The sequence below is a fragment of the Mercurialis annua genome, linkage group LG5, assembly GCF_937616625.2.
Source record: "Mercurialis annua linkage group LG5, ddMerAnnu1.2, whole genome shotgun sequence".
Lineage (NCBI taxonomy): Eukaryota > Viridiplantae > Streptophyta > Magnoliopsida > Malpighiales > Euphorbiaceae > Mercurialis > Mercurialis annua.
The window spans coordinates 8,827,506-8,898,194 of NC_065574.1; the positions used below are offsets into that span (position 1 = coordinate 8,827,506).

The 70,689-nt window shown below is 33.0% G+C and overlaps 9 protein-coding genes across 11 annotated transcripts; 7 read left to right on the forward strand and 2 right to left on the reverse strand.

Annotated features, from left to right (window-relative positions):
• The first annotated feature begins 8,311 nt into the window (after positions 1 to 8,311).
• On the forward strand, positions 8,312 to 12,241 carry LOC130015522 (uncharacterized). The gene is made up of 3 exons (XM_056105845.1): positions 8,312 to 8,833; positions 8,911 to 9,202; positions 12,180 to 12,241. Exons 1-3 carry the CDS (start codon positions 8,312 to 8,314, stop codon positions 12,239 to 12,241), a joined length of 876 nt encoding a protein of 291 aa, XP_055961820.1.
• Positions 12,242 to 17,215: 4,974 nt separating this feature from the next.
• Positions 17,216 to 21,499, reverse strand: LOC126682457 (cytochrome c oxidase subunit 5b-1, mitochondrial). Of its 2 annotated transcripts, none has more exons than XM_050378159.1 (6): positions 21,167 to 21,499; positions 20,590 to 20,684; positions 20,340 to 20,390; positions 19,032 to 19,098; positions 18,841 to 18,920; positions 17,216 to 17,624 (listed from the first exon to the last, which is right to left on the reverse strand). In XM_050378159.1, the coding sequence occupies exons 1-6, from the start codon at positions 21,327 to 21,329 to the stop codon at positions 17,562 to 17,564; spliced, it is 519 nt and encodes a 172-aa protein (XP_050234116.1). In that variant the 5' UTR covers positions 21,330 to 21,499; the 3' UTR covers positions 17,216 to 17,561. The 2 variants fall into 2 exon arrangements, with proteins under 2 accessions (XP_050234116.1, XP_050234118.1); XM_050378161.2 differs by having other exon boundaries at positions 20,590 to 20,675; positions 21,167 to 21,494.
• A 468-nt stretch (positions 21,500 to 21,967) lies between these two features.
• Positions 21,968 to 26,777, reverse strand: LOC126683347 ((6-4)DNA photolyase). Its single transcript, XM_050379208.2, has 14 exons — positions 26,379 to 26,777; positions 26,224 to 26,295; positions 25,626 to 25,706; positions 25,290 to 25,469; positions 25,137 to 25,208; positions 24,382 to 24,468; positions 24,154 to 24,252; positions 23,993 to 24,076; positions 23,313 to 23,399; positions 23,038 to 23,109; positions 22,832 to 22,945; positions 22,567 to 22,654; positions 22,388 to 22,483; positions 21,968 to 22,313 (listed from the first exon to the last, which is right to left on the reverse strand). Exons 1-14 carry the CDS (start codon positions 26,682 to 26,684, stop codon positions 22,168 to 22,170), a joined length of 1,584 nt encoding a protein of 527 aa, XP_050235165.1. The 5' UTR covers positions 26,685 to 26,777; the 3' UTR covers positions 21,968 to 22,167.
• Positions 26,778 to 27,443: 666 nt separating this feature from the next.
• LOC126681404 (F-box protein CPR1-like) lies at positions 27,444 to 28,721 on the forward strand. Its single transcript, XM_050376943.1, has one exon. The coding sequence runs from the start codon at positions 27,444 to 27,446 to the stop codon at positions 28,719 to 28,721; it is 1,278 nt and encodes a 425-aa protein (XP_050232900.1).
• A 3,362-nt stretch (positions 28,722 to 32,083) lies between these two features.
• Positions 32,084 to 33,508, forward strand: LOC126679759 (F-box protein CPR1-like). The gene has a single exon (XM_050374735.2). The coding sequence runs from the start codon at positions 32,199 to 32,201 to the stop codon at positions 33,339 to 33,341; it is 1,143 nt and encodes a 380-aa protein (XP_050230692.1). The 5' UTR covers positions 32,084 to 32,198; the 3' UTR covers positions 33,342 to 33,508.
• Positions 33,509 to 41,692: 8,184 nt separating this feature from the next.
• Positions 41,693 to 49,197, forward strand: LOC126679758 (F-box protein CPR1-like). The gene is made up of 2 exons (XM_050374733.1): positions 41,693 to 42,344; positions 48,517 to 49,197. The coding sequence occupies exons 1-2, from the start codon at positions 41,746 to 41,748 to the stop codon at positions 49,145 to 49,147; spliced, it is 1,230 nt and encodes a 409-aa protein (XP_050230690.1). The 5' UTR covers positions 41,693 to 41,745; the 3' UTR covers positions 49,148 to 49,197.
• A 2,753-nt stretch (positions 49,198 to 51,950) lies between these two features.
• Positions 51,951 to 55,077, forward strand: LOC126681405 (F-box protein CPR1-like). The gene is made up of 3 exons (XM_050376944.1): positions 51,951 to 52,434; positions 53,406 to 53,437; positions 54,094 to 55,077. Exons 1-3 carry the CDS (start codon positions 51,987 to 51,989, stop codon positions 54,970 to 54,972), a joined length of 1,359 nt encoding a protein of 452 aa, XP_050232901.1. The 5' UTR covers positions 51,951 to 51,986; the 3' UTR covers positions 54,973 to 55,077.
• Positions 55,078 to 60,159: 5,082 nt separating this feature from the next.
• LOC126682935 (F-box protein CPR1-like) lies at positions 60,160 to 61,742 on the forward strand. Its single transcript, XM_050378713.2, has one exon. It carries the CDS (start codon positions 60,441 to 60,443, stop codon positions 61,635 to 61,637), a length of 1,197 nt encoding a protein of 398 aa, XP_050234670.1. The 5' UTR covers positions 60,160 to 60,440; the 3' UTR covers positions 61,638 to 61,742.
• A 4,118-nt stretch (positions 61,743 to 65,860) lies between these two features.
• Positions 65,861 to 70,080, forward strand: LOC126680843 (uncharacterized). Of its 2 annotated transcripts, XR_007641292.2 has the most exons (6): positions 65,861 to 66,048; positions 66,467 to 66,906; positions 66,999 to 67,733; positions 68,384 to 68,584; positions 68,672 to 69,727; positions 69,796 to 70,080. XR_007641292.2 is itself a non-coding variant. In XM_050376080.2 (5 exons), the coding sequence occupies exons 2-5, from the start codon at positions 66,505 to 66,507 to the stop codon at positions 68,855 to 68,857; spliced, it is 1,524 nt and encodes a 507-aa protein (XP_050232037.1). In that variant the 5' UTR covers positions 65,861 to 66,048; positions 66,467 to 66,504; the 3' UTR covers positions 68,858 to 70,080. The 2 variants fall into 2 exon arrangements, 1 of the variants encoding a protein (XP_050232037.1); XM_050376080.2 differs by having other exon boundaries at positions 68,672 to 70,080.
• Positions 70,081 to 70,689: the final 609 nt, after the last annotated feature.

Here is a 70,689-nt window from a genome sequence, read left to right on the forward strand (position 1 = left end):
TAAACTAAATTTAAAATTAAATAAAATTCATTGATTGGATGTAAAAAATACTTCAGTCTCTAACTTCTATTAACTTAAAATTATTTGATTTTATTACTACTAACAAAATATTATAATATTATAAAATTTTAAATTTAATAATTAAATATAACAAAACATATATATCCAATAACTTATAAACATTACCGATACACTAAAACTCTTTATATTATATAACTATGAATATTTTAAAATTTTATCACCTTAGAACATTTCAAATGATTTAAAGAGTATTTTTCATAAAATAAATTTTTTTTTTAAAATAAAGATTAATATTTTGAATTTTAGTCCGATGAAACCTTAATATTAACTCTTTATTTAATTTTATTTTTATAAATAACAATAAAAAATAAAAATATTAATAATATTTATTTATTATGATTTTAATTGTAGATTTACATATTTATTCAGTTATAATGAGCAGAAAAAAATATTACAATTTAAAAATAAAATAACCAATTTATTTTGAAATTTAATCTTTTTAAAAATGAAATAAAACGTAAAATGGCTTTCCACGTGTAGAGTTATTTTCACTTTTTACTCAAAATTCAAATAATAGAGAGTTCATTGAACTTTTAATTTATTGTTAAACTCTTTAAATTAAAAAATTTAATAATTTTAAAGAGTTTATTGGAGATGCTTTTACACTTTTCTTTGACATAAAAATAATTTTTCATTAACATCAAACAGTTACAAGTGTAAGAATTTAAAAAGAGTATAATATTTTTTAATTTTTTGATATAGAACAAGATGTAGAGTCTTGTTTATAAAACGACTTATAAATAAAAATCAAAATTATATAATTACCCTAACAATATAACGATCAAATTCTCAACTTTCTAATAGAAGAGATACTAACCCTTCATATAAAAGGGTCAAACAAACTTTCTATAGGAAAACGACCGATAAATTATTTTATAAAGGAAGACAATAATTTAGAATAAAATTAATATAACATATATACGATTTCATCTTTAGTTTTAAAAGGTTTTGATCGATCTCTAATTTTTAATTCACATATAAATTAAAATTGATGTGCGTCGTTGAAAATTTTTGACAACCAAGAACAAATTAGATGAAAAAAATTGGCTATTTATTTTATTTTACGTAAATAAAGCGATATAAAAAAATTGGCTACCATCAACAGAAAGAACAAACCGTCGAGGGCACCCGAAGAAAAAACTTTTAAAAAAAAATTATAGACGGTTAGAATTTTTTATTTGTGAGAAAAAGATAAAAGATAATAGCATCAATAAAAAATATTCAATAATAACCATGAAATTTTTGCCCCAAATAACAACATGGTTGAACCTTCACACTTATAAATTCATTTATATTTGCATTCTTTAATAATGTGGGATTATCTTTAACACTCCTCCTCAAATGCAAACGGAAATGGACATCCGGTTGTTACTTGAAATTGACTTCCCTTAAAACTGAAACTTTTGATTTAGTTAATAGGTGGTTGAACCTCACATTTCATATGCATATGGATTGTCACATTTCCACCTATATAAAATTAATTACTCCCACCAATATTTCTAATAATCATCTTACGATAGATCCCATCAAGTATATAAGTGTTTTGCATTAACATTGATGAATTTATTATCAAAGAGAATAGATATAATATAGGAACGGTATAGTTATAGGCTGAAATGATAAAGATAGAGTTGTTGCTTCAAACATTATTTTGTTTTATAATAAATATTAGTTTGATAACATATGACTGTTTTAAATTAATGAAGAATAAATACGTATATAAAATATGGTTAATTTCATAAAAAATCACGACCTTTATACGAATTTTCATTTTAATTACGACTTTTAAAAGTTGTCATATAAAACCACGATCTTTTAATTTTTTTCAAATCTATCACCAAATCAATTTTTGGTGTATTTTTTATGACGTGGCCACAATAATCTGGCAGATTTGAAAAAAAAATGAAAGGTAAAATTCACTGGAAAAATAGTCGGTGATAGATTTGAAAAAATAATAAAAGGTCATGGTTTTATATGGCGATTTTTAAAATTCGTGATTAAAATGAAAATTCGTGTAAAGTTTATGATTTTTTATGGAATTAATCCTATAAAATATTATTATCTTAATAGAAAACTTAATTATATGGTAACTCATATTTTACTACAAGATATACGTTTATGCAGTTTTGTAGTTTATTTAGACAAATTAGGTATGTTTTTCTAAATATCAAAATCTATGGATTAGTAAACCCCAAGGTATAAATGAGTGGGTAAGGCGATCTTCTAGTTTAAGTGAGGTCGCGGGTTCGAACCGTACTTATGTATGCAGCCGTTTAAAATTTGAGGCCAGAGATTTGCTTCCCGCAAGGGACCTACCCGGCTCGAGTGGGGATTAGTCTGAATGTGGAAGGTTTAAAGGTGCCGCTTCATAGTTGGAATCCGTTCAGGACATCTCATGATTAGATAAAAAAAAATTATGAATTAGTCGATTAATCGGCTTTCGATTAATAATTTTTTTTATTTTTCAAAGGAAAATTGCTTTCACATTTCACGTGTTTTGATTTCCAATTTTCTGATAAAAGGAGCTTTTTTAAAAAACAATGTGAACTTCTTTTTATTGCTAAACCTTTTAATTAGTCATTAGTACATTGTTGTCAAACAAAAAATGTTACTTTTGCAAAATCTGCATAATGTTCTGGATTTTTAATTAAACTTTTACTTAAATTGCTAAAGCTTTTGGAACCCAATTTCTTCGGTTCATATACCATCTTACAATATATATTTCTTAAACACAATGCTAGAAAGGAAGAACATCTTTAATTATGGGTGTCATTTCAATCAATATCACTTATATGCAATAGAATTTTGAATTATTTAACTAGACTAATTAATTATGTCTTAAAAAACAAACTAATTACATAGAATTATCTTTGTACCTACCACATTTTGCAATCCAAAGTAATTCAGCATTCAAACTTGCCTAATTATGTCATATTCTTTATAAAAATTTCTATAAATTTTTTAACAGAAACATACAGTTTTTCTTAAACAATATAAAAAAAACTTACTTATTTATGCTCTAGAAAATCCCATTCACCAACAATTTACTTTTTGCTACCAGAAACTGTAAATAAATTGATTTTCTGTTACTATATATTCCCAGCATTTTTATTTATTTAAGAACAACCTAAAACTTTTCCACCTCGCATTCCAAACTTTTAAAAAAATTTATCTTATAGCTCAATTTGTGTTTTATGCGTTATTTTCTATAAAATAATATTATTTTGGCCGTTTGAATAACCAAAACGATGTCGTATAAGACACTTAGGCTATTACACAAAATGAAAGGTTGGAAGGTATGATGCCACATTTACATTGTGGTTAAATCGAAAAAAATGCGAAAGATGATGATATTTTATGAAAATAACACTTTTTTATTGACTCAATCATAATTTTATAATCTATTTTTTGTTTAGTATTTCTTTATTGTTTATCTTTATTTAATTATAATAATAAAAAAAATTATCTCAATCTTTTGAGTATGAATGTCAATGTTTAAGACTAGATAGAAACATTTCAACCATAAAAATAGACATTTTTAAAACGATAATGAAGGTTTTTGGTTAAAAGTGTATATAATTTTTTTGTAATTTTTATATTTTTTTTAATACTTTGATCAAATTAATATGAAAAATTTATTTTATATTTCTTTATGGAATTGCTTTGTCTTTTTCATAGGAGTGTAGAAGAAATTTATTTTGCAATTTGTTTTTCAAAATTTGTTAAATGATTTACAAATAATACTGTGCATGTTCTTGCTCAAGCCTTCCGTTCTTCATTAGGTTAACAAAAACAATTTGTAACCTCTATAACTATTTATGATATGGCTTATTGAAAGTTCTTATATTAACAAAAAATAGATGTTTTTTATTTTGTATTTTTTTATAGTTGATGACTAATTTATTATTTAAATTACTTAAAGGACAAAAATATATTTTATTTTAATTAATTTTGTTTATTATTTTTACTTCTTGTTTGAATATGATTGATAAAATTTATAAAATTGTTGAACTAATCTATGAAATCTTTCAATCATAGTATATTTGATAAAACCACGATAATTTGGAATAATGATAGAGCCAATAATTTAATTTAGAGGGTGAAATCTTAGTTCAATATTTTGAATTTTTTAGATCAAACTTTACGGGGTTTGACTTGTTTTTTAAAACCAAGTGATATTTCATTTTATCCATTTTTTTAAAATCCTTCACCTTTTTTAAAATAAAAAAATAATTGTATCAAAGTTTTCTACATTGTAGAAGTCCCTTACGACATAGGTTGTACGAAAAAATTCTTTTATTTATATTTACGGATTTGTCTTTTTTGAGAAAATTATTTTTTCTAAGTAAGGCCACAATTGAAGTAGGGTGAACGTTTATCTTTCTGATCGTCAGTCATCAATTCATCGTTGATTCTTTTTTTTTTTGATAATTTTCATCGTCGATTCTTTGTCTATCATTTGTAATTGTATCTTTTTATTTATTTTATTTTTCAGCCACCGATTATTGTTCTTTTCTATATAGCTTTTTCTACTATTTAAAATGGTAAATGTAAAAAAATGATTAAGCATGCCAGAATCTCTCATATATAAAAAAAACAATATTAGAGCAATAGAGCCTAAGCTTCCTATAAGTTTAACTTAATTATTTTAATTCATTTGGAAGCCAGCTTATGATCAACAAAATTCTTTAAATTAATAAACTAATTCAAATGCTTACAAGGTTCCAACTCTTATTTTAGGGTATAATGTTGAAGTAGTGAACTTGTTGCATCAAGTGAACTTTTTCCCTTTAAGAAATTTTGTCAACTTTAGTACCAAAAGAATCCCTTTTTTTCCCTTATAAAAAATGGCTAGGTATAATAAATAATAAAAATAAATATAAATATGCAAACCCTAATCACTAAAAAATATCTATTCTTTTTTCCTTTTGTATTATAGTCCATTCTAATAAAACATAAATTATAGTATGATTTTGACAAGAATATTTCAATTATAATCAATTGCTTAATTTTTTCTAAAAAATGTTAAATTTTTTGATTAATTTTTATTTGTGATCAAACTTTTTAATTTCGCCAACTGTAATATAATTTCAAAAAGTATTTTTGATTGAAAAAAAAAATAGATTTGGTCATGAATACAATTTTTTTTTAGATATAAAAGTTTGCTATAATTGAAATGTAATTATCAAAATTTTGTCAAAATTAATATTTTAAAAACATTTTCATAAATATAAAGAATTGAAAAGGACGAATACTTTTAACTGATTAAGCCTATCCACAAATGAATCACATGGTACTTAGTTTAATCCTCAACTAATGTACACTAAGTGCCAAGAGCATCTATTAATTAATTGTCTAAATATATAAAATTCCATTAAGTTAAGTATAATTTTCTTTTTGTAGTTGAGATTTATTATTCTGCTAGCTTCTTCCCACATTAAGTGGGTTGACAAACACAAAAGTTGCACAATTTAAAACTTTTCTCCATAAAGGAGGAAAATTTTATCTTTTCTGTAAGATTATAATTGACCTAGAAAAGAAATCTGATGCCACCATTACTCTGTTAGCCAATGGGGATTTGCCATGTCAGCTGTAGTATTCTAAGTGTTTAGTCAACCAGCTAGGAGCGGAGAAAAACTCTCTCTAATATTTTTGTGCTCTCACTTCTCTCTAGAAAAAACTTCCATTTTCTCCATCTTTTTGAGGGTGGAAAGATCATCTTCTCTCCGCCCATATTACCAAATAGTATAGATTTACTCTTTATTTTAATAAATCTTTGTTAAAAATTTTAATTTTGAGTGGGGTTTTTTTGATTTTATCATGTTATAATAAATTTTAAGGTCTTTACCACCTCTTTTACTTTGATTTTTTAGATCTACAAAGAATTTTTAGTGTTTGATCGTTCTTCAAAGTCAAGTTTTTGTAGATCTAAAAGTTGGGAGGTTTGTGACTTTTAACTTTATAGATCTAGATGATGAAGATAGTTGGTTGGCAAAAATACTACGCTTCAACGGTTCAAGCGGATTTTCCGTTTCATCGAAAGAAGAAGGTCGAACTCCCCGTCCGATGGTTTATCGTTGTGTTAAGTTTGCGGGATCCATGATTAGACTTCTTTTTAATTTTGCTTGTATCACGTTTGTTGTCTTTTATTGGTTGCTTAATCTTGAAAGATCATATAAAAAATTATTGTCATATGACTTTCACTCTTGTATTGTTATATTCAAATAGATCTATCTTTGAAAAAAAACCAGCTAGGAGCTAACACCAAGCAATAGTACATGATGGAGTCTGCCTTCTGAACCGGTGAGTGAACCTGCAAAACAGGGTAGAAGCTAACCGGACGGTGGTTGTCCGATTAACTCTCCGATGCTAAAGTCAGTCTAGAGCTTTGAGCAACGTTTTTAGTATATGAATGTCATTGTGATTCTAGGCATACCTCGTGCTCCTTTTATAGTAGTCGAATATACCTAGTAGAGTTGTATTAGGCAAGTGAATCCTACTTTATAGGGATTCGGCAATATCGTAGAGATTCTCCTGATTTGTCGAGATCTACCTTAATCTGATAAGAATCCTATTTAGGAACGTCTTCCTAAATAGTCTTATCTTCCTAAAGTAGAGCTTATCTTTCCATATGTAGTGTTTGTGTCCGAATAGGACAATATTTCCATACTTAGTCGTTTACCCGAATCCCGGACCTGACGCGCTCTCGGCGGATCATGTGGGATTCGGTCTTTATTAGCGTGTTACCGAATCTTAGAGATTCGGCATCTCCTTCATACCTTTTCGGTCTTCAGGGGGAGTCCGGTGTCGCCTGAGAGTGGATCTCCTGCAACTCGGCTCCATTATACTTACAGTAGGATTCGGTATCCATCATTAGCCCCCCCGCAAGTGAGCAGAAGTAGTTTGGCATTTATGCCTTAGTGAATTTTAGCTCTTTTGGAGCTGAGTTCTTTTATACGGGCGAGTCGTTTTGTATTCCGGGCGAGTCGTTTCATATGTTTGTGGGTGACGTTTCTTCTTTAGTAAGATTCTGTGTTGCCACGTGTCGGCATTTAATGATTTCAACGGTTAATGATTCAAAAGCGTTTTGTATTTAATCTCTTTGCATTTCTTCTTTTCCCTCTTACTTACTTTTCGAATTTACTCTCATTTCTTGTAGCTTTTCCCTTTTCGTTCTTCGTTTGATCATTTGATTCTTCGTGACTTGTTTTCTCCAGATTTTTCAGGTATGTTTTCTTTCGTCGTTTGGATGTTAATATGGCTTTCTTCTTTGTGTATATTCTCCATGGTTTATATTCTGGAAATTCCTTTTCTGTACTTGGTGTTCTTCGATGTGTTCTTCAACGTGTTCTTCAATATATTTTTTTTGTTTGATCCTTATTCTGTGTTTATGTTTGTGATTTCCTGTTCTAGGATGCCTCTTAGTCGAGTGGAAGATGCATGCGCTGCTATGGCTTTTACCCGATCAAAGCTTCGTAGGGATGAAGTCTTAGATATCTATTTTAAGTATAGTTTTCCTTTCGATTATAGGGTAATATTACCCGGTGCCGATATGGCTGCGTCCGATTCTCCCGGATCTTCTTGTAGGGCGGTTCTCTTCGAAGAGCAATTTGTTGCTGGTCTTAGGTTTCCTTTAGATTCATTTTTAGTAGAAGTGTGTAGGGATTTAAAGGTTGCTCTGGGGCAACTTTACCCTGGTACTATTAAAGTAGTGCTCGCCTTTTCGGAGGCGTGTAGGCTCCGGGGCTGTGCCCCTTCTCTCAAAGTGTTATATCATTTTGTAGACTTTAGGAAGTGTGATGGCTGCTTCGTTTTCGCCCTTGGCAGAGAAGGGCAATCTCGTATTTATCTTCCTTGCCTAACCAGTCGCTGGCGAAGGCGTTTCTTTATTGTCTACCATAAATTTGCTTTTCTTCATTTTTTGGATGGTTTTTCTTCTCATCAAGTTCGGAGCTGTTCTTCTCCTTTAAGTTTATCCGAGTCAAAACTTGCTTTCGACATATCTTCCTGTAGTATTGAATCGCGTCCCATTTTAGATGTCTTGGTCAATAGTCATCTTCGGCGTCGATGGTTTCCTTTGGAGGATCCTCCTCGAGGCTTGGCGGATCTTTGCTACTCTTTTGTTCAAGGTATATTAGTTTGCTTAAGTTCTTTTTAATGTTTCTTTTGTAGGATGTCTTCTTCTTCTGACGATTTCCTTTCCGGATTTCAAGTAGATTTGGACGTTCCGATGGGTGGTCCCGACGTTCCTATTGCCCACATTATTCCTGGCGACATTGACGTGGATGGGGCTCCTGTTGATATTCCCATGGCTCCCGCCGAGATAGCGTTGCCTGAGATTATTGTTGTAGATGATGATGAATCGGCTGATCCAGTAGGTGACGAGGCGGTTCCGTCACTACTTCCCCCTCTAGCATCATTTATCGTCTCGGGGGGAGTTGGGGGTGCGGCTTCAGAGGGGCCGGTTGTTGCTGATTCGGGAGAGATTTCTCTAGGTCGAGACCTGGATTCTCCGTCTAGGAAAAGACGTCGAGTTGGCGAGGGTTCTCCAACGAGGGAGAGTTTTCCTGGAAGCTCTTCTTCTGCTCCAGACTTGGTTCAGTGGGTCGAAGGTCAGGATCCTGCCAGTTTGCTGAATCCTAGAGTGCTAGCGGAATATATCCGGACTTTGGCGATTCCTGCTGATGTTACGTGGTTTTGTGGTAGGCCGGGTCAAGAGCTTTCCGATCTGGCTTGTTTTCATGGTTTCTCTGTAAGTGCTCTTTCTTGAGTATAATATGTTTTTTGTATTCAGTTGTTTTCTTATTTGTTTATTTCTAGTGTGTGTAGGCTCTTCAATCTGTTCTGGTATTGAACGACCGCCGACAGTGTGCCGAGGAGGAGGTCGAGCGTCTGTCTTCTCTTTTGGCGACTTCCGAGTCTGAAAGGGCGAAATTGAAGGCCTCTTTGGAAGAGCATGATTCCCTTCTGGCGCAGCTCAAGGCGCAGGATGCGATTAATGATCGCCAAGTGAAAGTGATCGAGAAAAAGACCGATGACTTGACTCAAGAGATTGAGGAGCTCATTCGGATCAATTCCCTTGTTGGTGGGGAGAGGGACCATCTGAGATCGGAGGTTGAAGGTCTTCACATCCGTCTGCTAGATACGAAGGCTTTTTACTCTGCTTTGATAAGCGAGTATCGCCTTGCGATTGGGAAGAAGCTTCTAGAGCAGAATCCTAATATTGATCTTTCAGGGGTTAACGGGTTGGATCCCCAGGCCATCGCCCGTGATCTCCTCGCCAAGATGTCTAAAGACCGCGTCTAGTAGTTTTTCTTTTGATTGTATTTGCTGATGTATTAATTTTGCTTTTTTGTAATTCACAATTTATGAATATATTTTCTGTGTTTCTTCGAAATGTGCTTTCGCCTTATTTTTATGTACTTGACTTGCTTCGAGGGTTATTCTAAACCCTGTTCTTTGCTTTTTATAGAGTTAATCTAAACTCTTTTTATTTTTGTTTTTGTTGAGTTAATCTAAACTCTTTGTCGGCGATTTGCCTTTTCTGAGTTAATTTAAACTCATTTTTTAGCCTTTTGTGGCGATTTGCCTGGTTCGGCGATTTTGCTTTGAGTTAATTTATACTCATTTTCTTGGCTCTTAGCCTTTCTTGAATTTGATCTTTATTTTTTCTTCTTTCATCTTTGATTTAATCGTTCGTGGCTGTTCTTGATTTTCATTTCTTTATTGGTTCGTCTGGCTGATCAAATAGCAGCAAAATTGAACTTTTATTGATAAAAAGATGGCATACAAAAAATTAAAGATAGATTTGACGCCATCTGGTAAGACGTAAAGTCGTTACTGATGATGGGTCTTTTTTCGTTCCTATTCTTCCTTCTTTTCGGTTTTGTTTTCTTGGAGATCCACCACTGACTCGTCATAGCACTTCTTGGCTATTCCTTGGTCTCCTCTCAGCGTCACTACTCCCTTTTCAGTTGGTACCTTCATTGCCAGCGCTCTGATGCTGGTTACTGCTGCCGAATCATGGAGGAAAGGTCTTCCTAGGATGGCATTATATGTCAATTCCATGTCTACTATGTTAAATAGTGACATGATTTTCTTGTTTATTCCTCTTTCTGGGCCGATTATTACTTCCAAGGTGACTGCTCCCAGCGGGGTGATGGAGGGGCCACCGAGTCCTGATAGCGGAATTGGGACTCGGCGTAGCCTTGACGCTGTTCCTCCCAACATTTTGTATGCTGCGTTTTTCATGAGGTTTACTGCGCTTCCTTCGTCGATAAGGATCCGCTCCATGTTCCAATTTTCAATGATAGTGGTCACTACCAAAGCATCGTTGTGAGGTGCTTTGACGTGTTCATAGTCTTCTACATCGAAGATCACTGGCGGCATGTGAGTTTCTCGTATGTTCATTACTTCCTTCTTCTGCTTCCTCCTGATCGTGGAGCTGCTATGTCCTCCTCCGTTAATCATGTGTATGGTTCCCAGAATTTTGGATGGGCGCTCGTCTTCCTTTTCTTTCGGCTTGTCTTCTCTGTTTCTTTTTTCTCCCTTGTCATTGCTCTTCTCCTTTCGGGCCACAAATTTCCTCAGCTCGCCTGTGTCGATCATTCTTTCGATCTCGACCTTCAAGTCTCTGCAGCTATCCGTTTCATGTCCGTAATCGTCGTGAAATTTGCAGTACTTTCTGGTGTCTCTTACTTCTGCTTTCATTTTTGGTGGCCATACCACGTTTTTGACGTTTTCTTTGATCCACATGAGGACATTAGTTCGGCTGGTGTTTAGCGGAGTGAAGTTATTCTCGTCATCTCTGGGATCATATCTCGATTCATATCTTGTCTGGGGGGCGAATCGTCTACTCTCTTCGGGTCTTCCTCTCCTGTCATCAGGTTTGGACTTGGTTTTTTCTCTGGATCTCTCTTTTGATTCTTTTCCTTTTGCTTCCTTTCCGCGAATCGCCCTTCGCCCTTCGTCTAACTCGAAGTATTTCTGAGCTATGCCCATTAAGTTCGAGAAAGTTGTGGGTTTATTGACTAGCAGCTTGTCCACCAGCTTTCCGAATCGCGTCCCGTCTCGCAATGCTTCTGTCGCCATGTCGACGTTCAGGTTGTCTATCTTCATAGCTTGCTTGTTGAATCGTTCGATGTAGCTTCGCAGGGTTTCTCCTTCTTCTTGGATACAGGCTCTTAGGATACTGGTAGTGGTTTTAGCTGGGATGTTTGTGAGATATCTGTTGAGGAATTCTGTTGAAAGCGAAGCGAAGCTTTTGATCGAGCCTGGTTTTAATTTGTTATACCATCTCTGGGCTGTGCCCGTGAGCGTGGTAGGGAAAACCCTGCAGAGGATGGCGTCTGATACGCTGAGTAGCCCCATGGTCGCTGTGAACCTAGAGGTATGGTCTCGGGGGTCTCCTTCCCCATTGAAAATTGGCAAGGTCGGCAGCTTCATGCTGTGCGGGATGGTTTCCTCCATGATCTCGGGCGAGAGGGGTGATCCTTTCAATCTGAGGTCGTCTATATCCAATTCTTCAGATTTTAGTTTTTTGAGCGCTTTGGCGATCTTCTCTTCTAAATCTTCTTCCACCACATATGTGGCTTTGCTTTTTTGGGGTGTCTCTGACGATTCGCCCTCTCCTTCTTGGTGGTTTTCTTATTTTGCTCTTTCCCTGCATCTCTTTCTTGTCGCTTACTCCTTGGCGGGGCGTCTTCTTTTTCCTTCTCCCTTCGTTCGTCTCTTTTCGTATTCAGACCGCTTCGGGCGTCCTCCTGGTTGTGCTCATTTCTGGGTGCTTCCGGCGATTCCTCGTTAGATTTTTCTCTGTCAGGACTTTCCTCGTCGCTGGTTTTATTTTCTCGCTGGTTTCTTGCTTCGTTCCTTTCTTCGTTTCCTCTGGTCCGGGGTTCCTTGTTTTTGTTGTTTTCTGCCCTTGTCTCTCGTCGGCATGGGTTTGCATTTTCTGTTCTTTCCCTTCTTCTGGGAGCTGTAGGGCTGAAGTTTTCCCTTAGCATTTTCATAGTTTCTTCGTGCCTGTCGTTTGTTCTTTTGGCTTCACTAGCCAATCTGTCAAGATTTGCCTGTACAGATTCTAGTATCTTTTTCAGCATTTCGCTGTGTGGATCTTGTGCCGCTGCATTTGGTGTTTGTTCTTCAGTGCTTAGGTTGAAAGCAATTGGGTTGCTTCCCCTTATCGGATTAGTCTGGTACTGAGGTGTTGAGAAGGAGGGTCCTCCGGTGTTGCTTTTTTCCCCGGAGTTGTGGAGCCCGTCTTCCGTCACGTTGATTATCTCCGGAGTGTTTTTTGGGTCCATTGGCTGTTTGTCTTTCAGGTTTACTCTTTCAGAAGTCATCTTCTTCAATGAGATTTGTTTTTTGAGTTCAGAAAAGCTCCTTCTTTTGAAGTTTAGTTAAGCTTTTCCCACAGACGGCGCCAATTGATGGAGTTTGCCTTCTGAACCGGTGAGTGAACCTGCAAAACAGGGTAGAAGCTAACCGGACGGTGGTTGTCCGATTAACTCTCCGATGCTAAAGTCAGTCTAGAGCTTTGAGCAACGTTTTTAGTATATGAATGTCATTGTGATTCTAGGCATACCTCGTGCTCCTTTTATAGTAGTCGAATATACCTAGTAGAGTTGTATTAGGCAAGTGAATCCTACTTTATAGGGATTCAGCAATATCGTAGAGATTCTCCTGATTTGTCGAGATCTACCTTAATCTGATAAGAATCCTATTTAGGAACGTCTTCCTAAATAGTCTTATCTTCCTAAAGTAGAGCTTATCTTTCCATATGTAGTGTTTGTGTCCGAATAGGACAATATTTCCATACTTAGTCGTTTACCCGAATCTCGGACCTGACGCGCTCTCGGCGGATCATGTGGGATTCGGTCTTTATTAGCGTGTTACCGAATCTTAGAGATTCGGCATCTCCTTCATACCTTTTCGGTCTTCAGGGGGAGTCCGGTGTCGCCTGAGAGTGGATCTCCTGCAACTCGGCTCCATTATACTTACAGTAGGATTCGGTATCCATCAGTACAGGATTGTTTAAATTTAATTGAATGTTTTAAATTTTAGGGATAATTATTTTTTCCTAATCATAATTTTCGTGTGTAGACTGAATTTACCTAAAAATCTCTCTTTACCTTATTGTGATATAGAGTATAAATCTTCCAAAAATATATTCAAAAGATAATTTTGGTAGTCTTAATTTATCAATTTTAAAAAAGTCTAATTAGTAAAAAATAATACATAACTCAATATATTTTTTTATATAATAAATTAGTTAATTTATATTTAATATTTTATAACATTTTCAAGTAAATACCGATTAGATCATTACACTATCACTATTTTTAGTTTTACTTTGTGAGATAGAATAGAACAAAAGGTTTAATAACAATACTAAATCACAAATTTTAGCGTGTTTGTAAATTTAACATGAATTTTTAATTTTGACAAATCAATATATTAACTTTTGATTTTTTGTAATTTTAATACCAATCAATTTTTGTCAGAAAAATACTGATGTGGATGCCAAAATAGTGATTATACTGGTGTACAAATCAGTACTTTTTTGACGGAAAATTACTCGGTGTTAGAATTGCAAAAAACTGATAGTTCATGTTTAATATTTTAAAATTAAAAGTTCGTGTTAAATTTGCAAACCACGCTAAACTTTGTGATTTTTTATGCTAATAAACCTAAAGTAAATGATTTTATTTGAATCCTTCATCAAGCTTATTTTTCTGTTAAATTTCACATCAATATATTCTCTTGCATATCTTAATTACCCCTGAATTAGGTGTCGGAGATAATTGCTCTAATTTTTCAAAAATGAGAATAAAGCACAAAAGCATAATTTTTTTAGGGTAGAATGCTGTCTTTCACTTATTGACTACACATTTGTGAACCTTACTTGAAATAGCTTAGGTTTTATTTACCCTATATATCCTAAGTTTTTAAAATGCATATAAACTAATTAGTGATTGTAGATTAAAGAAGTGATTAGAGTAATGATGAAGGTTTGTGCATGGATAATTTAATATTTTGATAATTAATTTTACAGGCTGTAAAGGATTCTTAAAAGAGCTACCAAGAAGAAAAATACAAAATTTAAATTCTTGAAGCATAATATGTGGGATTTTGTGAGGAGGAATAGCCGGTGACGGAACCAGATTTTTTTTAGCCCGAATTAAATAACATATAATTAATAATAAATATTTAAATAATGTATAGATTTTTTAGAAAACAAATAGTATATATTTTTTCCGTTTCATAAAGATAAAAAAATAAGCACTTTTTTATCCCATTAAAGATAGAATTTTTTTTTTTGATTATTTAAAATAAAATTATCAAACAACCCTCATAATTTTATTGCATGAACATTAAATGTAGTAGTTTCATAAAGGACATTGTTGGAATATTTAAACATACCAATCATAATTAACGAGTTTCTTAATTCTTACAAAACCACTACTTTTTCTATCTTTACGGGACAGAGAGAGTATTAAAGTAGACTTTTATGTTAGTTTCGATCACGACAAGACAATTATATTCTTCGCGTCTACATAGCTTGAAAACGTTGTAGAATGAACTCGTCATCAACCTAATATGAGTAAAAAATATTAAACTTACAAGAATTATGAGTGTAATAATAATAAAAAATAATATATTAAAAAAATTATTAACCTCGAAAAATATTTTAATATGGTAACGATGAGAATATATCTAATCGATCACTTATAAAATTTTATTAATTATAATAATAAAATATTAACATTAACTACTCGTAATTTATTTAGAATCTTAATAACTAAAGTTAAACTACCTTGATATTATTATTTATAGTTAATTTAGAATACAATTATGATTGTCCGAACTATATTTTGAAAATTTGAATCCATCTAAAATATCTTAATACGCTAGGGTAAGTGTTTAAAAGATATTAATTTTTAGAGAAAAAAATAAAAATATTCCAAAATAAATCAAATATTATTCAAATAGGTAAAACCCAAATTCTTTACTTTCATGACAAAATAAGGAGAAAATTTACATTTTCTAGCCAACTAAATAATAGACACGTGACACACTTAAAGTAAAACGTGATAAACAGCTGTCAAACGGTTGTAATAACACGTCAAAACACGCCAGTAACGCGTTTGACACGCATGTCAGAAAAGCGTGACAGTTACGCGTCAGCACGTGTTAGCGTATCTGAATTATTTAAAGAAGTCCCATTTATGTATTTTTTTATGTATCAATAATGTATCAAAACATGTTTGCAACTCAATTTTAGTTTTTATGATTTTATTTGGTTAATCAATCAACCAATTTCACTAATTAGACAATTGTACTGAATTTTTATTATTGGATGAATCTATTTTAAGTCTCTAAGAACTCATAAACTTGGATTAGTTGGAGATGCGGTTTTGTCATATTGGATTCTTTAAATAGGGATATTTGAATTACTTTTGTTCATTGAAAATAACGTCAATGTATTTACAATGTATCAGTCTCTTCAAAATTTATTCGTCGAAAGTAATTATTATGAGTTGGAGACTGATTCTAGAAGTTATAATAAATTGGGAATTTATGATGTATCAGTGATGTATCAATGTTGTATATATAGTGTATCCTTGATGTATCTAATATGTATATATAAAAACTGAACCAATTTAAATTTTAGTTAGAAATAGCTAAAAGTTTAAAACAAATCAAGCAATAGGTTGTTAATACATCATATGATTTTAAAAATTATAGTATATGGTGTATCTATAAAATTGAATTTTGTTAAAATAATAAAAAAGATAAAAATATGCATTTACGATGTATGTGTATCTATGATGTATCAACGATTTATCTACAATGTATCAAGTCTTATTTGTATATGATCCATAATCAATTCATTAAATTAAACAAGTTATACAGGTTGACATGATTTACTTACTACGATACAATTAATAAACGAGTTGTTATGTGTTGATTCTAATCATATTATCTAAACAGATCTACATGACACGAACATTACTCGTCAATCTGCTTTCACACGCTTAGTTAGCTAGTTAAGAAAAGGCTGAACTAAAAAGAATAAAAGTAGGCAATTACATGAAAAACGTCGTGATGAGCATAAGATACTGTGGGCGATGGAGGATTGGAAAAGCATGCATGCATGGAAATAGAGTTTTGGAATGTTGAGTAATTGATGGATTGGACAAGTGATGAAATAAATATATATAAAAAAGGAAAGCAAACGTAATTCATCGATCTAGAAAGGAAAAAAGTGGGCATGCATCTTCTAAAATCTGCCAATTATTTAATGGGGAATATGTATAGAAGTTGATGTTTGGTTGCTCACTTTATATTATTGATATTTGATAACATTGTCATCTCTATCACTATCCCAAATTCCGAATCAATTCTCATTTTGATTCCTCTCACATTCTTCAACTAGTTCTTAATTTCATTTCCACGGTTGCTTTGCTTACAACTATTCAAGAAAAAGTATTCGGAATGATAATACTGTCCACAAATATTCTCTTATCTGTATATTTAATTTTTTCGAATTCTTTTTTCTTTTCCTTTTTTATATCTTCGATCATCATGAATTATATAGCAAAAAGTAAACATGCAGACCATTTAAATCCGATTTTCAGTTCGGTTTTGGAGATATCCAGGATCCGCGCTCACCTCTAGTGTTGATGCATGTTTCTTTATAGATTTATTTTATCTTCCTTAATGATAACTAATTTTATATTTTTTTTTTGAAAAATTTATTTAGTATTTTTTTGAAAAATGTATTTTATCATTCTTCATGAAAGTTAAAAATAATTTAATATGGCTTAGTAAATATTTATACTTGAAAATTTATAACTATTGGCTATTACTTCATCGAGTACCGTAATTTAATACTTGTTCATATTCTGTAATTTTGATGGAGTGCCAAAAGTTACTAATCTGTCGAGTGTCCTTGGAATATCCTGTAATTAGAACTCCATTATTTCTCTGCTTCACAACAACAATGACAGCAACAAGAAATGCAGCAGCAAATCGGAAACCAACTCAGCAAGTGCGCATTCCGTACTCTGCCATACGCGTACCAAAAGAGAAGATAACACGTAGCATGAAAAGCTGCAATATAGAAATGTAGCATCAAAGCAGAAATTCTACGATTCCCTTCTCACACTAACATCAAGAAAGTTTTATGAAAGAATAGTAAGTGTAGCCATCAATTATTTGGCAATTGCATTTAGACCAAACCCTAACAAAATCCATTGGTTCCATCATTTGGATGACCAGTATGTGTCTACATAACCACCAAAAAAAAGATACCATCATCCTGTTTGTTGCAAAAGCAACGGCCACAAATACAAGGGACCAATCAAAAACGAACAAGACAATAAGCTTTTGAATTTCGACGTTACTTTGTATAATGGAACTTGTCTCATCATCTTCCCAATTTTATTCTGAAAGGTAAAACTGAATAGCTCCAACTAGTGATGATGTTCGTCGTCGCCATGACCATCAGGAGGTCCACCAGGGCCCACTACTTCCAGCTGTTAATCATTAGAGCAATTAAAAAAAATTAACAACCATTTGAGGAATTGTCTACAAATTCTGACAGCAATCTAAAGAGTAAAATTCATCCACGGTTTGACATTTCACCAATTTCCCACCAAAGCCCCATTTTATTTTGTAACAAAAGCCCCAACATTTAACGTGTAATGAAAAATCCTTGCCATCAATTTTGCACATTTCATCCAAATATGCTGATCTGAACGCCATAAATACAATAAATGACCCATCACACTGCCAGTTCAGAGCCACATCACCAAACTCTTCTATAATATTTTTTCAAAACTTTGCATATATCTTGACATGACTTCTTTTGCATTCATCTTACCATGTTTCCTTTGATTTTCTGGCATTGTGACGCATAGTTTTTGTACTGATGGCCTCTATGTCAGCATTTTATGGACGCAGAATGAGTAAATTGACAATCAGGATTTTTCATTCATCCACATAAATGTCGGGGAATTTTTGGTTACAAAATCTAATAAAAAGACCTTAGTGGAAATAGGTGAAATGCCGGGGACTGGGTGAAAATCACCCATAACTTTTGTTCATAAGCATAGATAGCTTGAGATACAAATCATGGTCTATTCATCCAACTCCATCTTTTAATAAGATGATAAACAGTAAATTACTAAGATAAGCTCACACGGAGCTGCGAAATTAAGCACTGAAAATACAGTCTAAATAAGCTAATCATACGATCACGAATTTAGAGCAACAACATTTTCAATTTAATACGGTTCTAGAGTACATAATAAATAAAGAATGAATTTCTTCTGGAATTAATAATATGGAAGCATGTCTTTTGGCTAGCTAATTCATTGATATTATTAAGCATGCAGTGATAACTGCTTCCTAATGAGTTTTGTGAATCATGCATTAAATAAATTGACCAACTTGATATATACCATACTTATTATTCAATTCCAATGCTTGGCTTGTCAAATGGTCCAGCAAACAACATTTTACCTTTTTTGAGTCGGAACTCTGGGACATGATGCAGGACCTACTGAACCATGCAGGTATGCATATGCACAAGTTTGCATATGCACAAGTTTGCATATGCCCACACAAAAAACCACATGTATTGGATGTCAAATTTAAGCATAGACCTCAAAATCTAGAACCAAACTAGCTTAATCCGCACTCATACACAAAATCAGCACAAACTTATAGTGGTTTTGGGCTCCCACTTACCACAAAGTTTTGCGTGCACACTGGGCATTCATGTGCCTTGCCTTTCTCCAGCCAAAACCAAACAACATCATGCTCATCCTCTGCAAATAAGAAACATGCAAAGAATATCAAATCATATTCATCTGATGCATAGTTAAAATGAAGCAAAAAATAAGAAGCAAAAAATAGAGGGGGAGGACTGAGAAACCCACCTCCTTCACCTCCTGGGCAACCAACAATTCTCTTGTCATAGTAGGACTTCACGACAGCTGGTGCTTCCTAAAAAAAGCACATAAATTAAAAATAATTTTATTAATGTTGCAAAAGATATTATGAATAACAGCAACAATTTATGCAAGTACAGTTTGGCAACTGCAAAGTACTGCATATAGACAGATATTAAGTGCACAAAATACAGGAAGAGTGTTGTTATTCATGCATGTAAAGTTGATACTAACAGTATAAATTCCATTGAAATATCTCATGCAAAAAAATCATGGAAGAACTCTATCATTGTGGGGCAGTCAACCCTTCCATGCTGAAGGATCATAACCGGGAATCAACACTACATAATGGTTCATCAAAATCATTCAATATTCAATTACTGAGTGACGTAATTCAAACAATTGTTCTTCAAAATCATACCATAATTTTTTTGAATCTAGATCCCTTCAAAAGTGAATCTAAATTGATAAACGATCAAACTAGAGTATCATTTGATCAGTGATAGATTTGACTTTAATACAACAAAACATAATTTTGAAAATTTACATTTACAAAATTACAAAGATCACGTGGCTCAATTGTTTTGCGACAAGCATGACATCAAAATTGAAGTTATATGAATAGGACAAATCCCACGATATTAGACCAGAAATATATGAGATTCTTCCCTTTGCTAAGTTGGGCAAGGCTCAATGCTTAATGTCAACACACTGTTGTAAATAAATTAGTCAAACTCAAGAGTAACCAAACCCCTGAGTGAATAATATTTGCTCATTCATTTTTTCATTTAAAAATTATGGGAACATGGCTCAAAGGAAAAGGTTACAAAGAAGGAATTGATCCATTATTCGAGTTCAGAAGGCAACCTCAGATAAGTATAAATCATATAGCCATAATTTTAAATCGTAAATCGTTTCTTTCCTAAGTTAAAAAAAATATAGGCATGGAGCAGCATTTATTTTATATGCAAACTTACCAGGTTAAAATAACAATAATAATAAACTTTCTTCAAAAAGCTTTATTTTCTTCCCTCTTTGTTTTTGCTTTGCTCTGTGCCGTGCAGGTTAAATAAGATATGGCAAATAGCAGTGACTGAATAAAGTAAACAAACTATTTTCCAATCATTCAATCAACATTATAGAGCATGTCTTTGGCCTATGATTCACAAAGAAATCTGCTCCTAAAAACAAAAAGGCATCAATGACCCACCAACTGACAACATGTGATCAATTTGTCTAATGAAATACATTGCAAACCATAATATCATCTATACCGTAACAACGCGAACCACTAACCTTTGTGCCGAAGGGACCAACTGGAAAGTTAATTTCAAGAATATCCTTTCCCTATTCATAAAAAACATTAATATGTCAAATAACCAGTTGCAAAGGATACAAAAGAAAAGAAATAAACTACCACAAGCATACATGATTAAAATTCCAGTTTATCGATGCTTTTGCATTAGCACAAGACTTCACTCCCTTTCCATTTTTTAAAAACTCTCTACCTCTCACTTTCCCATTGTGCAAACAAAGAAACAATTACCTGAAGCTCAGATTCAAGCTCCTCCTTTTCATGTCCAGTGGCAATAGGCATTATGTCCTCAACCCTCTTCTTCACAGCACCATCCGCTACAAAAGCTAACAATTCAGCATCATTTATAGCTCATAAATTTCATATAACTACAACAATACATGTACGCAGGCAATCAATTACAATAAATCATAAACCATTGTAAGCCATGAACACGAGGCTTTCTTCACTATAATTATAACGTGTCTCATAATCTTCACTATATTCCATCTTACAATAGACAAATCAAATTAGAAAAATAATTCCTGTGATAATCGGATCACTTTCCATTACCATTCCACTTCAAATTCCAATAGTAATCAAACAAACCATGAATTCAACAGCATCAAAATTTACTAGCAATTTCAATTTAACTCATAATAAACAGCTACAAAAATGTAGTTAGATCATTAATCAGCAAACAAATACAAATAGGAACCAAAAAAAATCAAATCAATCGGGCAACTAATAATAAGATTAAACAAAAAAACACAAAGATAAATCTTAAGCGCGGAAATGAATACAAATAGGTGAAGATTAAAAAAATCACCTGCTTCGGCGGAGAAATAGCGATGGAAGATAGAAGAAGACGGTGATACGAAAGATCTGTGTAGGTGCTTATGAGAAGCGAATTGAGTGGCTGCGGAGGTAGATCGGTAAGAGGAGGAGACTAGGGTTTTGAGGTGCGAAGAGAATAGCGTTCTTCTCCACATCGTCGTCGTTTTTGGTTTTAGGGTTTGTGAGATATGTGTTCTCTACTGATCAGAGGTCACGCCCTGAAAATGATAATTTGTTTCTTCTTCTTGCTGTTAGCTTTTTGTGTAAAAGGGCCAAAATGGAAGGAAAGGAGGCGACGGGGTTTCACTCAGTGCCTCGCCCACTGTGTGTTGAGACGCGCGTGGGATTGACTTGGCACGTGCTAATATGAGGTTCTATTTTTAGAAATAATATTCAAAAACTGAGGCTTTTATTTTTATTTTCAAAATTATTTTTTATAACTGAAAATTGGTAATCTACATGATTTTATTACTAGGGTGAATTAATTATTATTTGATTCATTAAATTTATATTTAAATTAGAATTAAACTACAAAAATATTAAATTAATAAATTTATAGTGATTTGATTTAATCATCTCTTGACATAAATTTATTTTGAATTAATAGTTCATTTATATTCATATTCATATTCTTTATTATTTTGATATATCATACAAAGTATAATATTTTAAAAGTTTTAATATCTTAATATTTTGTTCAAAAATCATCATAAAATTATTATAATTTTATGAGTCTGTAATTCAAGTTAACAATTATATTTTATTTATGTTTTTTAAAATTAAAATCAAAGCATTCATCATTTAAATCATGATTTTTGATTTGATTTTAGTTAAATTAGTTTAAATTGATTAATTAAAGTACACTACAAGTTATTACTCCTGCACTACTATGCCTTTCTTTTACAGCCATCCAAAATCTATAAACAACATTTATAAGCTCAAGGCATTAAATCTATTTTTTCATTTTCAGCCATCCAAAATATATAAGCAACATTACTCCTCATCTTGATCTTTCTCTAGTTTTCTCCTTAAATTCCTCATATCTTCTTCGGTTAGCTTGCCATTCAATTTCTGGTTTAATGCATAACTCTCTGCCAACTTTCTCTTGCATCCCTTGCTTGCAGTATCATGAGCTACCACTGAAACAACAACATTTACCAGTCAAAACTTGCCAAGATCAACACGTAAATGAACTGTATGAAACGTAACGTACCCGGTTTTGGATAATGTACTCCGATTATGCACTTTGCCTTGGTTTGAACACTTAGTGGAGCTGTCCATGGCTCGTAGATATACTCCTTTGGCATGTCTGATAGTTAAATCAGAATGGTTATACATAGCATACAATAATAGTATACAAGTCTTTAAGTATAAGATGTTTCTCCAAAATACCTTTCAATACAGGCAGAAAATGCCTTATGTAATTGCCATTTGGATCATACTTCTTCCCAAATGAAATCGGCGAGTAGATGCGATAATACTTGTTGGCAAAAAAACAGCATCCATTTATCATTTTAGCTCGAATCAAATCAATGTAATATAACCAAATCTTGAAATTTAAAAGCATGAATCTTGCTAGCAAAAACATGATTTTTCTCTTCTGATTTCGGTAACATTAGCATGAAATATAAACATGTACAATTTAAGTGCTTCATACCTGGTAAAAGAAGGAAGAACATGACAGCCACATCCAATTTCCATTATTGATTGCCCAATCTGAATCAATCAAGAGTCTATCAAAAACATCGCGCCCTTTCTCCCAGTGCACAAACTAACCAGAAGAAATAAATCATGTTAAAGAGTGGAGAAGATTATTTGAAAAGAGAGAAAATGATGTGCGCACAGGCAATGCTGATCATATACCAGATCACCACGAGTTAGAAAGCACGCAACACAATGCCTCGCTAGATGGTGCATCCAACCCCACTTGCGAAGCTACAGGAGCAAACATACCTAACAGAATAAGCTGCATATTTCTATATGTAGAGTGACTGCGAAACAATTTGTTCAGTGAAGTAGTTACTAATTTAGTCATAGCCTTTACCTGAATAAGCTGCATATTTCTATACGTAGAGTGACTGCGGACTTATCATAAACAGTTTGTTTATTAAGAAGTTACTCGTTTAATCACAGCCTACCTGAGTCATGATAGCATCAATCCAAGGGTATCCTGTTCTGGCTTCTCTCCATGCTACTAGCAATTCGTTGTCGTCGTTCCAAGGTATCTAAATCATAAAGACAGTTAATCCACCAAGTCTCCGTGATAAATAATAAAACCATAAAAAGAGAGGCACAGCACAGAAAAAGCAAGCAGACACGTAAATCTCCTTAGTTTGTTGGCTATACACACAGAAGAAACGGGCATAAACTAAGAAATAGCTCCTGATACTACTTGTCAGCAAAATCAGCTTTCTATCTCCAAGGCAAAGAGGTTTCTCTGGTAGAAACCTAACCAAAATGGACTTTTTTATCTATTTAAATTCTGAAAAGAGCTCTATTCAAGGGGAAAATGTCAAAGGAGCTTATCCCTTACTACATTACACCCAATCAATGTCGAAGAAGTTTCAGTGGCAAGGCTTAAACACAAACACTACAATATACTTTGCATAGGAAAAATAAAAAATGTTTCAACCACAATGATTCTTTATGAGATCATTGAAACTGAAGGCTGGTTTATTATTAACTCTGTTATTAGTTGCAAGAATGTTAATCAAATGCAAGATGAAATTAATAGTAATTATTTCTACCAAGAAGGAAGCTTTCGGGAGAAAATTTAGCAGACAAAGAAAAACAGGTGTAGCTGATTTCTTGTACTTACCTGCTTGCATATTCTGTTATCCTTCATCTGATCAAAGTTAGGAGTGCCGAATGCCACTGTATAGAAGAAATCTCGCCACAACAACTGTCGGTATTTGAAGCAAAATTTTAGTTTACTTCTATGTACAACAAGTGTCATAGAAGATAATAAATCATACAGACCTGGCCAACAAGAGAAACTGGTGGTGATGTGTGCTTCTGAACATTTTTATACACATCTTGAAGACACTGGTAGAAGTACCTGGAAGAGAGACAACCAAACTGCCAAACAGATAAAAAGAATATTCACGGGATATGAGAAAATGACAAAAGAATCAAGAAAAGAGCAGTGAGTTTCAGCTAGCATCTTCTAGTATACTAATTTATACAATTTATTGGATCATCACTCACTTTCAAGTATGGTGATAACACAGTGGTGGCTGGTTTTGAAAATGCAGATGGATCACCCTTGGGTTTCTCAAAATTCGCCACCCACTTCTGCAATATGAAGAAAATATAAACTGCAAACGGTAACTGTCATGAGAATTTTGGAAAAATATGAAATGACAAAAAAGTTGACTATTGTCTATGATCCCATATTGTCAGGCCAGCACATCAAAACTAGTAATGCAACACTTGCAAATGAAAAGGAGATGATTTTGTAACCTCTTAATCGGGATCAACCTATTTGAAATTTCAGTAAATATGAAGTCGAACAAATACTGGTATCAACATCCATGCTTTCAGACCAATTACAATTAGCTTAAACATACATACAGGTCATCCATAACATAGTTTTCCATGGGGTAAAGCCTAATGAGTGTAAGCTATGTTGCACGAAAACTCCTCAAATCCTACTTTTCAATGTTTCGTTTTCACTTCCAGAAATGGTATGAAACTTCGAAATTCTGTATTTAAGGGATGTAGTTTCGGTGTTTTCATTTAGGCATTTCCCATCTCAGCATTTTTGTTTCCTGCTGCAGAGGTTGTGAGTTAACACTTAACAGCCTACTATAACCTTACTACTTGTGATACAAAATTCTGAGTTAGTGAAGTTGAAAAGGGAGTATTAGATCACAAGATTTTGATATGAGGCTTTGAAGAGAAAATTACTGATACCAATGTTAGCCAAAAAGAATTTTCACACTGTTTAACGAAAACCACACCTTGTCGGCAATTGAATCTCTTAACCTCTTTAAGGCTTCTGATTCGCCACCTCTAAAAGGAGTCAAGTCATCCTGCAGACGATTTTTAAATAAGCAGAAGTTCCAAGAGAATAAAAAATTAAAACAAATCTTAGTACATTAACTGTATCATACTTGTTCAACATTTCCATAGCCAAGTTCTTCCAAATTTGGAACTTCTGAAACCTCACAGCTTCCAAAATCCCCAACAGGAGGAAGCGAGGGAATTGTCATTGAAAGTGGAGAGCATGCCCATGCAGGCTGCCCAGCAACCTTTAGAAATGACTGGTAACTCAAAGGCGGCTTTCCGCCATTCTTTTTATAACACAATTAAATCATTGCATTAAAACAAACAAGCGAAAGATTAGTATTGGAGAATCTACATCAACTTTCTAGAACTAGCTCCACAAAATTTAAAACATTACAAAAAAAAAAAGCAATTTGGCCATGGCATTTCTCAGTTCCACTAACCTTTTGTATAATATCTGCAGGATTGAAAAGGGTATGGCTGACTGGGGAGAAAACCTCAATTCCAATTGAAGATGCATGTTCCTGCCAAAACAAACATTATCTTCTTTACTACAAAAGTACTAACCCCTTTGTCTAGGAAGTATGAAAAATACAAGAATTCAAGCATTCGTACATTTCGTTGTGTTTAGAAAACCGATATACTAATTTTTTAGCTTATTTTCAAAAGAACATAACAAGCATTTTGAAAGAAATAAAATCAGGCCAAAATTGACATAATTTTCCGAAACTCCGGACATATTATTTTTCAGTGACGAGGACTCACTCCCCTGCGCCAAATCCAGAATCATTGTCAGACCTCGGGACGTGGATTGCCTGCAAAGCCCACATAACTGGCAATTCCGAGTTATAACAGTCAGCAGTCCAGCTCCAACTACTCCAATTATTAGAAAGGGCATAGACGAGGTTTGAACCCGCGACTATGGCACCCAGATACCACTGAACCAAACCCGTGCAGGCAAAACTAGGGACATGTTCATATGCAATAAAGACAGAGATACACATAATAAGGTACTTTTAAGAGTGTAAATTAGGATCTTACCTTGACTTTAACATCCAAACCTTGATAATATGGATCTGTATCAAACTCAAAGCAAAGCTTCTTCACATCCCACTGCAACAACAAACAAACAAACCGAACTAAGCAACCACAATCATTGACCCAAAACCCAAAAACAAAAATGAACCTTGTCTTACTTCCTTCAAGCACCGAATCAAAATCTGACTCGGCTCTCCATTCAAGACAATCAACCTAGAGCCAAGTTTCTTGAGGCTCAAATCAAGATCAACCAAACTTTCCAACAAGAACCTGATACGATTGACGCCGGCACGGTTTGACCCAGGAGAGAATGCAGTTGGATCAGGCTTCATGTAATGTGGGTCGATTACAAAAACCGGGTAAAGAAAACTAGACCCTTTTAAAGCGTGTTCTAAAGCTGGGTTATCGTGGATTCTGAGGCCTTTTCGAAACCACATCAGGGAAGAGGAACCAGAGACTGCCATGGTTAATGGTTTATGAGGTTCGATTTTGGCAGTTGTAAAGTTTCAGGGGAGGATTATTGGGAGGGAAAGCTGGGTAGCGGTTAATAAGGCGCCACGTTGTCGGTTTGAAAATACCAAATAGAAACATAGAAAATTTATTAATTTTTCATATCATTTTTTTCTAAATTATAAAATTATTAAAAGGTCAAATGTTGTAAAAAGGCCAAACCTTTCACAAAAGTTTCACAAAAGTCCTGAACTTTCAATTTTGTCGATTTTGGCCAAAAATTGATTATTTTGTTTCACAAAAGTCCTGACCTTTCAATTTTTTCGATTTTGGCCAAAAATGGATTATTTGGTTTCACAAAAGTCCTGACCTTTCAATATTTGGCATGCCACATAGACGTCACATAGGCTCCACATAGACAAATTGAAATCAAATTGAGAGTTGGCCACAATTGAAACCAAATAATTTGTTTTTGGCCAAAATCGACAAAATTGAAAGATCAGGACTTTTGTGAAACTTTTATGAAAGGTTTGGCCTTTTTAAGACATTTGGCCTTATTAAAATAACTTCTTTATATTCCTAAAGCATATTATAATTCCGACAAGATAATTCCTTTTTTACATTTACATCACAGTCGGTAAAAGGAAGTTTTTATAGTTTTTTTAATTACATTACAAATTTTAATTCCTTTCAATAAAACCTTGTAAAATTTACAGATATAAATTCCAATTGCAAAACCCTAATTCTGACTGCTTTGCCATTCAACAATAACAATGTTAGAGCTACCATTTGATATCATGAGTCACATACTAAAGTTTTTACCTGTGAGGGATCTCCTTCGCTTCAGGTGCTTATCAAAATCATATTGTTCTTTAATCGACAGTCGCGATTTCATAAACTACCATCTATCTCAATCTAATAATTTAAACACCAATCGTAGCCTCATCATTGCTCAATCATTCTATAAACACAAAAATCTTAAGAGTAGTACTAAAATCTATTCAATGAATTTAGATTCTGCATACCCCCACCTAGTGGAATATGATCAACCTCTGTCTGTGTATTCTGAGAGTCTTCCTCATAATACTATTCCTGATTATGATTATAAAGATCAGTTGCAAAATAATTTTTCCATAGTCGGTTCTTGCAATGGCTTAATCGCGTTCTACCATCCTGAACACGGCATGTTACTGTGGAATCCTTCAACCAAAAAGCAACAAAATCTACCCGATTTTTGGGGACTACACGAAGTTATTGGATCTGTTTATCTTCTTATTCATGGATTCGGCTATGATCCTGTCAGCGACGATTACAAGGTCATCAGGGTCTGGAAAATCATCAGCGGGAGGCGAAAAGAATTGAGAGTTATGGTTTATAGCGTAAAACATAATTCTCGTAGAACGATCGAGGAGGACTTCCCTTATGATGTAATGAGTCGTTGCAGTACTCTTGTCGGTTCTTATTTGCACTGGATTGTTACCAAACCGGATGATTGTAGGTGGATCGTTGCTTTCAATATGGAAGACGAAAAATTCCATAAGGTGCCAAGTCCTGATCTAAAGTATGAGGATTATGGGCTTATGGAATTAGCCGCAGTAGGAGGATGCCTTAGTATGTGCATGGATGCCCGTCGTGACTCTTTATTGGAGATTTGGGTGATGAAAGAGTATGGAATGAGGGACTCGTGGATTAGAATAGTCTCCGTAGATAAAGCGAATTTTAGTCGTTATACTCCATCACGGGTTAAGCTAATTGGGTGTTCAAAAACTGGCGATAAACTCTTATTTGATGTCGAAGGCTACGAGTTATGGGAGTATGACCTACAAAAGGAGGAGGAGAAGGAGGAAACATCTCAACATTCGCAAAATCATATATACAGATGGAAGCAATGTTCTCCCTACAAACATGTTCGGGGAACTGAGAAATGGAAGCAACGCCTTTCCAACAAACGTGTCCGGAGGATTGAGATGTTAAAAGGTAAACTCATCATCTGGGAATATTCATTTATTTGTGTAAGAAGCCTTGTTCCGGTCAATCTTCATGTTGATTAAGATTTTATTTTGTTAATGAAAATATTTTAATTTGTTATAATATTTTCCTCCCATTTTATGAAGAGGTTATGATGATGATGATAATAGAAGCAATGTGTTAAACTTGAGGATTTATGTGACTGTTTTCTTTTTTATGCTCAAGATTTCTATGTTGATGTGATTTATAGAGTAATTGGTAATTTGGTAGTAAAATTCAGTGACAATCAGTTCAGTCTTTATTAATGTATTACAGAACTTCTCTAATCTCAATAATCAGTGCATGATATTAAATTTGGGATTTGTTATAAAATAAGTACTAAATTTAGCGAAATATATAAAAGGACTTTCAGCCACGTCACGTGTCCCCTAATAATTGGATAAAAAATGGTCAAGAGTCCTCCGTTTATAACGTTTCGCTATGTTTAGTATCTAGTATTTTGTAACGAAAAATAATCCAATATTCATTTTGAAACTTTTACATAATTTAGTTTCCTCTCAAGTTTAATACCCAATCAGTGCACAAACAAAACTTATATTTTTCGGGTAATTGATTTTAAGTCATTGTACTTTTTAAAAATCACAAAATGGTGACAGAACTTCAAAACTTAACATTTTGTTGATTATGTGTATATATAAAATATAAGGTATTATTTGCCATAAATAATCAAAATTTGATTACTATATATGTATAATTTGACCATAAAACACTTAAAAACCTTTCAGAATCACAAATTTAAAAGTTTAGTAACCATTTTGTCACGTTTTGAAGTTCGGTTACCATTTTACAATTCTTGTAAAGTACAGTGACCGCTAGAATCAGTTACCCGTATTTTTCTCTGTTGTAAAATTGTGTGAAAATGGACCTTCTGCACTGGCCAGATGATTTTATATATAATATCAAACCCATGTTATTTCGACATGCCAAGGTTCAAAGTATTGCAATCAAAAGGATGATGATCATAATTACTGTATTAACAATTATAAAAGACTAATTGTTAAAATTGCCTGTAGCTATTAATGGGAGTTGGTCCAAGTGGTAAGCGGCTTGGTATCGCTTAAGCAAGGTCTCGGGTTCGAGTCCTTGTGAATGCAGAAAATTTCCACTGGAAGACTCCCCCACCATGCCAGGTGCGCGACACGGGTCGGATCCGGATTAGTCAGGGCGAAGCCTTGGAAACCGGATGGGCTTACCAAAAAAAAAAATTGCCTCTAGCTGTTTCAGACTTTCAGTAACAATTATTCATTTTTGTACATCATTATATTGCGTTGAGATTTTCCTGCAAATTAAACCACATCATATCTTATAAACAGGTCATGGGATTTTGTGGGATATTATCGCTGATCAATTTAACAAGTAAATATTTCATAATATTTTATAATTAATAAGAATAAAGTCTATGTTTTATGACTTTTTATATTATTAATCAACTAATATTATATAGAGGTGAGCAAGGATCGAACCAAACCGAAAAATCGAAACGGACCGAACAGAATTTCGTTGTATGGTCGGTTTTTCGGTGATAACAGTTTGGTTCGTTTCTATTTTAGGTAAAGTTTGGTGTTCGATGTTCGGTTTGGATTGAGTGTTTTGAAAATCAAACCGACCGAAAAACCGAACTTTAATATAAGGATTAATTCCTAAAAAAATCACAAATTTTACACGAAGTTTCATTTTAATCATGAACTTTAAAAGTTGTCATTTAAAGGCACGAACTTTCATTTTGTTTCAAATCTATCGCCAAAGTAAAATCCGGTGTATTTTATCGAACCAAAAATTCCTAATCCTATATACTCTAACTAAAAGATAATAAGATCTAATGTCGATTTATAATTTGGGTCTTTCATTAATGGTTTATTGAACAATTTAGTCAACAAAAATACACTGAAATGATAGATTTGAAACAAAATAAAAGTTCGTGCCTTTAAATGGCAACTTTTAAAGGTCGTGATTAAAATGAAACTTCGTGTAAAGTTCGTGATTTTTTTAGGAATTAACCCTTAATATAAATATAAATATATATATATATATATATATATTTTAAAAATAATATACATATATACTTATATTTATATATTTTTTGTCTTTATATCTTAATTATTATTGATATATGAGTTAATAATTGTTATTTAGACATACTAGTTTGATGTGCACGTGCGCTGCACGTGAATTATAATTTATTATTTTTCAGGGTGTATATTTGAGATTGTTGACGTAAATTTTTTAATTATATATATATATCGAGATTTTACATTTAAAATTGTTACGGATGGTCTTCTTTTTTAACATTTATCGTCATTTATATTTAATATTATTTAAATATAGAATTTTAAAATTAAATCAATAATATTAATAATTTAATATATATGATCATACAAAGACGACAAAACATAAAATTTATTAGTTGCATATAATTCTTAGATCCATTTCTTGCAACTCCCAAAGTTTACATATATAGGCATGTTCGTGAACTTATTTGATATTATTTATTTAAAATTATACTCTTAATTGCATGGTTAATTAATGTAGTAATTAGTAATATGGTCCGCTGATTTATTATTTATAAAAATAAATATAAAATTTATATGATTTATCATATGTATAAATTTTATTAAGATATAAATATTTATAATTTATTATTTATATTTGAAATTGTCGAGCGTGATTTTTTAAATTTTATACATATATGTTATTTATAACGTGATTTTTTAATTTTTATATTTATATGTTATTTATAAATTACAATGTTGTGTATTTGATTAGAATTAGGAAAAAAAATTCAAGTCGTTGAGTATAATTAGGAAAGCTTTAAATAGTTAAGGTTAAAAAGATATGTAGAGAATTTTTATCTCCATGTAAGTGTTAGTGGTTGATTAGGATTAGGGAAGATTTTTACTAATTAAATTATACAAATTATGAAAGGGTATATTTGTCCATAAATGAAAGTGTTACCCCCGCTAATACACTTTTATATATGTTATAGATATGGAAGTTTATTAGACTCTAATTATTTAATATTATAATTCATTTTAATATAAAAAATTGTGAAATTCGGTTTTAACCGAACCATATCGAACCGAAATCTTTGATTTGATTCGGTTCGTTTTTTCACCTCCAAATTAAAAGTTCGGTTCGGTTTGGAAAATTTCCAAACTGAAAAAACCGAAAAAACTGAAAAAATTCCAACCAAACCGAACCGACCGATGCTCACCCCTGTAGACTCGATCTCAAAACAAGTAGAAAATAAAACATTTCTTTTAATAAAACTTTATTTCCTATTCTATATTAGTCATGAGTCATGACTCAAACAATAAATTGCAAACAAATTGCAGAATAATAATCTTCCTAAAGAAGTAGTAACCAATAAAAACTCAATATAGTCCTAAGAATTTGAACCAAAATTAAATAGCAGAGTCACATAAAACCCAACCAACGAATGATTAGTAGTGAACAAAAAGAAAGAAAACAAGGCGGGCAAAACCCTAAACCTAGGTGCAGCAATGTCAGAGATACCATTTGATAATTTGAGTGACATACTCAAACTGTTACCTGTTAAGTCTCTCCTTCGCTTCAGATGCTTATCGAAAGCACATTGTTGTTTGATCGACACCCCCGATTTCATAAACCTGCATCTCTCTCACTCTAACAATACCAACCCCAACAATAGGCTCATTATGTTTGAAACAACTTCACAACATATTAAAACCTATTTGATGGATTTAGATTCTCCAGAGCAGCACATAGTGGAATGTGATCACCCTCATAATAATACTTGTCAAGTATTTGGCTCTTGCAACGGCTTAATCGCATTGTATCATCCCCAAGAAGGAATGTTTCTGTGGAATCCGTCAACCCAAAAGCACCAAAAACTACGTTATCTTTGGGGAAAGAATTTCACAAATCGTAGCTGTGATGATTATCTTCTCGATGGATTCGGCTATGATCCCGTCAGCGACGATTACAAGTTGATCAGGATCCGGACAATTGACAGAAAGTGGAGAAAAGGATCCAGAGGTATGGTTTATAGCATAAAACATAACTCTTGTAGAAGGATAGAGGACTTCCCTTATAAGTGTAATGGTCGTAGAGATTGCGGCACTCTTGTTGGTTCTTGTTTGCACTGGATTGTTTCTGAACCAGGATATTCTTCTGATCAACTGATCTTTGTTCTCAATTTGGAAGACGAAAGATACAGAGCGCTGCCGATTCCAGGTGGTTTAAAGAAATCTTGGTGTAAATTAGGGGAAGTAGGAGGATGCCTTACTTTGAGTGCCAGTTGGCCTTATGTGGAGATTTGGGTGATGAAGGAATATGGAAACAGGGATTCATGGATCAGAATATTGCATGTATACGAACCGAAAATGTCATTTAGGCCAATTAGGTATTCAAAAACTGGCGATAAACTCTTATCGTTCTACCCTCATATATGTCAATTATGGGAGTGTGACCTAAAAGAGGAGGGCCAAACATCTCAGGTATCCCAAAATTACATCTCCAATTTCAACCAACAACCACCAAATGTGTCCGACAAACGTTTTCGGAGGATCGAGGTATTAGGAAGTGACATCCTCTACCCCCAATTTTCAGAATGCTGCCATTATTCAATTATCTGCGTAAGAAGCCTTGTTTCGGTCCATGTTTGATGCAGAGCAGTAATGTTTACAGATCAAAACTGATGCAGGGATATCGGTGGGTTTGAGACTTTATCATGGCTGGCTGATTTTTGGGACTGTTAAAGATTTGTTTTATTGACATTATAATTTGTATTCGGTTTTTATTTTCGTTTTCTACATTCATTAAAAATTCTGTTTAGGCCATATATTATTCAGTTAATTTGAGTATTCTGAGTTTCAAATCTCATATTTTAAATTCATAAATTTATAGATTTTTAGCTGGAAAGCATTACTGAACTTGCCACTTCTTTTTACTTATAAAGTTCATAAATTAAATTAGTAACACTAATCCGTAAAAAGTTACATCTATTTGAGAGAGAGTGAGATGGAAAATACGATACACTTCTTTCAGTGTATCGTATTGCCTCGTATCCGGCTGCGGAGTGCCGTTGATTGCCTCGTATCCGGCTGCATCCAGTTCTCGAATATGATGCCGACTGAACAACTTGGGAAGCACATACTGCCTTATGCCGATGAGAACGAAGAATGGTAATGGGAACAGAATTCCGGCTATCGGAAGATTGTAAAGATAGCAATATATTTGAAAGGCACCGACTCCACAAAAGAAGCATGAATCTTCTCCAGCACCCTGCCGAAATCAATTGTCAGCCGCACGGTGATTTTCTATATTTTGCATAAACTTATAGAACTCTAAATTTATAACTTATTTTAAAATATTATTTCTCTAACTCTGGCTCCAGAGTTTTTGTGTAGTGTTTCAGTTTTCGTATTTACCGGCTAGATTGCACGAAAATGACAATGCTGAAAGATAAAAATAACTACACCAAAGCAATAAATTTCAGGTTTTGAATAGAGGTTTCGTTTCTCAAACATAATAATCTACCTATTAGTCAGTAACATCAAAATTACCCCCACAGGAGTGATGGTGTGTCTTTTCCATTACAGGAAATAGGAATATCAAACACCGATATGCAGCCACGAGCTATGGCTGCAACAAATTGCTTACTCTTTGTTCATTCATTCTCACAGGCAAGTTGACATCAATTTGCTTCTTAGGATCAAATGCATAACAACCTTAAGTGTCATTTTCAGTATGTCAAAATCACTTCTCCAATTTCAACCAACCACCACCAAATGTGTCGGACAAACGTTTTCGGAGGATTGAGATATCAGGAGGTGATGTCGTTGGCTGCCATTTTTCAATTATCTGTGTGAGAAGCCTTGTTCCGGTCCATGTTTGATGCGTGACTAGCTGATTTTTGATCCAAAAATTCATGATTTAAACTTTTCGGACTGTTCAAGATTTGATTTATAATATTGTTTTTTTTGCTTTGTATTCGCTTTTGGTTTTCGTTTCCTAGTCATTAAAAATTCTGTTTAGACCATTTCTTATTCAGTAGTTAATTTGAGTAATGTGAGTTTCAATTCTCATATTTCAAATTCATAGATTACATTAGTACCACTAGTCTGTAGAAACTTACATCTATTTGGGGCTGAGAGTTAGCTGTAGAGTGCCGGTGAATTCCTCATATTCGGCTCCATCTAGTTCTCAAAGATGATTGCCGGCCAACTGAACACCTTTGGAAGAACGTACCGCCTTATGCTGATGAGTACGTAGAATTGCAATGGGAACTGAATTCCGGCTATTGGTTTATATTAAACATAGCAATACATATATTTGAAAGGTTGACTCTACAAAAGAAGCATGAACCCTCTCCAACACCCTGCCGAAAGCAATAGTCACTAAGCGTGGTGAATTACATTTTGCAACAATTTATGGAGTCCTACATTTTGATGTTTATTCTGTAAATGATTACGAAATTCTATATTTATATGATTTAACTAACTCGGGTTGAGTTTTTCGTTCAGTGATCTCATTTTTCGTATTTATCGGCTAGATTGCGCGAAAATGCAAATGCTGAAAGATAAAAACAACTACCTCAAAAAGTTCAGGTTCTGAATAAAGGTTTCGCTTCTCAAAGGAATGATGAAGGTATGACTGCAATAAATTGCTTACTCTGTTTATTTCGCTCTCACAAGCAAAATAGCATCAATCTGCTTCTCAGGATCAATTTCCTTTTTTTAAGTCTTGTAGCTCTTTATTTACTATTGGTTCATTCTCAATAAAATTAATGCCGGTGAATTATGTTGCACGAGAACTTTTTGAATTCTATATACTCGCGTTTCATTTTTATTTTTATTATCGAAACGCTTATGAACTCTCATATTGTACAATTATCATCTATTTCTATTCTTTTAAATGTTGTTTTTCATTTCGATATTTTCCATTTCAGCGTTATCGTTTTCGTGCTGAATTGTAGGTAAGGAACCGCAGGACTGTAAGATTTTTAGGAGGACTAAACTGAAACAAACTATTTTTATTTGTACTAAATTGTAATTAGTACACACACTAAATATACTCTTGCACTCACACACTGCACGTCACACACTCACTCACTTTGCTTTCTTATTTTTCATGTATACAAAATGTAGGCATCTATCTATATATATAGACACCATATGTCGGTTACACTATTTTCTAGGTATTTCTTACTAAACTCTAGAATAGGAAAATACTAGACATTACTTGGATATATAAGCAACTAGAATAGTGGAGAAAAGTGGAGAAGGTCGTTGACTTTTAACACTCCCCCTCAATGACCGCTCTCTTGAGACGTTTCTCTACTTACTATACCAAGCCGCCTTTCTTTTTTTATTCCAGTCTTTACGTACTTCATTTTTGATTCTTCACTTAAAGCCGTCTTTTCAAATATAGCAGACTCCATTTTGTCATTTTCGATTAGTGCCACATTCGCATATTTAGGATTCGGCTTCCTTTGTCTCTCGCTCCTTCTAAATTGTATTTCACGTTCCACTGAGATTTCTTCTTGAATATCATCTTCAAGCTGGCTTGGTCGTTCTTCTTCTGGTGTCCGTCTATATACTCATGTGCGCCATGGAGATTTAGCTCTTTTCGGGGATTGACTTCTTCTATTTTCTTCACTTGACTCCACTTCTCGAGTACTCTGCTCGATCACTTTGTCTTCTTGAGACTCTTCTTGTAGTCTCTCTTCTTTCTCTTTGGAGTCAGGAAGAACAATTCCCTGAGAAGACCACCACGAGGAAGTTTCATCGAATATGACATTCCTCGAAGTATAGCATTTTCCTGTATTTGGATCACAACACCTCCACCCTTTTCTTTCGTTGTCATATCCCACAAATATGCACTTTAATGCCTTCTTATCAAATTTGCTCCGCAAATGATCAGGCACAAAAACATAACACACGCATCCGAAAACTCGAAAGTGACTTACAGTGGGTTTTATATTTTTGAGCTTCTCATAGGGTGAAACAAATCCAATCGGTACTTGTGGTAGTCTGTTGATCACGTGAGCAGTTGTCTTCATACACTCTGCCCAAAACCGGGATGGAACATTCTTCGCGTGTAACATGCTTCTACATGTTTCCGCTAAATGTCTATTCTTTCTTTCCGCCACTCCATTTTGCTGTGGAGTGTTTGGACAAGTCAACTGGCGTCTTATCTTGCAATCTTGCAAATATTTTGAGAATTCACGTGATGTATATTCTCCCCCATTATCGGTACGTAGACATCGAATTCTTTTACCGAGTTCTTTTTCTACTGTCTCCTTAAACTCAATAAATTTTCGTAGTGCTTCCGATTTCTCTTTCATAAAGTAAACCCAAACGTACCTCGATAAATCATCAATGAAAGTAATCATGTACCGAAAGCCACTAATTGATGGATGCTTCACTGGTCCAAACACATCTGAATGGATTAACTCGAGCGACTCCTTCGCTCTATACTCAGAATCCTCATATGGTAGCTGATGCGCTTTTCCAAACTGGCAGCCAACACATATAGTATCTTCTCGAACATTTAGTTGAGGAAGTCCCCTGAGTATAGACTTTTGCATCATCACTTTGAGCTTGTGATAATTCACGTGTCCTAGACGTGCATGCCACAAGTCAGCCGTCTCATTTTTTCTTGTCTTGTCTGCGTATGCCGTTTGAGCAGACATTACGTAGACAGAATTTAGCCTTCGTCCCTCCATCAATGGCTTATTTGGTAATCTCAAATTTTGATACACCTTCGCATCTTTGGGTCCGAACACCACGTAGTTTCCCGAAGATGTGAGTTGCGACACCGATATTAGATTCTTCTTCATCCCTGGTACATGAAGCACATTTCCCAATGATACTTCTTTGGAGTTGTATCGGGGCACTACCATTGTTTTACCAACGTGAGTGATATGTAGCTTCGAGTCATTTGCAGTAACTACGACTCCTTCTCCCTTATACTCCGACATGCTTAAAAATTTCTTTTTATCTCCACTCATATGATTTGAGCATCCGGAGTCTAAAATCCAATCATTATCATAATTAATAATATTATCACTCACCGCAGCAGATGCTTGAAAATCTAACTCCTCCTCGGTCTCCACCTGTGGGTGTGTGGATGCCACATTTTCTTCAACTTTTCTATACCAACAGTCGCGAGCATAGTGACCTCGTTTGCCACAAACGAAACATTGATTATTTGTACGTTGTCTCGTCTCCTCTCGTCGATCATTGTTGGTTTCTCGTTGAGCTCCCCCTTGTTGCCAGCTGCTTCCTTGTCGTCTTCGCCAATTTTCTTGTATTGGCGTTCTTCCTTTGTTGGATCTCACACCTTGTGAATCTCTACCATTTTTACTACTGAAGAGGGCTCTCTCCTCTTCTTTGATTGAGGTTTTAGACATTTGCTTGTCTAATTCCTCTTGATTTGCCAAGACATTTTCTAACTCATTCAAAGTTGGTTCTTTTGACCATCCGCGGGTTGCAGTCACAAGAGCATTAAACTCTGGACGTAGCCCGTGAGTGATTATTCTCCGCATTCGTGTTTCCGTGATTTTATTTTCAGGATCCAACTTTGAAATTTCTTGGGATAAAGATTTAACTTTAGAGAAGTATTGACTCACCGTTAAATCTTTTTGTGATATCGATAATAACTCATTCTTGAGTTGTTGGAGCTTGACATCATTCTTCCGAGTGTATACTCCAGCAAGAGTGTCCCACGCCTCTTTGGGCATTTTTGCGTCCTTGACATGTTGCAGCAAGTCGTCCTCCACTGATATTGATAAAGCATATAAAGCTTTACCGGCCCCGACCTTCCACTTTTTAAGGTCATCCTGACTTGTCGGGGATGTCGTTTCACTCCCTCCGACGATCTCCCAGAGATCTTGACCGAGCAAATAAAATTGCATACGAGTACTCCATGTGCTATAATTATTAGCATTGAGTTTTTCAAGGGTACTCACCGATGTTGAAAAATCCGCCATTTATTTGGTTATTTTCTCTAATTAACCAAATCACTTGGTCCCTGACCAATACTCTGCACGATCCCTGACTACGTGCTTGCGGCGTTTCAACGTTACACGATCCCGGATCGCTTGCTCGACCTTTCCTCAAACGGATCCCTAATCGTCCCGCTCCGATACCACTTGTAAGATTTTTAGGAGGACTAAACTGAAACAAACTATTTTTATTTGTACTAAATTGTAATTAGTACACACATTAAATATACTCTTGCACTCACACACTGCACGTCACACACTCACTCACTTTGCTTTCTTATTTTTCATGTATACAAAATGTAGGCATCTATCTATATATATAGACACCATATGTCGGTTACACTATTTTTTAGGTATTTCTTACTAAACTCTAGAATAGGAAAATACTAGACATTACTTGGATATATAAGCAACTAGAATAGTGGAGAAAAGTGGAGAAGGTCGTTGACTTTTAACAAGGACCTCTATCCATCTCTATGCAAACAGCTTAATTGCATGTTGTCCTATATTTTGGAGTTGGCAGCTTTCTGCTCGATGCTTTCTTAGCGCTCTCCACACATACAGTTTATTAGATTTGATAAGCATCTATTGTCACTCACCTGCAATATATATAAACTATTTGCATTTGAAATAGTAGTCTAATAATTTATCTACCTGTCTTTTAGAAAGTCCAACTAATCCACAAATCAACATCTGAAACCGTTCATTTTAAACAGAGAGTGTGAGACTTGGAGCAATGAATTACGAATAACCAATGTTACACATAAACTTGTTCAAATTCTACGTTTAAGAATTTCGTTTCCATTTCCGAAAGCCTTTTATATACAACTCTAAAACTTCACGTAAAAGAGATTGATTTATACCCCTCATATTGCTTTATATTCTTTCAGTTTGCCTTTTTACTACTCTCTCCGTCCCAAATTGATAGGCAGTTTAGGACAAACACGGATATTAAGAAATTTATGATCCCTAGATAAAATGAGTTAATATATAAAAAAAGGCTAATAGGTTGAAAAAAACCCTGACCTTTCTTTTAATTTTCAATTCCACCCTGACGTTACAATTTTTTCAATTTTACCTAATTTCGCATTTATGGTTTTCAATTGCACCATGAGATAAAAAAATTAAATAATTTTCTTATTATAAGGATTAAAATATATAAAATAAATATATTGAAGGATCATTTCATATTTTTTTTCATATGAAAAAAATTCAATAAATACTTAAACTTAAAAAAGTTTCAAATAAATCCATAACAAAATTTTAATTATAATTCATTATTAATATTTAATACACCTCACTCCGCTTTCATCGGACCTACCATCACCCCAATCGACCGAACTCCACTTATCACCTACCATCGGAAACCACCGGAAAGCCATCTTCTCAATAAAATAAAAATAAATAAATTAAATTTAAATTAATTAATTATAAAATATTTTAAAAAAAAATGGGAGGAGGAGGAGCTGCTCCTCCTCCCAAAACTTTTTTTAAAAAAATTTAATTAGTTAATCTAAATTTAATTAATTAATTTTTATTTTATTGAGAAGATGACTTTTTGTATAATTTATAATTTTAAAAAATATTTAGATTTTTTGATAAATATAAAGGATCTATTTTGAATATTCGCCAAATATATGCCTCATGGTGCAATTGAAAACTAAAAATGCAAAATAGGGTAAAATTGAAAAAATTGCAACGTCGGGGTGGAATTGAATATCAAAACAAAAGTCAGGGTTTTTTCAGCCTATATACTATACTTGCCCTCATTTAATGTAGTATTAACTTTTGTTTTTTTGTGATTTTTTTTGTGTTTCCAAGATATTCTCTATAATTAATGAGGATATATTTGACAATTATTTATTTAAGTAAATATCTAGTGCCTATAATTTGAGACAAAGAAATTTGAAATAGTGCCTATCAATTTGGAACGGAGGGAGTATAACAAATTCCAAACATGAAGTAATATGAAATATTTTTTTTTTTAATTTTAATTTAAATAAATTGTTACAATTGAACTGAAAAATTAAAAATATTCTAAAATCGATAATTTTAAAAATTTAAACTATTAACTAAAAATGTCAAAAAAGTGTTGTTGATTGATTAGACTTGTAGTTTTTCATTTCTTGCTAAGTAAGAATGAAAATGTATAATCAATATACACTTTGACTTTCGTATGAAATGCCTCAATTATTTGTTAATCACTATCGTGCCATGTAATGACTCACAGCAGCACATGATTTAAAATAATTTTTTTTTATATAATAAAATGTAATATGGGGAAGTTTTAATTTTTATATTAAAAACTTAAAAAGTATTAAAATATTCATATGCTTTAACTGCTTTGTAAACCTAATCCAACTAGATAATTGAATATTACATCACAATCGCTAATGTAAAATTTTATATTAACAGCTCCCGGTATTAAAACAGATAAAATGAACTTATCTATCCACAATTTTAACGTTTTTGCAAGCATAAAATGATTTTTTTTTTGATAAATAACATAAAATGATATTTAGATTTTGCTAGTTTAATTTATCATTTTTTAAAAATTTGTCAAATATCCCACAAGTACTTATCTAAAGTTGATATGGCGTAAGGTTGCTTACACCACATCGGATAAATTTTGTATAAGTAGACGAATAACATTTCGTCACATTAGTTCAAAATGAGTTATGGATCTATTTGGAAAAATTCGAAACGATAACAAATCAAAATGATAAAATTTAAAAATTGTGTTATATTTGACTAAAGTCTCCTAATTAAAATTTAATTCCTTCCCATTGAACCTTCTAAAAAATTAAAATTTACACACTTGAATTTCATTAACAACAAACCAGCAAGTTGACCAAAAAATAAGTAGCCGACAATACACAGACTTGTTAGCTGGAACAAATCAATAATTTTGAAGTTCAAACCTAATAAAATAATTTTGATATTGAGTGCACCACAAGAAAATTACGTTTAAGTTCCAAATCAAGGCAAGCATTTAAGGATTCAATTCATTTCAGAGTTTGCCCATTACATATCTCTTCTATTTCCATTCAATAGTAACAATGTCAGAGATACCATTTGATATTATGTGTCACATACTAAAGCTCTTACCTGTTAAATCTCTTCTTCGTTTCAGATGCTTATCAAAAACTTATTGTTCTTTAATTGACAGCCGCAATTTCATAAACCTCCATCTCTTTCAATCAAACTATACAAACACCAATCAAAGTCTCATCACTTTTCGAACAAGTTTCCAAGAGGTTGATAAAACGTATATGATGGATTTAGATACTCCGGGCCATCACCTAGTCGAATGCGATTACCCTTTCTCGAAGAGCTCTCTCATTCCTGATGATTTTTGGGATCACTTGAAAAATTCTGTTATATTTGGTTCTTGCAATGGCTTAATCGCGTTGTATCATCCGCAAGAAGGAATGTTACTCTGGAATCCATCCACCAAAAAGCACCAAAACGTACCTACTTTTTGGGGATCCAGTGACAAAATTCGTAGTTCTGATTATCTTCTTGATGGATTCGGCTATGATTCTGTCAGCGGCGATTACAAGGTCATCAGGATTCGGACAAGGGACAGTGAGAGGCGAAAACGATCCAGGGTTATGATTTATAGTGTAAAACATAACTGTTCAAGAAGGATCGAGGACTTCCCTGTTATAAAATAATTAAGTGTTAGTGTGATTAAGTTAACACAAATATACATATTAATTAAGGTGTTAAAACATCATTATATAACTTGACACATCATTGATTAAGTGTCAAGTATATAATGTATTATTGACACATTATGATCAAGGTGTCAAATATACAATGTATATTTGACACATAATGTATATAGGTGTTATATAATTAACCCACATCTTGACACATAATTGTGGTCCAATTAAATTAATAAAAATTAATATTATGTGGATTAATCTCATCCGTTGATTTGGTTATGTGATGGACGTACCGGATTGAATTAAAATGTCTATAAATAGAATGGAAATTGGTCCTCTCTCTACCACACCAAAACACATCTCTAACTCCATCTAAAGAGTGTGATTAAAAAATTAAAGGGTTAAGGGAGAGAAATCAATTTCTCGTTAATGGCTTCAAGCGGAATTTCTCTTGAAAATTCAAGTAAGTTTTCTATCAATATTTATTTACAGTATTATGAAATTATTTAGTTTTAAAGATCCTTAGAGTTTACGTTAATGATGTCTTGTTAATGCAAAATATAGCAAGTCGTATTATGCGATTAATTACATATAGTTAAAATTCTGTGTAAGGAGGTTGGTATTTAAGTGGTCCGCTCGTGACCCTCCAATCTTTCCTGGGAATTTTTCTACTGTAATAATATTTGGCATAATTCGTGACTCGTATAATTGTTTGCATTATCTAACAAGTGGTATCAGAGCACATGGTTGAAAAAACTAAATAATTTCTGTACATAATAGATTTACATATAATTGATAGGTTTATGAATTTATGGTTGAATTTACATATAAAACATAAAGTTCATGATAGTAATTTAATTTAATTTTTGGTTTATGATGAGAATAATGAAATTATAATTTACATGTGTTCTATATGTAAATAAATGCATCAATTGTTATAGTTTAAAGTTATCAAAATAACTTAAACTAGAATGAATTTTACGTATATAGTTTAAAGTTACCAAAGTAACTTAAACTAAAATGAATTTTACGTATATAGTTTAAAGTTACCAAAGTAACTTAAACTAAAATGAACTTTACATGTATAGTTTAAAGTTACCAAAGTAACTTAAACTATAATGTATTATAATGATGAAAATACCATAATAATATATAATGTTTGATAATCGATAAAAGTTAAGAATTTATCCAAAGATAAATTATTATTTTATGATTGTTGAACAATATTTGGATATATTATTATTGCGGTTAAATATATTTAATTATCCAAAGATGGTAAATATATTTAATTAAAATGTGATAAATATCCATTATGTTTATATATATGGTATTTAATGTATGTTGTAGTGTCTACCCAAAGGAGACCTATTTTATGAATATATATAATTTAAAGTATGTTGTAGTATCTACCCAAAGAAGAACTATTTTATGATTTTTTTTTTTCTGAATCTATATTAATTGTGAGCTTTATGTTAGAAATTCGATTGTTGCAATTCATTCACATGCATCATCTATTATTGTCATTAATGGTACAAACTTCTCTGGATAATTACTTAAGCAAGTTGATTTCCATTTAAACTCCATGGATCTCAACTTAGCATTATTGGAAGTTAAACCCGCTACTATTATTGATTTAAGTAGTAAGGTTAAGAAGTTATACCTTAAGGCATGAGAACGCAGTAATAGATTATGCTTAAAGTTTTTTTTTTGAATGACAATTGCCAACAACGTTAAGTCTACTATTCCACAAACAAAAATTGCTAAAGAATTTTTAGCATTAGTGCAAGAATGTTTTCGTTCTGCTTTTAAGTCTCTCGATGGTACATTAATAGAAAAGTTTATGATCATAAAGTATGATGGGTCAAAGAGTATGAAAGATCACACCATCGAGATAATTAGTATTGCTGTAACACTTAAGTCCTTGAGATTGACCGTGAAAATTCCTTTTTAAATGACAATTTATGTTAAACTCACTTTCTCCTGAATATGGGCCATTTCAAATTAATTATAACACTATAAAAGATAAGTGAGATATTAATGAATTGGCCGAAAGACTTGTTCAGGAGGAAACGAGATTAAAAACTTAAAGGAATCACATGGTCAATCTTGTGGGTCAAGGAGCTGAAAAAAGAATGAAAGTTAAAGCCAAAGAGTTTAAGAAAATCAAAAGGCCGTCTAATGTTTCTCAGGCCGAAGAAAAGGAACGAAAGAATGATAGATGTCATTTCTGCAAGAAAGAATGACACTATCAGAAAGATTGCTTAAAACGCAAAGCTTGGTTCGAAAAGAAAGGTATCTTTCATTATGCTTCTCCGATTTTCGAATCAAACTTAACTGCAGTTCCTAATAATACTTGCTGGCTTGATTCTGGTGCTACTACTCATGTGGCTAATATGATGTAAGGATTTATTACAATCCAAACTACAAACTCAATTAGTGACTTTCTATTTATAAAAAGTTGCATAAAGACGTCGATTGAATAAATTGGGACTCATTGTCTAATCTTGAATAATGACTATCAATTAGACTTATCGGAGACCAATTATGTACATTCAATCAGTGGAAACCTAATTTTGTTTCTACATTAGACGTTTGTAGTTTTAATGGCAAATTTCGATCTAATAATTTTAGTTTGTTGAAGAATTTTAGATTTATTAAATTCTAATTTTCTTATTAATGATCTATGCAAACTAAAATTTGATGGTATTGTTGATGAATCCTTGCTCATTATAAACAGCAGTATTGGACTTACAAGTAGCATAATGAATGAAGAATTCTGCTTATTTGTGACATAAACGTTTGGATCATATATTCAAATTTGAATTTTATTGATCTTGAAATATGTGTGGGTTGCATTAAAGTTAAGCAAACCAAATATTTCAATAAAAGAGTCACAAGAAGCACTCAGCTTCTTAAAATTATACACGCACTAATACTGACACTCCGACTATTAAAGAAGAAATATATTTTATCACTTTTATTGATGTACATTATGGTAAATTTGTTTGCTTCATGAAAAATCTCAATCAGTAATGCTATTTAGGCATACATAAAGAAAGATTGAGAGACAATTAGATAAAAAGATGAAAAATATAAGATATAAAAGAAGTGGTGAATATTATAGAAAATAAAATGAGTCTGGAAAGTGTCTTGGTCCATTTTTAAAATTCCTCGAAAGTTATTACATATGTGCATAATACACTATGTTAGGCACACCTCAACAAAATGGTGTTGCAGAAAGGCAATAATCAGATTTTAAATGGATATGGTTAGGAGTATGATGAGTAATTCCTCTTTACCCAAATTATTGTGGATGTATGCACTTAAAACCGCAACATATTTATTAAATAGGATTCCTAGTAAGGCAGTTCAAAAGACTTCTTTTGAATTGTGGACTGAAAGGAAACCTAGTTTGCAACACCTGCATGTTTGGGGTTGTCCAGCGGAAGCAAGAATTTATAATCCACATGAAAGAAAGTTAGATTCTCGAATTGTTAGAGGTTGCTTTATTAGTTACCTAGAGAAATCTAAAGGGTACATATTTTACTATTTAAAATATAATATGAGAATTATTGAAACCGAAAATGAAATTTTTTGAGAATGGTGATGTTAGTGGGAGTAATGAAAAACAAAGTATGGAGATAAAGGAAATTAAGGTAAATGTTTCATTACATATGAATATTCCTTGATCCATTACTTTGTTGAATGTTGTTCCTAAATATCAAAAGATATGATAATAACATTGAACAACATTCTCGGATGAAGAACCATCCCATCAAACAACTAACTCACATATGATTAATGTAAATGAACCACAAGACATAGCAGTAAGAAGATTTCAAAGGGAAAGGAGATCAGCTATTTCAAATGATTACGTGGTATATTTGCAAGAGTCAGATGTGGAAATTAATGATGATCCGGTTTCATACTCACAAGCCATTAATAGTGTTAAATATGATTAATGAATCAATGCTATGAAAGATGGGTTGAAATCTATGAAGCAAATATTGTTTGGGATCTTTTAAAATTGCCACCAAATTGTAAAAGAGTCGGATATAAATGTGTCTTTAAGACAAAGCACGACACGAAGGCAATAATAAAAGATATAAAGTCAAACTTGTTGCTAAAGATTATACTTAAAAATTAGCATTGATTATAAAGAGAATTATCTTCCGTCACAAAGAAAGATTATTCCACTAGTAGCTCCTTATGACTTGGAGTTTACATCATGAATGTGAAAATAATCTTTATAAATGGCCATTTAGAGGAGGAAGTTTACATTGATCAACCCAAAGGTTTTTCCATGGAATGTGAAAGTCAAAAAGTGTGTGGAATGAATCAAATCAATCAAAAAGTTTAAAAATCAATATATAAACTTAAATAAGTTTCACAATAATGGTATATTAAGTTTAATACCATTAGTACATCTTTTGATTTAAAAATAAAATGATCTTAATTGATGCATATATCAAAAGATTAGTGGGAGTAAGTTTATATTTTTGATTTTGTATGTTAATTGATAATGATTTGGGTATATTGTCTAAAACTAAAGAATTATATGCTCACATATAAGAGATCCAATGAACTAAAGCTGATTGGATATTAAGATTCAGATTTTGGTAGATACATTGATAGTAGAAAGTCCACATTTGGTTATGTGTTTCTGTTAACAGAAACATCACTATCGTGGAAAATTGTAAAACAAACTATCATTGCTTCATCCATTGTGAAAGAAAAATTTATAGCATGTTTTGAAGTTACAAATCATGCATTATGGATGTGGAATTTTATTTCAGGACTTGGGGTTGTCGACGCCATTATCAAGCCGCTGAAAATTATTGATTCCACAATAATGTTCTTCTCTAAAAAATGACAAATATATGAAAGGTACCAATCATATGGAATTAAGGTATTTTATTGTTATAGAGAAGATTCAGAAACAAAGAGTGTTTATTCAGTACATTAGTACTGTTCTTATGAATGCGGATCCTTTAAAGGCTTACAACCAGAATTGTTTGAGAAACATATCCTAAGGATAAATTTTGGTTGTAATAATGATGATGATGATGATGATGATTGATTATGTGATAACACTCTGAGCTCTATTATGTGTTTCTGATATACATTTACGATTTCCTGTTTCTTATGTTAGTATACGCTTATGATTTAAACGATAAACAGGAAAGTCATTAATTGACATTATCGTGGACCATTATGACATTTTGAATGTATTTAAGTATCGATATGATATGACAAATTATAAGTGTTGTAGTATATGGAAGGAAGTGTTCGACTAAATAGGACATAACCGCCATAACTCACACTGAACGATTTTCATATTATATATTATGATGAAATCATAAAGAGATTAATCATTATGAATACGATAAGATTTTTATTAATTTTAATCGGATCAAGTGGGAGAATGTTATAAAATAATTAAGTGTTAGTGTGATTAAGTTAACACAAATATACATATTAATTAAGGTGTTAAAACATCATTATATAACTTGACACATCATTGATTAAGTGTCAAGTATATAATGTATTATTGACACATTATGATCAAGGTGTCAAATATACAATGTATATTTGACACATAATGTATATAGGTGTTATATAATTAACCCACATCTTGACACATAATTGTGGTCCAATTAAATTAATAAAAATTAATATTATGTGGATTAATCTCATCCGTTGATTTGGTTATGTGATGGACGTACCGGATTGAATTAAAATGTCTATAAATAGAATGGAAATTGGTCCTCTCTCTACCACACCAAAACACATCTCTAACTCCATCTAAAGAGTGTGATTAAAAAATTAAAGGGTTAAGGGAGAGAAATCAATTTCTCGTTAATGGCTTCAAGCGGAATTTCTCTTGAAAATTCAAGTAAGTTTTCTATCAATATTTATTTACAGTATTATGAAATTATTTAGTTTTAAAGATCCTTAGAGTTTACGTTAATGATGTCTTGTTAATGCAAAATATAGCAAGTCGTATTATGCGATTAATTACATATAGTTAAAATTCTGTGTAAGGAGGTTGGTATTTAAGTGGTCCGCTCGTGACCCTCCAATCTTTCCTGGGAATTTTTCTACTGTAATAATATTTGGCATAATTCGTGACTCGTATAATTGTTTGCATTATCTAACATTCCCTTATAACTTTAGCCGTTCTGTGAGTAATAGAACGTGCGGGATTCTCATAGGTTCTTGTTTGCACTGGGTTGTTTCTGATCCTGATGATTCTGATGACCGGCTGATCGTTGGTTTCAATCTGGAAGACGAAAGATACCGAGTTGTACCAATTCCTGACAGTTTAAAGAATTGCGGTAATCGGCATATGGAACTAGGGGAAGTAGAAGGATGCCTTAGTATGAGTACGGACGATGACGATGGTGGCTTGTTCATTGAGATTTGGGTGATGAAAGAATACGGAATGAAGGAATCATGGAGTAGAATATTTTCTGTACACAAACCGAAGCTAGATTTGCAAGATTATCTACCATCACGTGTTAAGCCAATAGGGTATTCAAAAACTTGTAACAGAGTCTTTATGGACGTCCATGGGTGTCGGTTCTGGGCGTATGATCTACAAGAGGAGGGAACATCTCCGGTAGATCATCAATCGGAAAATCTCAGGTACTCATGGAATCGACTACCATTTGGGCCCGACAACCATCTCCGGAGGATTGAGATATTAGGAGCAGGTGATTTCTACGGCTGGGATTATTCATTTATCTATGTAAAAAGTCTTGTTCCGGTCAATTTTCGTGCTAATTAAGAGCAATGTTCATTTTAATTTGTTAATGAAAATATTTTATTTTGTTATTACTTTTAGGAAACATTATATCGTTGGTGTATGAACTTTTATAAATTTTATAATTAAGTATCTCAATTTCCGAAACTCTATATTTATATTTCATTCGTGTAAAATAACATCACTTTGTCTGTTTTTTTATTATTCTGTACTACATAGCTTATAACAGAGAATATGCACGCAAGCTGCAACTCTAGTCCATTCGATCGGCATACTGCCACATAGTAAGTTAGAGACGTTATTTACTGTGTTTTATTAGTTTGTTAGAGGAAAAGGTTTATTTCTGTGTAGTCTAAATAAACAGATGACTGATTACTCATTGGTTCATTAATTTATGATAGTAGCGTTTGTTTTGCACGAAACAAAAATTGATGAAAAGGGAACAATCAGTCAATATGTTTATTTTTATAAACAATGAAGTTTCGGGGTTGCAAAAGGTTTCCGAAAACAGCAACGGAACGGAACTCTATGCATATTGAAAATATCAGGAGATGGGGAAAGTTCCGACCACAGTGTTGCCTTCGCAGCTGCCACAACTAAAAGAATTCAATCTTAAGAAACCTTTTGCTTACCATATACTAGTATCTTATGGATTCATGGTACATTAATGCTACATATATGATATCTTATAGAAACCTGTTGCTGAGATTCATGGTACATTAATGCTATCCAGCTAAACATTCTATAATTTTATGAATTTCAAATATATGATTTGAAATTCAAATTCATAAAAGATACTCAAATTAACTGAATATGATAATGGCCTAAACACAAACAAAAACCAAATACAAAATCATGAATTCTGAGATCGAAAATTAGCTAGTCACGAGTAAATCTCGAAACCAACTGATATCTCTACATCCGTTTCAATTTGTAAAAATTAATGTTTGGCACCGGAACAAGGCTTCTTACACATGAATACTGGGAGAAGAAGAACTTATCTACACCCCGAACACGTTCGTCGGGCACATTTGGTGTTTGCTGAGATGTTTGGTTCTCCTCCTTTTGTAGGTCACACTCCCATACATATCCTCTGCTACCACTGACGTGCAGTAAGAGTTTATCGCCATTTATTGAATACCCAATTGGCTTAGCACATGATGCAGATAACACAAACAATTTATACTCTCTTTATGTAAAGAATATATTCTAATCCATGAGTCTCTCTTTCCATATTCTTTCATCACCCAAATCTCAACTAACTTGTCATGGTATTCATTTGCGCTCATACTAAGCCATCCTCTTACTTCCCCTAATTCCATAGGCGGATAACAGCGACTCATTAATTTATCGGGCACTGGCAACATTCCGAATCTCTCGTCTTCCAAATTGAAAGAACAGATCAGCTTACTAGAAAAAACATCTAGTTCCGAAACTATCCAGTGCAAACAAGAACCAACAAGAGTGCCGCAAACTCTAGGATTATGAGGCTTATAAGGGAAGTCACCCATTATTCTTGAAGAATTATGTTTTACACTATTAACTGTAACGCTGGATTGTGTTCGTCTCTTTACGTAGATTTGCTTATCTCGGTAGATTATATTTTATGTCAGTTAATTACTTTACGTTTTTTAATACAACCACACAAACTTTTTTATTAAAATTAACTCTAACATAATATAAGAGAAATTCTTAGGTAGACTCGGTCTACCACGTCATTCATGGACTAAACTTATTACGTTATGACACGTCATTAAAATAATGGCACTATTGTAATATTACCATTTAAAAGTGTAAATAAGTAATAAACAAAATTACACTTACCACTATTTTAATGACGTGTCATAACGTAATAGGTTAGTCCACGAATGACGTGGTAGACCGAGTCTACCCAAGAATCTCTCCATAATATTAATAAGACAAATATTCATAGGCTATAAAAATAAAGTTAACAAAAATTATAAAATAAATGATTTTTACCCGTATAATGCGCGAGTATCGGCCTAATTAATATAAATTTCCAAGTGATTAAATTTTATCAATAAATTATTTTTGATGTTCCTTAAATTCTCTGTAGAGAGTTAACTATCGTTAAGTTATTCTCTCTCGTAAAGTAAAAGAAATTAATTTTAAATGACTATGACATATAGTAATATCTTAATGAAGAGTTCAAAAAATAGTGTGGCAAACTCAATTCACCCAAAAATATCTCCAACTGAAAATCGCCAGTGTTCTTTTAAATACTATGCTCAATTTGGGTGCGTGCAGTCCATTGTGTTTAATTATGGGGAAGAAAAAGATTGAGAGTACGCATAAAAAATTGGCCAAATATTGTAAAAAGGTCAAATCTTTTACAAAAATTTCACAGAAGTTCTGACCTTTCAATTTTGTCGATTTTGACCAAAAATTGATTATTTGGTTTCACAAAGTCCTGACCTTTCAATTTTGTCGATTTTGGCCAAAAATGGATTATTTGGTTTCACAAAAATCCTGACCTTTCAATATTTGGCATGCCACATAGGCGTCACATAGGCAAATTGAAATCAAATTGAGAGTTGGCCACAATTGAAACCAAATAATTTGTTTTTGGCCAAAATCGACAAAATTGAAAGGTCAGGACTTTTGTGAAACTTTTATGAAAGGTTTGGCCTTTTTAAGACATTTGACCAAAAAAATTGACCCATTTTTTTTTTTTGAAGTTTATAATTATGACTATATCAATTGAGCCGAGTCATTCAACAAAATAACCAATGAACTGATTTGGAGTGAGCAAAAAGAAAAAAGCTGGCAAGGAAATGATTTGGATTTAAGGATTCGATCACTCTCACTAAACAAAACCCTAAACCTAAACCTAAGTGCAGCAATGTCAGAAATATCATTTGATAATTTGTGCGACATACTAAAACTCTTGCCTGCCAAATCTCTCCTCCGCTTCAGGTGTTTATCAAAAGCACATTGTTCTTTAATCGACACCCCCGATTTCATAAATCTCCATCTCTCTCAATCCATCATTACAAACACCAATCGCAGCAGCATCATTATTCATTCAAATAAAATCTATACGATAGATTTAGATTCTCCAGCGCGCCAACTAGTCGAATGTGATTACCCTTTTATTAATCTTTGTTTGATAGTTGGTTCTTGCAATGGCTTAATCGCATTGTATCATCCTCAAGAAGGCATGTTTATGTGGAATCCGTCTACCAAAATGCACCAAAAACGGGTTTTTGACATTTTTGTGTCTCATAGACACAAAAATTCTTTTTTTGTGCTTCCTACCACCAGCCCGCTATCTGAGATAGCGGGCCCATGTATTTTAGCACCAGCCCGCCATATGAGATGGCGAGCTGGTACCTAATTACGGTGATTATCTTAATCACCGTAATTAGCACCAGCCCGCCATCTCATATGGCGGGCTGGTGAGCCCAATGATTGGGGAGAGAGTTAATTACTCTCTCCCCAATCATTTGAAACTGATTGGGCAATAAATATTTATGGGTACAAGAAAGACCCATAAATATTTATTTCTAATTTAAATAAAAACGGTTTAAATAATTTTCTATTTCTTAACTTTTTAAAATAAAAATCAATATATAATTTAGATCACTTAAAATAGAAAACTAACCTATAAATCTTGAGAACTAATTCCAGACTCTGATTCTCTATCAAAGAAAAAAAATAGACGCGGATTGAAGTAAAGTTTATCTGAGTGTTTATTTGTGCCATATTATATTTACAACAAGTTAATGAGTATTAAAAAAATTTAATTATTACTTATCTTTTTTATTATTATTTTTATATGACTAACATATCATTAGTTTGTTATGCAAATGACATGATGCAACGGTTTTATTGTATAATTTTTAAATTTATTTTGGAGTTGATAACACATTTTTACATGTACTTTGAAAATAATTAGAAGAAAATCCTAAGTATAGATATACCGGTGAGTTATAACTCATATGATATAAGTGATGGACAACAAATTGTTAGATTGTAGGTTTAAATTCTTCGACCATCGCTTCTTCTTTTCGATTATGAAAAAAAAGTATATTTTCAAACTTAATGTGAGTGTTGGCTTATTAATATGCTTCTAATTATGAAATTTTGAATAAGAGACACTGCTAGTCTCTTCGTCAAGGCTATAAAGCTAATCTTGATTTTAAATGCATTTAAAATCAATGCACTGAGTTTTGCTTAAATTTTATTTCTAATTATAATGATGGAATAATTCACATCTTTTATTTATTTTAATAGTATATTCTTTTTTTTTTTTGAAAAGTTTTAACAGTACATTCTATTGTTTTGTCTAATGTACTCAATGATTTTCTCCTTTTTATTTTCTCGAAAAAATGAGTGTTCCTATATTACAAAGTAAATTTTTTTTATCATCGATTAATTAATTACTTATCCAATTTTGTCCCGTAGAAGTATTTTTGATTAGGTTAGACTTTAAATTATCAATCTGTGCAATAGTCCGCACCACCATCTACGACTTTCATTTTTACTCGAACTTTATTCGACATTTATAAGATCTTCAAAATTAATGTCAAACTTAACTTCTTAAATTTAGATTGGTTCAAACAATAATTACAAATGACATTTATAAAGTTTGAAAGATCAACTACAATATTCTTTAAATTTGTTTTATAAAATAACGCTCGGAAGTGTCCGAAAATAACCCGAAAATAGTTAACGTAAATTACAATTCATTGGTAAAATAATTTTTTTTATAAAAAAATAAACTGATTTGGCAATTATTGCCCAATCAGTTTCAAATGATTGGGGAGAGAGTAATTAACTCTCTCCCCAATCATTGGGCTCACCAGCCCGCCATATGAGATGGCGGGCTGGTGCTAATTACGGTGATTAAGATAATCACCGTAATTAGCTACCAGCCCGCCATCTCATATGGCGGGCTGGTGCTAAAATACATGGGCCCGCTATCTCAGATAGCGGGCTGGTGGTAGGAGGCACAAAAAAAGAATTTTTGTGTCTATGAGACACAAAAATGTCAAAAACCCCACCAAAAACTACCTTATGTGTGGAGACCGAGTTACAAAAATCGTAGGTCGGATGATTATGATCTTCTCGATGGATTCGGATGTGATCCTGTAAGCGACGATTATAAGTGGATCAGGGTCCGCACAATGCACAAAGAGAATCATGTCTACCGAGATGACGGAATCCTTGTAAAGAGACGAACACAATCCAGCGTTACGGTTTATAGTGTAAAACATAATTCTTCTAGAATGATCGCTGACTTCCCTAATTATAAGCCTAGGAATAATAGAGATTGCGGCACGCTTGTTGGTTCTTGTTTGCACTGGATAGTTTCGGAACCAGATATTTCTTCTAATAATCTGATCTTTTCTTTCAATTTGGAAGACGAGAGATTCGGAATGTTGCCAGTTCCCGATAAATTAATGAGTCGCCATTATCCGCCTATGGAATTAGGGGAAGTTAGAGGATGGCTTAGTATAAGCATGGATGAATATCATGGCAAGTCAGTTGACATTTGGGTGATGAAGGAATATGGAAAGAGGGACTCGTGGATTAGAATACTCTCTGTACATAAAGCGAATTTAAATGATTTAAATTATTTGCAATGTGCTACGCCAATTGGGTGTTCAAAAAATGGCAATAAACTCTTACTGCACGTCTCTAGAGATGGATTATGGGAGTGTGACCTACAAGAGGAGGAGAACCAAACATCTCAGCAAACACCAAATGTGCCCGACAAACGTGTTCGGAGGGTCCGAGGTAGTTACTTCTACTCCCAGTATTCATGTGTAAGAAGCCTTGTTCCGCTGCAAAACATTAATATTTACAAATTGAAACGGATGTAGAGATATCAGTTGGTTTCGAGATTTACTCGTGACTAGCTAATTTTTGATCTCGGAAATTCATGATTTAATTTAAACCACTTAAGTGTATGTTTTTGTTTTATCAAATTTTAATTTGTCTTGTTTTTATTTCGTATTTGGTTTTTGTTATTGTGTTCTGTAGTTATTAAAAATTCTGTTTAGGCCATTTTCATATTCAATTAATTTGAGCATCGTTTATGAATTTCAATTTCAAATCTCATATTTGAAATTCATAAAATGATAGAATTTTTAGCTGGATAGCATTAATGTACCATGAATCTCAGCAGCAAGATATCATAATGGTAGGCAAAAGGTTTCTTAGGATTGAACTCATTTAGTTGTGGCAGCTGCGAAGGCAACACTGTGGTCGGAACTTTCGCCATATCCTGATATTTTTAGTATGCATAAAGTTCTTCATCACCATTATGTCATGTCTGCGAAACTAGTTAAACGGAAACTTTTGTTCAAGTCCTGCATTTTGGAGTTCCGTTGCTATTTCAGAAACCTTTTGCAACCCCGAAACTTCACTGTTTATAGCATATTTTTACAAGAAAAATATGTTATGATTGCTTCGTGCAAAATAAACTATCATAAATTGCAAGAGAAAAGAAAACTTAGTTTGAATCTTTGTGAATACAAGATTAATGAACCGGTGAGTAATCATCTGTTTAATTAGACTACACAGAAATAACCTTTCCTCTAACAAACTAATAACAGAGTTGAAATTATTAAAACACAGTAACGCCAAATGGACTTAGAGTTGTAGCTTGCGTGCATATTCTGTGTTATAAGCTATGTAGCACAGAAACAGAAAAACCAGTAATAAAAAACAGACAAAATGATATTATTTTACACGAATAAAATATAAATATAGAGTTTTGGATATTCAGAAACTTAAGTAATTCTCTGTGCAACATATGAATAACATAAAATTGCATTACCCAAATCACAGTCCAACGGTGTGATGATGCAGAATTCAAAGGAAGAGCAGAACGGCAGAAGGAACTCTGCTCGGTATGCTAAAAGAAAGTGCGCGCAGTCAGTCTACTATCAAACTTCTAAACCATCCTATATAACATTTGCAGCCGTACGTTCTGCAATATTTAAGGCAGTGCAAAGCAGACCAAATGTGACAATTATGCTTAATAATTCATTTGTGTACAGCCACTGAAATTGATACTTGTCTCAATAATTCAATTTTCCTGTCAGGTGCTATTTGAGTTATAACATTCTTTTTTTTCTCGACTTACTTTAATTGCCTCTTAAACCTTTCGATTATGGCGTAAGAAGGATTAGCAGAAGAGGTGTCCAGAACACATACCCTGCAAATTAAGAGGACTGAAGTACGTTATACGGAAACAAAATCAAGAAGGCTGAACAACCAATAGACATTTATATTAGAATAGCTCGTAAATATAAAATTTTGGAGTTTCAAAAGCGTTTTCGTAAATAACAACCGAAATATAGAATTCATACTAAACCACTTATCTGTCAAATCTCTCTTCCATTCACATTCCACGGTGCAACTCTTTTAAGTTTTAATTGACAGCCAAAATTTCACAAATATTCATCTCTCTCAATCTATCCATACAAACACACTCACCATTTTTCAAACAGATTTATTTTATAAACAATAAAAGCATATATGATGGGTTTAGATGCTCCAAATCATCACCTGGAGGTATGTGATCATACTCTTTCTATGTATTATGCTGACAGTTATAACTTGAGAAATTTTGTAATATTTGATTCTCGCAATGGCCTAATAGCATTGTACCATCTTGAACAAGGCATGTTAATTACTGTGTAATCCATAGACCAAAAAGCAGGGTTAAATATTTTTTAGTTCAGTGTTTTACTAAATGGTTACCAAATTATAAAAAATTACAAAATAGTTACAGAATTATAATTTTTTTTTAAAAACGATTACCAAACTCTGAAAGTTACAAAACGGTTATATATATGATATTTTTGCGAATAGGTTACGATTTTGATGATGTGGACAAGGAAAATATGTATTGTAAGATAACCTTTTTGTGAAAAAATAATAGTTTGGTAACCGTTTTGTAAAAAGAACTATAGTTCGGTAATTATTTTATAACTTTTTATAATTCGATAACCATTTTGTAAAAACTATATAGTTCCACGATCTAAAAGATATTTAACCCACAAAAAACAACAAAAGCTACCTTATTTCGAATCAAGATTAATTCTTTGCTTTAATTATCTTCTGAATGGATTTGGCTATATGATCCTATAGGCTGTGATTGCAGGTTGATCAGGATCAGGAAAATTGACAGTGAGAGGCGAAAACAATCCAAAGTTAACACTACTAAAAAATGTGTTTTACCGACGGATTTTAGCGACGGATTCAAAATCCGTCGCTAATTTTTTTTTACCGCTTGATTTAGCGACGGATTTGAAATCCGTCGCTAAATTGTCATTTAAGTTGGCGGGAACACTCCCGCCAATTATTTTTGATGTATTTAGCGACGGAACGGATTTTAGCGACGGATTTAAATCCGTCACTAATTTAAAAAAAAAATCGTAAAAAAATTATTAGATTAAATAAATTTTTTATCAAAAAATTATTTAGAAAAATAATTATTAAAGAAAAAATAATTATTATTTTTTTAATTATATATAATATTATTTAAATATAACATAAATATATATATTGAAAACATTGTTATTTATTTATTCATTAATAATTATTTAAAATAACTATTAATTATAAAAAATAATTATCTTAAAATGTGGGAGGAAGTATGCTATGATGTGCTTCCAGCTACCAGGGTCCCTCTGCAACCGCATCAACAAACTCATGACGAAATTCTGGTGGGGCAAAAACCCTGAAGACAGATCCATAGCATGGATTGCTTGGTCAAAGATGCGAAAAAGCAAATGGGAGGGAGGTCTAGGTTTTAGAGATTTAAACGCGTTCAACAGAGCATTACTAGCAAAACAGAGCTGGAGAATCTTGAACAATCCAGATAGCACTCTTCATAAGCTGCTGAAAGGGAAATATTTTAGAACGACCACTATGCTGGAGGCCTCTAGAGGCTGTAATCCTTCCTGGGGATGGCAGAGCCTGCTGAAGGGTATTGCATTACTTAGGGTCGGTACCAGATGGCAGTGTAATAGTGGGCGTCTGATTAGAACTCTTCAAGACGCTTGGATTCCTGGTGACCAACCGATACGATTAAGTCCTAGGCAGAATACTTTGATAAATGATGTTCCAGCTCGAGTTAGTGATCTGATTGATCCCATTCACAACCAATGGAAAGTTGGTCTGCTAAATTCGCTGTTCAATAGAGAAGATGTTGAGGCCATACTCACAATCCCAATTCCATCATGCTTGGCAGCTGACAGGATCATCTGGCACTTCACCGTTAATGGTAGATATACGGTCAAATCTGGCTACTACATCTTTCTAAATAATGTGACAGAAGAGGCGCCAAACCATTATATGCCAAGAGCTTTCTCTAGAAAGGATTGGCAACAGTTCTGGCAGCTGCAAATCCCAAATAAGATCCGCATCTTCATTTGGAAAATTTTCCATAAGGGCATTCCGGTCTCAGAAGCACTGAACTATCGCCTGAAAACGAGCTTCTCCTGCCCACATTGTGGTGACACTGAAACAATACACCACGTATTTTTTGGTTGCCAATTTGCACAGCGTGTTTGGTTCTTATCAGAATTGAGACTGGATGCCAGAGGAGTCCATGAAGATCCAATGGATAAGATTTGGAAGGACATCATGCAATCTATTGTGGACAAAGAGGAAAAAGAAATCCTGATGCAAATATGGGTTTTTACCCTATGGTCTATCTGGAAAGCTAGGAATTCAAAAAATTTTCACCAAAATTCCTGGTCAGTGGAAGAAACGAACCTCCATGCAGCTAAAAGTAGAAAGGAGTTCCACGATGCACAGCTTCAAGAACTCAACAGAAAAAGACAATTAGAGGTTCATAGGCCATCTAGAAGCAGACAGTATACCCGACTCCCTGAGGCTGGAGAGGACTATATCAGAATCTTCTATGATGGTGGAACTTTAAAAGATTTGAAGTCGGGGGCTGTGGCAGGCTTAGTTAAAGATAATGAGGGCAATATTCAAGAATCTTTTTCTAAATCATTCAGAGGAATCTGGGATCCGGGTATCCTCGAATTCCTAGCGCTTCGGGAAGCCATCTGGTGGGCCAAAAGTAAGGGGTGGCGAAAAGTGATATTTGAGGGAGATGCCATTCAGATCGTCGACTCCGTCAACCAGGATTCATGCCTGTTGGCTGGAGCTTGGGGACTCTGCCACGATATATGGCTAGCCAAAACTGCCTTTGATCACTGCCATTTCAGGTGGATTAAAAGAGATAAGAATAAGGAGGCCCATCAACTAGTGCAAAGGGAGAAAGCGTCCCTCAGACGACAATACTCTAATTTCTAGTAGTTTGCTTGGTAGCGTGCTTTGTAATCTACTAGGGGAAAAAAAAATATATAATAAGAAGCTGAACTGGTTCAGGTGGAGATACGCGCGGGAGAACTTCAAAGTTAAAGAGCAATGAGTGGGAGCAAAGGGAAGAATGGGTGACCTACTGGGAAGTTTGTAAAAATTGCGAGTGGGTGATGGAGGCAACGGATGGGTAACCGAGGGCGACGGGCGACGGGTGGGGGACGGAGGGTGACGGAGTGTGACGGGTATGTGACCGATTAATTAATAATAATTTATTTTACGATTTTTTTTTTTGGTAATTAGCGACGGATTTAAATCCAAAGTTATAAGGTTTATAGCGTAAAATATAATTCGTGTACAACAATTGAGGACGTCCCTAATAATTCTTGTGGTTGTGATCATTATGGCACTCTGGTTAGTTCTTGTTTGCACTGGATTGTTTCAGAACAAGATGATTATGCTGATCAGCTGATCGTTGCTTTGAATTAAGAAGGCGGAAAATTGCGTGTTGTGCCCGTGCCTGATTCAAAGCACGAGCATATTTTATTTGAAATTAGATGTAGTAATTTAAAGTTACATTATCGAGATTGCAAATTAATAATAAGAATCACTGCTAGAATAATAATAATGGAAGTTAAAGAATAGTTGCCCTGGTCTTGTTTATTTTAGATTTACATAAATTGGTTTTTTTTTTTTTTATAATTGGGGAGGGGGAGCGCTTGTGGGAGGATTGGAACCCACGACCTTGACATTTGCTGCCCATCGCTTATACCATTTGAGCTACAGCTCGTTGGTTACATAAATTGGTTTGGTACTTGATTAAACGATAAATAGTCCTAATTGAACTTCTATTCCTATTCCACATCCTTAAGGAAATAAAACTTCTTAAATAGCAACAAATTAAACCAGCAAACTTTCCCAAAAAATAATCACCTAGCCGACAAATATATTTATATATAGACTTGTAACAAGTCTGTAACTCGAAGTTGCCAAGAACGTAACAATGTCAGAGTTATCGTTTGATATTTTGTGCGACGTACTGAAGCTCTTACCTGTTAAGTCTCTGCTTCGTTTCAGGTGCTTATCAAAAGAATTATGCTCTTTAATTGACAGCCCGGATTTCATAAATCTTCACCTCTCTCAATCTAACCATACAAACACCAATCGTAGTCTCGTCGCCTTTCAACCACATATTTGGCCAAATATGAGTACCTATATGATTGATTTAGATTTTCTAGACTACCAGCGAATGGAATGTGACCTTTTTTCTGAGAATTCTATTATTACTTATTACTATGATCACTCGAAAAATTTAGCTATATTTGGTTCTTGCAACGGCTTAATCGCATTGTACCATCCCAATCAAGGCATGTTACTGTGGAATCCATCGACCAAAAAGCAACGAAAGCTACCTGATTTTTGGGTGGGTCATGAAGTTTGTGACCCTGATTATATTCTCGATGGATTCGGCTATGATTGTATCAGTGATGATTACAAGGTCGTCAGGATCAGGATTGGACATAAACGATCCAGAGTTATGGTTTATAGCGTAAAACGTAATTCTTGTAGAGTGATCGAGGAGTTTCCTTATAATTTTATCCATTCTGGAAGTAAAAGAAGGTGCGGGACTCTTGTTGGTTCTTGTTTGCATTGGATTGTTTCGAAATCAGGTTATTCTGCTGATCCGCGGATCGTTGCTTTCAATCTCGAAGACGAAAGATACCAAACGGTGCCAATTCCGGATTTAAAGACAGCATCCGGTGCCAATTATATGCTTCAGCAAATAGGAGTAGTAGGAGGATGCCTTAGTATGAGCATGCACGCGGACGAGAATGGCTTTTTAGAAGAGATTTGGGTGATGAAGGAATACGGAATTAGGGAATCATGTGCTAGAATATTTTCTGTATTCAGACCGGATTCGGGTTTTGAAAATTATATGCGGCCATTTGTTAAGTCGATAGAGTATTCAAAATTTGGCGATAAAGTTTCACTGAATGTGCATGGATATCGTTTTTGGGTTTATGAGCTACAAGATGAGGAGCAAACATCTCATTCTCAGGTAAATCAGCCGCCGTATGTGCCGGAAAAACGTCTCGAGAGACTTAAGATTGAGACTTTAGAACTAACCACAAGCTGTGATAATTCATTTATATGTGTTAGAAGCCTTGTTCCTGTCAATTTTGATGCCCAACAATCATGATTTAAGACAGTTTTCCATATTTGTATTTTGTTTCTATTTTTTGTTTCTATGGTTATTAAAATTTCTGTTTAGGCCATGTTTTATTTAGTTAATTTGATTATGGTAGCTGGTGCTTGTGAGAATTGGAATGAAGTTGGCTTGGAGTTTATTAAACGTGCTGTATATATTATGGAGCCATGCATAGATTCCACATTTGAACTCATTGGGAACCCAACAATTGGGTGGAGAAACAAATTCTGATTATAAATATGTGAGCAATGAAAATCTACAAGCTAATCTCTTAGAGAAATATTGGGCGACAGTTTCGAATTTTTAGAAATTAAGTTTCAGTTTGTGACATATAGTTGTACGGAAATTCTAATCTAGATCTATGAATTTTCCATGCATCTATCCAACGAATGAGAAATTTTTGTGTGAATTAAGTGGCCCATTCGATGTAAAGACCATTATAAATTACTCTTTTTGCTGTAATAGTCATTTAATTATAAAATAGCTTATTCGTTATTATTAAAAACTTAGAAATTTGTCATGTAATGAAATAAGCCTTTTCATTAAAAGTTTCTATCTCATATAATGGTGTCATGTCATATTTATAACAATTCAATAAATATTTGCGATTTAAATTTTTTTAATTATTAGTCACTCCCTCCATTTATTAAGACTAATTTCGCATTACGTGCTATGCACGTGGCTCGTAACGTAACACGTCAATGAACATATTAGTAAATTTATTATAATTATATCAATTTTTTTATTTGTAATTAATATTAAATTAGTTAAGAATTTTTGTAAAAGTAAATATAATATATTCGGTTATTAAATTTGTTCCATACTGAATTTATTCTTCTTTTGGTTTTATAATAACCATAATTAAAATAATTAATTTAATTTTATTAATAATATCTTTAAAAATAATAATAAGATAGAAATTTAAATAATAATATATTGACCAAATACAGTATTTTAATTTTGTAGTTCAATCAAACTAAAAGATAGGTATTCCTACTAATTTGGAGACAATTTAGTTATTTTTTACATATTAAAACTAAATTGGAGATAAGTTAGCTACCTATTCTAATTAGGACTTTAATTATAATAGTGATTAATTAAATAACTAATTAGGTAATGACTATAAAACCTTTATTTAATACTAACCTGAAAAGGATTATTCGGTAAATTTGCCTGTCTCCCCCTCCCCCTCGGTACTTTTATATATAGTATAGATTTAGCGTTTTGGAGTTGTGCATAAATATTAAAATCTAATTAATACATACAAACATATCCAAAGTATCCCTAAAAAATGCATGTGTCATTTATACATAAAAAAAAAGGCTTCTCTCAAAACACAGCGTCAAACCCGCCTCATTTCTTACCTGTTGTTTTATTTTTATGAAAATTGGGTTTGATCTTTTATATTTTTGAGAAATAATGTTGTAATGTTGTAATCTGGAAAGGGTCTTCAGAGCTCTGATGCTTATATAGTCTTGAGGGGGTCTGTCCTTTCAGATATTGTTTCTTTTGTGATGGCTGATGCCTCAACTGTTTAGTAATGCAATTTTATTTTTAAAAAAATTATTTATTTTTATAATGTAAATATTTTAAAAAATCAAATAAAGAAAACTGTGTAGATATTATATGTAGTGAGGCTGAGCAGAAATCAAATCAAATAAACAATTTAATCAAAATTGAATTGAAATTTGTTTCTATTTGGTTAAAATAGTTCAAATAAACTAGCTTGAACATGAAAAAATTAAAAAGTATGACTTTCAATTGTAGTTAGATTTTTATCTTAGGTTAACCAAACTGAAAAAAAAAAAAACAAACATTAAAACAATATCATTTTTACTTTGAATATATAATGTGTGTGTATAAACCAATATATATAAATAAAATTAATAACTATAAATTTGATTATTACATAACCGGTTTTGTCGAAATTTAGTTAGGTATAAGAGGTGGAAAACGGAAAACAATTATACAAGTGATATTGAAGGAACTGTGCGGCTGCGAAGAGAATTGAGGAAGAAAAATATTTTGAAATAAATTTTTTTAATTTGTGAACTATTGTGTTGGTGTATATTTAATATATTTTATTTTTATATGTAAGAATAATTTTATTTTTTTATTTAAATTATTGTTGTTGTATTTTCATATTGTTTTGATTACTTACTCTGATAATTTCTTTATCTGATTCATTTGTTTTAAATATTTTGTACCTTTGTTGTTTTTTATTAGTATTACTACTATCATATTAACAAGTTATCAACATAATGTCAACATGATATCAACAATTAATGCTAATTTAGTCAAGATGTTTGTAAAATGAAAACATTGATTGATTTAGGCTTAATTATTTAAAAACCACCCACCTTGTAACTTTTTTTCATTTATACCATGACCTAGGAAAAATTTCAATTGTACCCTATTTTTGATTTTTATGTTTCATCTCTACCCTAATGAGTTGAATTGACCAATTTTCTTTAAAAAAAAAAATTAAATTAGTCCTTCATTTTTAACCTATATTCTAATAAAACGTTAAGGTTAATCATTTATGTATCTTGTTTTTAATATTTTTATTTTTAAATTAATTAAATTATCAAAAAAATTACTCTTGGGGTACAAACAAAACATAAAAATCGAAAATATGGTACAATTGAAAAATTTTCTAGGTCGTGGTATAAATGAAAAAAAAGTTACAAGGTGAGTGGTTTTTAAGTAATTAGGTCATTGATTTAAGTAAAAAACAATTAACATATTATCAAAAACATGTCAATAGCTCATCAATACAGTAATTTAAGACTAATTTTTTTTTCAATGATTGAAAAATCAACATGTTATCAACAGTATATCAACAACATGTCAACATAAAATTGAAAATCAAAAAAAGTTGAAATACTTATCAACATAATGTCAACAATAAATCAACAACGAATCAACATAAGGAATAAAATAAAACATAATTTTTTGAAAAACTGTGACAATTAACAAAATATCAACAAGAAATCAACAACATGTCAACATGATAATGCTAACATATAATTATCTAGTCTCGGTTAAATTTTATTTTATTTAGTTTATTTCACGGACAAAGTTATCTAATTTGCCAATTTTTTTAAAAAAAAAACAAAATTTTTCAATGTTAAAATCAAGGAAATACCAACTGATTATCAACATAAAATCAACAATAAATCAACAACACTGTAACATTATAATAATTCAACAATCAACCATCATCAAAAAATCGAGCTGCAGAATAAATAAACACAAAAATACAATCAAACACAAAAAAAAAATAAAAAATTATTCCATATAACTATAATTTTATATTATATAACATGAAATTAACATTATATTATTGAAATATAATCTATATACATGTTTAATGGTGAAAAAACAGTAAAACAATTGTAGATCTGAAAATAAAGAAGAAGAAAAAGAAGAAGAATGAATAAATTGTAGATCTGAAATCAAATAGATGACACGACGAGTAGAGGAGATTATGGCGTTGGCGAAGATGACAACAGAGACGATGATGAGAACGACGACAGAAGAGCGGAGGAATAGAGGACGGCGAAGCGGAAGACGACGGAACAGAGAAATAAAAAATGGTAAAGAAGAGAGAGGAATACCATGAGCTGAGAGGAAGAGAGAAAAATATGAGTTGAGAGGAAGAGAGAATTGAATGATGAGCAGAGAGAAAATAAATGAAATTATGATGATTGTGCTATTAGGGTTGAATATATAAGATCCGTATAAAATCAGCTTCGCGTATTTAGTAAGTGAAAAATATGACATGTATAAAAATAAACAATTAGCCAATGTAGATTGTTTGTGTAAAATATCCTAAAAATAACGAACTTCAATTGTAATTTTAAAACTTAATATATAAATTGTTATATTTTTTTACAATTTGAGACACCGATTAATTTATTGTCAAAAAATATTGACGTAGACACCGAAACAAAACATCGTTACGGCCTTCATATCAGTATTTATTAGCTAAAAAATTGATTGGTGTTTATAATTGCAAAAATACAAAAATTGGCGTCCAACTTTATCAAGACTAAAAAGTTGTGTTAGAATTGGAAATCATTTTAAATTTTGGTAATTTTTTTAGCAATTAAGCCAAAGTCTAAAAAATAGTGGTAGATTAGATACTGAGGTGGAAACATCCGATTAGTCCGATACTTGAACCGCCTCTCTCTTTTCTTAACTTTCACGAGATTGCACAGTAACCGTCCGATTAGGCGATTATCAAAAAAATCTCAACATAAATTCCGTTCCAAAAGGAATCCCTAATTTTATCAGTTTAATTCGATTTCAATCAAATTTTTGTTCTTCAGATTCTGGAGAAATAAAAAAAAAATTCATTCTCAAAGGCTGGAATTGCAAAAGAAAAACCCTATACAAGGTCAGTAATTTCTCTATCGTCGATTTAATTGTGTTTTTGTTTGTTTAATTGTGTGTTTTTGTACTGTACGTAATTAAATATTTTAAATAAAACCTTGATTTTTAGGGTTTACAGTGAATTATTTTTTTGGTTGTTTATTTCAATGTGGTTTCAAGGTTGCTTTGATTGCTATGTCTGTTGATTATTTTTTGGCTATTTATTGATTTTTTTTCCAGCGTTCTGTGTATTTCCCCGAATTTTAGATTAATTTAGGGTTTAGATTGAACTATCTTGCACTTTTTTTATTGGAATTATTTTGCTGTAATAATAATAATTTAATTTTTCTAGATTTATCTGACCTCCTTTAATTGGGACAGTTTTAATAGATTTTTATATTATTTAGATTTAGATCTAACTATTTTTGTTTTTGCTGTGGCAGATTGGTGATTTTTGTTTTGTTCTTTATTGATATTAATTATGAGATTCACAAAAGGGAGTAGAGTAGAGGTTTTTAGCACGAAGTACGTTCCAATGGGCGCTTGGCTTTGTGCTGAAATAATCAGTGGGAACGGCCATACTTATAGTGTCCAGTATGGCTGGTTTCCGTTGAATGAGGAAGAAGTAGTAGTGGAGAAAGTTGCTAGAAAGGTAATTAGGCCTTGTCCTCCTCCTGTGCAAGGGGAGGTCCGTTGGGTTCTTGGTGATCTTGTTGAGGTGTTTGATGATTGTTCGTGGAAAACTGCAAAAATTGTGAAAGCTATTGGTGATGATAACTTTTTGGTTAGGATACTTGGTTTGTCTAAGAGTCTGCTGGTTCATAAATCTCATTTAAGGGTTCGGCAGTACTGGCAAGATGGTGAATGGATCGTAATTGGGAAGGTATTTTGTCTTATCTTGCTTGCAGTTATTAAATATTCTAGCAGTTCTGTTTTTGTTCATTGTCTAATTTTTATTTTTATTTTTGAAAACAGGGTAAAGAAATCAGTGCTAAACGACAGAAAATTGGAAAGTCAAAGCAATATGTTGGAGATATGTATTTTCATGGGGAGAAAAATATCGAAAATCAAAACTCACATATGGTTTCAACAAGGACATTGAAGAGAAAATTATCCGTAGGCTCGTATGAACCTGAAGCTCATCTGGTTTACGCTCCAAAGAGGAGACAAATTGAAAAAAGAGTTAGTTATCCACAGACAAACTCAGTGATTCCTTCTCCAACTTTTGAAAAGGTAGATTCAATTGTTGATCCAAATGTAAATTTTGGTGAAAAAATTGTGTGCTCATCTTTTAATATTGCAACAGCTGAGTTTTCTAGGATGGATGCAGGTTGTGGAAGTGATAGTTCTCTTGTAGACTCCACAATTTCTGTGCAGGATGATAGTTGTGCATCGTCTGTTGGCAGCTGTAGTAATAGTGCAATAGGTTATGATGCTCATAACTTGCCTTTAAGTTTCTCTTCACAATATACTGACAATTTAGGGGATTACTGTAGTGATGCTGAATCATCTTCTGGAGTTGATTATGTCAGGGAAGGATGTTTCTCTTTCAATTTGCAATTGGGGGTAGAATTCCGTAAGTCAGAACAACAGAAATATTGTTCTATAGTTGAGGATTTATATGCTTCAGGGCCTTTGAGTTGGGAAGACGAAGAAAAATTGACAAATCTTCGTCATATGCTTCATATTTCAGATGACGAACATTTAAAGGTGATAAAAAATTTGATATCTGCACATAGTATGCTTGCTTTCAGCTGACTTAGGGACTTCTCTTTCTACTGTCATTATTATATTAACTCACTGATATTAAGATGTTGTAAATTGCTAATGGCATTAAAGAATTGTACAATCTAGTTCTTACTTGTCTAGATATTGAAAGTACAAATTTTCACATTCTATTCATATTCTTTATCATCCTTCCCTTTCCTTTATTATATGTATTGTTTAGCTATATGGATTTCAAATTTCATTTTGCGTAAATTTTACTGTTATTTAAGTTGTGGTTTTCTAATGCGCTGTATCTTTGGCATTCTCCTCTTGTTTAGCTCGTTAAATCTTTCATCTGAGAAGCAAGTGGTTAAAATAGGGTGATGCTTGAAACAACCCTTGGAGGCTATCCATCTTCAGACTTTAATGATCAGAAACCTTCATTTACTACTAGATTATACCCTGAGGTTATTTTTTTTAAAATGATGGAAATATTATTAAGATGAATCTTTTTTAAAACAATCTCCTATATTACCTCATATGAGGTGAGCATTTGCTAGGTTATTGATGCCATTTTTTGCTTTTGACATAATCAATTCTGTGGGATTTTTGTTAAACCTTTTTAATATCCCATGATGTATGATGTCTAGCAGCATGTGGAGTTTAAGCTGATGAATAAGCTGCTTCACCAGCTCCATACCATGGCCACTGTTGGGGGCTTGCGTATCTTGTTTGTAGAGGCCTCATGTTGGAGGCTTGCTGCCTTGTTTGCAAAGGCCTTAAAGATGACGATTCATTGGGTTATTCTCATAGTGGTTGTAAACCAATGGTTGTATCTGGCTGCCTGGCCTTTGGTATGATCTTTTTCATTATCATTTATTAAGCAAAGCCACCTGCAAGTTTTATTTATTAACAAGAAACTAATGTGTTCATGCAAGTAGATGGTTTGTACTTTTTCCTTCGGACTAAAGCAAAGGAATTCAAACTATGAAACAGAGAAGCAAGCTGCTGCCTTTCATGTTCCAATGTATGAGGGCCGTTGCTATTCCTGTGGTTTGCTATCTGCACTCCTTATAGTTTATAAAACAATTTTGTTTTTGATATTCATTTCAGTGATAATGTTTTAAACTCTTGTCTGGTTGGTATGCTGAGGAGTTTTATGGGGTAGAATTATTCAACTACTGTATCCAGGACATTCCATGAGGACTGTCCAACGCTTGTAGTGTTTGCTTACAAAAGTTTCCACTTTACTTTTAGACGACGGAGAGTTATCTATACTTGATTACTTGCTGAAATTCTCGTCTCAAGCAGCCATGGTGATTTTGATGATTTTGCTTTCTAAAAAATATTGATAGTCATTATCTGAGTTTGTTTTATTGACCAGAATTTGTGAAATTTATTTTTTGGCTCCTTAAGATATAAAAATAATCGTAGTGATGCAATCAGCTATTACAAATTATCCATTCTCTATAATTATTTTGAAACATTATGGTCTTGCTTTGGTGATTTGTTTATATGTTCAAGTTATATGGCTTGGTTTAAAAATTTCAATCTACGGTTTGGTCTATAAACCTTACATTGTTGTAATTGCCATTTTTTGATAATCTAGGGGCCAAGATCAATTAAAAAAGCTTATCTTTTTCGTGGATGTCCTTGATATGATTTTTGTGAATTTCTAATTTTGTACAAAGGGTTTCAGTCCGCCAGCTCCAACAATGGAATTCATGTTTGTGATGTCCGCTCCTGTGTGTCTGTATCTGTCTCTATGTCCTCTGGGATAACAATGTAATAGGTTATACACATTGTTATCTTGTATTTGCCATGCCCAAACATAGTGTTGCAGTGATGACTTAAATTTTAAATTATTTTAAATGTTTTAAGTAACTAGCTCAGGAGACTCCATTTATACTGTACGTTGAGACTTCAGATGCTTAAAAGATGAGGATCTATACATTAAAAATGTTGGCTCTGTGACTTGCCGGTTTCTTCTGGTGTCGGTAAGTATGTGATCGATCTGATTGTTTACTTTGATATTGTGTATCATCTGAAACTAATTGTGGTGCAGTTTGTGATATCGTTATTTCACCTTCTGTTCATTGTGGCAATGGATCCTCGACAAAGAAGGGAAGTATACCAGGGCCATGTGCTTGTGGACACCTTCCTCGAAGGAGCTATTGAGTTTACTGGTCCAAGAGACATTTTCATTATTTCATTTGAGCAATTTGTTTCTGCTGCAGTAAGCTGTATTGCCATGTTGTAAGAGTATTGTTGTATTGAGATTGTTAAAGTGAGAATTGGAGCTTCTTGTATTGATATCTTCATCTTGCGCACTAAACTTATCTTTTCAGTAGATTTACGTTGCAATGATCTTTATTCTTAAATGCTGACTTATGTTTTCGTTAATATCACTGTTTTTGGGGTTAATTGCAAATTTCTACACGAATTTTACCCTAATTTGCAGTTACAACATAAACTTTGAAACTTGGCAATATTAGTAACTAACTTTACACTTTTGGCAAATCGATATATCAAACACGAAAAACACTAACGTGGACATTGTAATATACCGCCATGTATCGTTGCGTGATTGGTTGGTGTACCAATTTGCCAAAAAATGAAAGTTGGTTATTAACATTGTCAAGTTTCAAAGTTTATGTTGTAATTGCAAAATAAGATAAAGTTCGTGTATGTATTTGTATTTGCAATTAACTCCTGTTTTTGCAATGCTATTTTTGATTCACAAGGGAAAAGAAGTATAGTTAAGTCAATTGAAACATATACAATTAAGTTTTTTTTTTTAGAATATAATATAATGAACTTGAAATACTATTGATTTAGATTCAACACAATAAATTTAAGTGTAAAAATTGTGACCAAAAGTATGAAATTTTTGACAAAGTTGTGTGTCCTGTTTTGAAAACTAAAAATTCTCGAAAACTCATAAGAAAATATTTCGGGA

Bases quoted from the DNA above. Each gene is read 5' to 3' on its own strand.
- LOC130015522 (XM_056105845.1), top strand. From the start codon at position 8,312: ATGGGTGGTCCCGACGTTCCTATTGCCCACATTATTCCTGGCGACATT. The intron at 8,834-8,910 runs GTAAGTGCTCTT...TAGTGTGTGTAG, and splicing joins CTTGTTTTCATGGTTTCTCT to GCTCTTCAATCTGTTCTGGT. The intron at 9,203-12,179 runs GTCTTCACATCC...TATCTTTTTCAG, and splicing joins TCTGAGATCGGAGGTTGAAG to CATTTCGCTGTGTGGATCTT.
- LOC126682457 (XM_050378159.1), bottom strand. From the start codon at position 21,329: ATGTGGAGAAGAACGCTATTCTCTTCGCACCTCAAAACCCTAGTCTCC. The intron at 20,391-20,589 runs GTAATTGTTTCT...TTTTATGAATAG, and splicing joins AGCTTGAATCTGAGCTTCAG to GGAAAGGATATTCTTGAAAT. The intron at 19,099-20,339 runs GTTAGTGGTTCG...TGCTTTTTTTAG, and splicing joins TTGGTCCCTTCGGCACAAAG to GAAGCACCAGCTGTCGTGAA.
- LOC126683347 (XM_050379208.2), bottom strand. From the start codon at position 26,684: ATGGCAGTCTCTGGTTCCTCTTCCCTGATGTGGTTTCGAAAAGGCCTC. The intron at 23,110-23,312 runs GTAGGCTGTGAT...TTGCTCCTGTAG, and splicing joins TTGATGCTATCATGACTCAG to CTTCGCAAGTGGGGTTGGAT. The intron at 22,484-22,566 runs GTATTTTGGAGA...TTTAACTATCAG, and splicing joins TTTTCTGCCTGTATTGAAAG to ACATGCCAAAGGAGTATATC.
- LOC126681404 (XM_050376943.1), top strand. From the start codon at position 27,444: ATGTTAGAGCTACCATTTGATATCATGAGTCACATACTAAAGTTTTTA.
- LOC126679759 (XM_050374735.2), top strand. From the start codon at position 32,199: ATGTCAGAGATACCATTTGATAATTTGAGTGACATACTCAAACTGTTA.
- LOC126679758 (XM_050374733.1), top strand. From the start codon at position 41,746: ATGTCAGAGATACCATTTGATATTATGTGTCACATACTAAAGCTCTTA. The intron at 42,345-48,516 runs CTTCCCTGTTAT...GCATTATCTAAC, and splicing joins TGTTCAAGAAGGATCGAGGA to ATTCCCTTATAACTTTAGCC.
- LOC126681405 (XM_050376944.1), top strand. From the start codon at position 51,987: ATGTCAGAAATATCATTTGATAATTTGTGCGACATACTAAAACTCTTG. The intron at 52,435-53,405 runs GTATTTTAGCAC...TTTTTTGAAAAG, and splicing joins ATCTGAGATAGCGGGCCCAT to TTTTAACAGTACATTCTATT. The intron at 53,438-54,093 runs GTACTCAATGAT...GGCTGGTGGTAG, and splicing joins ATTCTATTGTTTTGTCTAAT to GAGGCACAAAAAAAGAATTT.
- LOC126682935 (XM_050378713.2), top strand. From the start codon at position 60,441: ATGTCAGAGTTATCGTTTGATATTTTGTGCGACGTACTGAAGCTCTTA.
- LOC126680843 (XM_050376080.2), top strand. From the start codon at position 66,505: ATGAGATTCACAAAAGGGAGTAGAGTAGAGGTTTTTAGCACGAAGTAC. The intron at 67,734-68,383 runs GTGATAAAAAAT...GATGTCTAGCAG, and splicing joins CAGATGACGAACATTTAAAG to CATGTGGAGTTTAAGCTGAT. The intron at 68,585-68,671 runs GTATGATCTTTT...TCATGCAAGTAG, and splicing joins ATCTGGCTGCCTGGCCTTTG to ATGGTTTGTACTTTTTCCTT.